Genomic DNA, 71,817 nt, shown 5'->3' with positions numbered 1-71,817 from the left:
TGCGTCTTTCTCAGCTGCAGATTGTCAGTGGGACCTGCTGGTGGATGTAAGACAGTGGCTGTGATGAGTGTCCCATAATATTTTTTTTAACCATCCAGTTGCAACTGACTTATAGTGACTGGGGGGGGGGGGTCGACAAGAGACATTCAAAGGTGGTTTGCCATTGCCTGCCTCTGTGTAGCAACCCTGGTATTTCTTGGTGGTTTCCTATCCAAATACTAACCAGGGCCAACCCTGCTTAACTTCCAAGATCTGATGAGATCAGGCTACCCTGATTTATGTTTAGCTTGGTCCAAATAACAACTAAGGCATTTTCAAAGAACTTTATTGGAACCTGAGTGCTACTTAAATTGTAATGACTCAACAAACTTGTGTGCAACATGTGTTTATGGTTTTTCCGAGCCACATAAGAACATAAGTAAGGGCAAGCTGGATCAGACCAAGGCCCATCAGGTCCAGCAGTCTGTTCACACAGTGGCCAACCAAGTGCCTCTAGGAAGCCCACAAACAGGATGGCTGCAGCAGCATTATCCTGCCTGTGTTCCACAGCACCTAATATATTCGGCATGCTCCTCTGATCCTGGAGAGACTAGGTATGCATCATGACTAATATCCACTTTTACTAGTAGCTATGAACACCCCTCTCCTCAAACTGTGTTCTAAGGAATTTTCTTTGACCCTTAAAAGAAGCATCTCAAATATAAGACTGCAGACAGTCTTGCCCATCACTATGGATGATCTCCTGTGATATAACCAGTGAAGGACCAGGCAAAGAGTTCTGGCCACTTTTTGTGCATTTTAGCACCTGTTAGATCTGGCCAAACCAGCAAAGGAAGCCTTTTTCACAGCAAGGGAATCTGCCTTATGACATTTTCATGCCAGTAGATCAAGGAGCTCTTAAACACACTGGAGCAGTGCCTGAAGAATAAAATTGGCAGTTCTACGTTTTGGTTAGTTGTATCACACTGTGCCAACACGAACAAGATTTTGTATTTAAAATTCTGAGGGAAAGATTTCACATTTATAGTATGAAGATGAATTTTGAAACTTGGGAACCAAATTCATGATGGGGGGAGGACTTAGTTGAGTTGCTGGATTTTGAATAGTTGCGAACATTATTTTCAACTCTGCGCTAGAGCCAGGGTGCAGAGGAGAAGAAGAATTGGTTTTTATATGCTGACTTTCTCTACCACTTAAGGAAGAATCAAACCGGCTTACAATCACCTTCCCTTGCCCCCCCCCCCAAAACAGACACCCTGTGAGGTTGGTGGGGCTGATAGAGCTCTAAGAGAGCTGTGACTATCCCAAGGTCACCCAGCTGGCTTCATGTGTACGAGTGGGAAAACCAACCCATTTCACCAGATTAGCATCCACCTCTCATATGGAGGAGTGGGGAATCAAACCCGGATCTCCAGATTAGTGTCCACCACTCCAAACAACCGCTTTTAACCACTACACCATGCTGGCTCCCAAGAGCTTTCTCAATGCACTGTGCATTGTGCTTCTTGTGGAATGCCCTGAGCTCTGATTGCATAAGTCTCTGCAGGTTGGTCCAAGAAGGTTTCTGTCTGGGCTGCAGCTCCTTGGTGTCCACTCTGGAGATTTGCTCCATCATCATTATCTTTAGCATGGTTCCTGGGTCCAAACAAAAAGACAGGAGAGGCTTGATGAGTCATCAGGATGCAAGAGAATGCCTGAGCTATCCTCCTGAATACTGACTGATTGATGAGATGGGAGCCGATGAGACCATTAATAATCTACTCAGAGTGCAGATTGAATCACCTCAGGGTGAGGCAAATGGAGGTTAGTTCGCCCCATTGTCCAACCAGGCACACCTTAAGCCAGGGGAAATGCACAACTGCCAACCACCTTCCTGCCCAGGCTGGACACACAAGATGGATCCCAAAACCCTCTAAGGGGCATCCCTTTTGTAAGGAGCAGTGTCTTGGTCATATATCAGTCTTTGGCCCCTGTGCCTCCATGCCACCCCTTAGTGGTAGGAGAGGTCTGTCTGCTTACATTCTCCTTCATCATTATCTGTAGGATGTTTACAGCAGAGGACCACAGTCCGGAGCTTGTGGAACATGCCACCCCAACATTCATTAAAGGTATGTCGGATGGCCTTGGAAGAGAAAAAGAAGATGACAGGATCCACAGAGGTATTAAGTGTGCTGAGGAGGAAACCTTCCACTCTCCAAGGTGGACTCTGGTTCTGGATGAAGCCCACCATGTGGGAAATGTTGTATGGGGTGAAACAGATGGTGAAATTGAGCAACGTTGCCACGGCCAGGCCCACCGCCCGTCGCTTCTTACCAGCCTGGACATTGGAAAGGGAGCTCAGGAGGCGAATAATGTTCACATAGCAGAAGAGGGTGATGATGAAAGGGATGCAGAAGAAGATGAGGCTGAGCTCCAGTCGGAGAGGGAAGACGACACGGAGCTGCTCGGATGAGAAATTCTCATAGCAACGGGAGGTATTAGGAGAATACGGAAGGCTCTCATTCCAACCTCCATATCTTGAAGTGTAGATAATGCTGCAGTGGGAGCCAGCCAGCAACCAGAAAAAGATGCAGGCCACCAGAGCATAGACAGGCCTGCGATGCAACTTGTATTTGATGGGAAAGATGACACTCAGGTAGCGATCCACGCTGATTGATGTGAGGAAAAGGATGCTGAGGTACATGCTTCCATAGAAGCAGCAGCTGGTGAGAGGGCAGAGGGAAGGAGGGAGGGCCCAGTTCATGTGGGAAGAGACCTCCACCATCTTGAGGGGCAGGAAAAGCAGAAGGATAATATCAGAAATGGTCAAGTTGAGTAACAGGATGTCTATGGGGGTTGGCTTGTGGCGCAGCTTCACCAGGAATGTGTAGAAGGCCAGGAGGTTGGACGGAACCCCAGTTAGGAAGGTGAAGAGGAAGACGGCAAGGACAGCGGTCTCCGAAGCCATCCTCTCAGCTTCTGCAAGGGAAAGAAGGGATTGTTAGCTGTTGAAACCAGTCAGGTGATTTATTTCCTTCATCTTACAGGAAAATCCAAGGTGAAGAATTCACTTATGCTCTTCTCCTGTATTATTCAGCAAAGGTTGTTCTGTCTCCCTTATGGTTTTGATTCTGCTCCGTAATCATTGCAAAAAATAGTCAACCGATCATTAGACATACCTTGGTGGTATTCACACTTCCTGTCTTTGCCAAGAAGTTTCCACTAGCTTATCTGCCGCAGAACCCACAGGGTTCTTCACAGGATGCTGGTTGATGGTCTAGGGCATCCATTTCATGCAGAATACTGGTGAGGCTTGAAGAACACCCTGTTGTCCCCAAATTATGGGCAACCCAAAACACGCTCCATAGATTCCTGCAGCTCTGCAGCACAAGGGAAACTATGACATATAATCCAGCTGTCCTTCAAGATCTTCTCATTCGAAAAACTGCTGATGAGTGCTCACTCAAACTGAGCCCTCAAAAAAGTGGGCACCCACTGTGATAAACCACAGAGCATCCAATAATAGGGGCACATGCGCTATAGCTGAAACCAAAGTTAGCATTGGTGAATGAGTCACTCCGACCACACCAATCCTCCCCCAGTTTAATACAGACCTTGCTCATGAGGGCAGCTGTGGATTACCTTTTTTGGCTCTGATCTACTTTCAGTTTTAATAATAGGAGCACTTTCACTTGTCACTTTCTGTATTCTAAGTGCAGGCTTTCCACCCCCTGGGCAGAGGAGGAGAAGGAGGAGAAGAAGAAGAAGAAGAGTTGTTTTTTTATATGCTGATTTTCTCTACCTTTTAAGGAGAATCAAACTGGCTTAAAATAGCCTTCCCTTCCTCTCCCAAGAAAAGACACCTTGTGAGGTAGATGGGGCCAAGAGAATTCAGAGAGAACTGTGACTAGCCCAAGGTCAACCAGCTGGCCTCTTGTGGAGGAGCGGGGAATCAAACCCATTTCTCCAGATTAGAGCCCACTGCTCCCAACCACTACACCACACTGGGTCTCCTGCCACACTGCAATGAATTGGGGCAAATGAGAATGGTCCAGCATTTGTCTTCGTGTTCTAATTTGCTTGTGCAGGCGCTGAAGATACAATTTTTGTAGTAACTGCATCAGCCCCAGGCCTCAACAGCAAACTGAAGCTCCCAGTTCTTCATCCAAAGCACAAAACAAAACTGTAAAATATGTTTTCATAAAAACTCTGCATAGGAGTAACTCCAACAACATCACTCCTCCCCCAGTGTGATGCAATAATTCCATTCCAGTTTCCCAGCCATTTTGGCTTTTGTTTGCAATTTGTGTGTGTGTTAAGTGCCGTCCAGTTGCTTTTGACTCATGGTGACCCTATGAATGAAAGTCCTCCAAAATGTCCTATCTTTGACAGCCTTGCTCAGATCTTGCAAATTGAAGGCTGTGGCTTCCTTTATTGAGTCAATCCATCTCTTGTTGGGTCTTCCTCTTTTCCTGCTGCCCTCAACTTTTCCTAGCAACTTTTCCTAGCAATTTCCTGGCAATTTAGCTCTATATTTTTGGGATTACTTCTTTCCGGCTAGCCTCAGGACTCTGATCTTTCAGTTGGGGAGCCCATTCCGAGGCGCCGCCATGGTGCCTCCAAAGCCGTTCGCCAACCGCCGAAAGACTTTAAAAAGCCTTTTACCTGTTTTTAATTTTTTAAATGGGGCATTTTGCCCCATTGAAAACAGTGAGGCTGCTCCAACAAAAAGCTGGCACATCACGCTGTTCTCACCGTTGGCATACCGGGGTGAAAAAGGACAGGAAGCTGGCAGCTCCTCTCCCTGGCATGCCCCAGGAATGACCCCCAGGATGCTGGTGCAGGGTTTTGCACTGGTGGGATGCTGGGAGCAAGGCATCTGGGTCCCCCTGCTGGCATCCGTGCCACCCTGGACAGCGTAAGTGGCATGGGTGCCGGCGGCTGTTACACTTGCACTGGCACAGCCCCTTCCTGGCCTCCTATGGACTTTAATCCTTTCAGGTCAGGAATGGGCTGTTAGTAAGTGTCACGGTACTCTGTTCTAAATGTGGCCTCCCCTCTCCCCCCTGCAATAAAGCTGAAATGAAGTCAAGTGGGTAGAAATTCTTCAGCATTTGTTGTTTCATTCCAATTTGCTGGTGTAAACATCGAAGACTAGATTTTAACCCCCCCCCCCCCCCAGTAACTGCAACAGTCCATGACCTGGACAGCAAGCCGAATTTCCTACTTTTTAACCCAAAGCACAAAATAAAATTGTAACATATATTTAGAAGACAATGCCAATGGGCACAATCCAGAATGCGTAAAGCATGCTGAACCTAAGTGTGGCCTTTCTACCCCTTGCGCAGTAAAGCTGCAATTAATTGGGGCAGATGGGAATTGTCTTCTCATTCTAATTTGCTTGGGCAAGCATTGAAGGCACATTTTAATTTTTTTAAAAAAACGTGAAGGACACAATCCAGAAAATGTAAAGCACTTGGAAGCAGCCTCAGGCAGATTTACTGGAGAGGTGGCATGGATTTTTTTTCTAAATAAAGAAAGACAGGCCTATTTATTTCAATGGGCAGGGTTGCCAGCCTCCAGGTGGTAGCAGGAGATCCCCCAGAATTACAAGTGATCTCCAGGTAAAAGTGATCAGTTCCCCTGGAGGAAATGGCTGGTTTGGAAGGTGGACTTTATGGAATTATACGCTGCTGAGGTCCCACCCCTTCCTAAAACCCGCCCTCCACAGGCTCCACCCCCAAAATCTCCAGGTATTTTCCAACCTAGAGCTGGCAACCCTATCAATGGGAGATGTATGCTATTGATCTCCCAGTGTCACAAAGTGATTTAAACATGCTGATCATTGGCCAAATCCTGCTCCAAACAAGTAATTTAGAGGGGTATACAGATGATGTCCCCATTTTATGTTCATTAAATCTTTTATTTTCTTCCTTCATGCCCTGCCTTTCTCCACAAAGAAGATCCAAAGCAGCTTACATCATTCTTCTCACCTCCATTTTATCCTCACAACAACCCTGTGAGGAAGGTTAGGCTGAGTGTGGGTGTCTGGCCAAAGGTCATCCAGTTAGCTTCCATAGGAGAGTAGGGATTAGTACCTGGTTATCCTGAATTGTAGTCTGGCACTCTAACCACTATACCACACTGTCTCTGTTGTTGTAGATGAGGCTGATAGATAAGTCAGTGTCACACACTGAGCTTCATTTCTGAACAAAGATTCGAACTCAGGATGTTCCAGTGAACTTTGGTCTCAGTGGAAACATTCTGCAGCTCTTCAGAAATTATGGCAACTAACAATAATTTCATTTCAGTTTCCTAGCCATTTTGGCTTTTGTTGGCAATTTAGCTCTATATTTTTTGGGACAGTTTCATACCTTGCTTCAGCAGACACAAAGAAAGTCACTGCCCCAGTTATTAAGGACCAAATTCAGATGTTCATCCTTGCAATTCAATTTCCTCCCATCCAGTCCCCAACATTGCAGGATTATAAGAATTGAATTTGATACAAGATCGCCTTGAAATTCATCAAGAAGAATTAAGACTGAATTTGTTTGAGAAGATCCTCTCATACAGGCAACGTTTCATTTGAACTTAACTTTACATGATACAAAAGTGAAAGAATAAAACTCTTCCCAAGAAGATGTTCAAACGATTTGGAAGCTCTTCACCTTCCCTTTTATTGGAGAATGGTGAACTTGTTGTTGACTCTTTATTTTAATATGTCACCAAACACATTTTGAAATCAATATTTTTAAAGGAATATTCCTTCCAGAAGCAATGTCTAATCTTACCTGTGTTCTAGAAAGTTCAGTCTCCACTTGGTCTCCAAGAAGGGGAAGAACCACCGCCTTCTACAGATGATTCAATTGGTAATCTACACGGGGGAAGATTGAGGAATTCAGCTACATCATGTTTATGTGATCCACAGCATCAACCCCCCACCCCCAAATGGTAATTTAGTATTTTTGGTAATTAAAAAAAAATCCTGATAATCTGAAGCCCTAAACCTTAGTTTACTGAAATCCAGCTTTGGGTCTATGTGGTATCTGCCAAAAGGCTTTAGACACACACATACCACAAAAACCTTGAAAGTTCTGTTCAAGACAGGAAGGGCAGTAGTAGGCTCATCTGATGTTTCAGAGGAAGCAGGCAGCCAATGTCCCACTCAGAACAGAAAAAGGAACAAGTTATTTTTTTAAAAAAACAATGAACTTCTACGTTTCCATTTTCCAGACATTGACAGAGTGACAACAGGCCAGCCAACTGTTACCTTATTGGGGGTAATTGTTCTCCAACATGTCCATAGCAGTACAAAAGAGCAAGAGTTCAGTAGCACCTTAAAGACTAACAAAATTTCTGGCAGACCTTATCTGAATGACGCTTATCTGAATGAGCTTAACCAAATGAATGCCAGGGAAGGAAAGGGTATGAGTATCTGAAGAAGTGAGCTGTGGCTCACAAAAGCTCATACCCTGCCAGAAATTTCGTTAGAGTCAGTTACAGTCAGTCATAGAGGAAGATTAGTCCCACCCAGAAGATAGAGCTCTTGAAGATCCCAACTTTCAAGATGCCCTCCGCCTCAGAGCGAGAACAAACCTTGTTTACTTACTGTGAAGGTTCCTTCTGCTCTGAGGTAAGGAGGGCATCTTGCCCACCCTAGGAGAAGAAAGAAGGATACTAAGAAGTGGAGGGAAGAAACATTGATGGAAGAACATATAACAAACTGATGATATAAGGTCTGATTTAAAAGTCAAAATATGAAGCCATAACAGCACAGAAATGTTCATAGATTTCTATCTTCTCTGTATGTATATATGCATGTTCTTGTTTTTTTCAATTCACATTTACATATGTGTCTCTGTTCTATCTATAGTTGCAGTTTATAGGTTAAGGTTAGTTATTATAAGGTCTTTAGGACTTTGAGTTAAGCTTGGATAGTGATGAAACGGAGGTGATTCCAGCCAAGGCAACAGGAAGAGGAAATCAGATCCTGCTTCCATGGGCAACCAATAGGAATCACCCATTGATAGGATAGGTGCTACTGGATTCTTGCACTTTTCTACTGTTAACAGACTGATATGGCTACCCATCATGAGCATGTCCATAGACAAGCATGGAAGATCTAATAATTTGGAAGGACATGGGTCATGGTTTCATTTACTTAAAGAAGATTTCCCCATGAAATCATTCCTTCTAGCCTCCTAATAAGTTACACATTGCTAGTGTCAGTTTAGGGTCACTGGCAATGTTTCCCTGATTCCTTTTTCAGTTCTAAGTAACAGGCTGGCTTCCTGATTCCCCTGCTTCCTCTAAAATGACACAGAAGTCAGTGGCCTTTCTACACTAGACAGATGCTTCAGGACCTTCTTTCAATGTCTATGAACATGCCCATTCAAGGGCTTTTGGAAGTGACAAAGTACACTGGCCATCCATGGAATCATCTGTATAAGATAGTGATTCTTCCCATCCTTGGAGACCAAGTGGAGACCAGCCAAACTAGGACAAAAGTAAGATTAGAAATTGCTTGAGATTAATTAATACATTATAGATATATACTTTGAAAATGTTATTGCTAAATATTAAAATAAGGACCCTGACCTGGATGGCCCAGGCTAGCCGGATATCATCAGATCTCAGAAGCTAAGCAGGGTCAGCCCTGGTTAGTATTTGGATGGGAGACCACCAAGGAAGACCAGGGTTGCTGTGCAGAGGAAGGCACTGGCAAACCACCTCTGTTAATCTCTTGCCATGAAAACCCAAAAAGGGGGCGCCATAAGTCAGCTGCAACTTGATGGCACTTTACACACACACACACACACACACACACACTAAAATAAAGAGTCACCATTAGGTTCCATAGAGCAGAGCTTCTTAAAGTGTGGGTCATGACTCCAAATGGGGTCGTGCCATTGAATCTTGGGGTCATGAAAAAGTCGCTCCCCTCCCCGCCGCACCCTCCTTGCCGAGCGCTCCCTTTATGGCAGTCTTTCTACCTCCACTGCCCCTCCATTTCCCCTGAACGCAGCTAGGTGCTGCTTGCAGGCTTCCAATCGCACATGTGATTGGGAGCCTGCAAGCAGAGATGAGGCAAAAAGGCAGGCAAAAAGGCAGGCTGTCCCTGTGACAAAGATTGAATGGACGTAAGTCTGACATTAGAAACCACCACATTCAGTCTCTACTGAAGGACAGGCGGACTCACATTCTTGCTGTATCGGAAGAAGTGAGCTGTGGCTCACTGGACTCTTGCTCTTTTCTAATGTTAGGATACATAGTGAGGAAACCAAAATGTAACACATGTTTTTGTAGAAGGGTGGCAGTGTTTCACCAATTGTAGGGAAGTAAACTATAAAGGCAGAGCTGTTTGTTAGAGGGGTGGATTGCAAAAAGTTCTGTTTTAATTTTGGGTTTGGGTTTTCCATGAGGCATGATTTTTGTTATGCTAGAATTTTGCTTTCATTTTTATAATGGCTTTTGGGCACAAATTTCAGGTTCAGGCATTTTGGCAACTGAAAAGCACACCCTGTGCAGAAACCCTAACCTGACATTTAAAAGGTATTCCTCCCATGTCCCTTTAAAGTTTTAAAATTGCAAACTATGCAAAACTGAATTATTCAAGAGGGCTTTTCTAAGGTAAAGGTAAAGGTCCCCTGTGCAAGCACCGGGTCATTCCTGACCCATGGGGAGACGTCACATCCCAACATTTTCTAGGCAGACTTTGTTTGCGGAGTGGTTTGCCACTGCCTTCACCAGTCATCTTCCCTTTACCCCCAGCAAGCTGGCTACTCATTTGACCGACCTTGGAAGGATGGAAGGCTGAGTCGACCTTGAGCCGGCTACCTGAAACAGACTTCCGTCGGGATCGAACTCAGGTCATGAGCAGAGCTTTGACTGCAGTACTGCAGCTTAACACTCTGCGCCACGGGGCTTTTCTACTCAGGTAATAAAGTTACTTTGAAAAATTATTAAGGACTGTGGTCTATATTATTGGGTACAGCTTGCTGAAATGAGGACCCTGATAGTTTTGGGGTTCAGGTTTCCTACAAGGCAAGGGTTTCCTTTACGGGGTGGGCTTTTCAGCTGCCGAAATTCCAGAACTCGAAAATTGTGCCCGAAAGTAATTGTGAAAACTAAAGCAAACTCGCCTTTTATGCAGGGACGTTTCTCCGCAGTCACCCCTGCCAACTGTTTTGGGGCTTCCTTTTGATTATGCATGCCTTTTCCGACCATCAGAGGTCTCCTTGCTCTCCCTGCATGTTTTGCTCGTGTTTTCTGGATGGTGTTTTAGCCAGAATCTGGAAAATGCAGGAGGAACGCGAGGCAAACTCTGACGGTCGGAAAAGGCATGCATAATCAAACAGAAGCCCTCAAGCAGTCGATGGGGGTGACTGTGGAAAACGCCCAGCATAAAAGGCCAAAGCTCCCTTCGTCAGAAACAAGTAGAAATGGAGATCTTTGAGTCCTTTTATCCTAGTCAGAAGGCTGAAAGGGTGCTGCAAAGAATGCTTGTAAAGGATGCAAACGTACCATCCATATTGTATTAAGATTGATTAGAGCAGAGGGGAAATGCTTGGAGAAAGAAAATTGGCATCTGTAGTGAGGATAGAGCCCTGACCTGGATAGCCCAGACTAGTCTGAGCTTGTCAGATCTCAGAAGTTAAGTAGAGTTGAGCCTGGCAAGTATTTGGAAGGGCTACCTCCAAGGAATACCAGGGCTATGATGTGGAAGCAGGCAATCGCAAACCACCTCTGAACGTCTCTTGCCTTGAAACCCCCACCAGGTGCCGCCATGAGTCAGATGTGACTTGATGGCAAAAAAAGTGAGATAAGAATCCTATGTCCCTATTCAGCCCTGTGAGGTAGGTAGAGCTGATAGAGCTCTAACTAGCCCAACGTCACCCAGCTGGCTTTGTGTGTAGGAGTGGGGAAACAAATCCAGTTCACCAGATTAGCGTCCGCCGCTCATGTGGAGGAGTGGGGAATCAAACCTGGTTCTCCAGATCAGAGCTCACTGCTGCAATCACTGCTCTCAACCACTACACCATGCTGGCTTTATCATCCTGTAGGTGCTAGATGAAATCTGTCCCAGTGGTTGAACTCAGGATCTTCTGCATGCAAACCAGATACCCTACCCCTGAGCCATAACCCCTCCCTTAGGGGAGAAATGTAGGCACTGGGGTTTTCCCCTTGGGGTGTGGTGACCACTATAAAACAGCTCACCTCCACTTATTGTTGGAAGCCCTAGCAGAGACACATTGGTGTAGTGGTTAGTGTCGGACTAGGAACTGGGATATCTATGTGCAAATCCCCATTCTTTCCTAAAGCCTGCCTGATGATTTTGGAAGGAGAAGACAAAGGAGAGCCAGCTGCAAGGTTGAGAATTTATTAGGCTCTTCTAGATCCCTATGCGTTTTGCAGTTTGCTTCATCAGGGAATCTAGTACAAAATACAGTAATAAATTCAATTAGATTGCAAAATGGATTAGTAATTGATCTGTTGTATTACATCATATGTCAATAAAAGTAATTGTATTGTTTTGGATTAGTAATTACATTATTCCTTACAAAAAAATTAAAATAATGTTATAAAATACATGAATGGACAATCTGAGCATGTTATAAGGTAACTTCACATAGCCTCTAGTATGATATCCCAGTATGAGCCAAAACATCTTAGATATTGAAAAAGACCTCAAAAAGTTATTATTTTGCATGGTACATAACAGAATGGTAGCAAAAGGGACATTGTGACATACCTTCCATAAACATTTCTCAGCTGAGAAATTGTGGGAGCTGAAGAAAGTTTTATATAAGGTGTGCCACAATGTTGTGTAAGCTTCTTGCCAGGATGAGGGCAATATTTTCTCTTTGCTTCTTTCATTCCTAACTTTCTGCAATGGTGTTAAATTTTCTTCCAAGCACTTCCAATGCATTCCTGTCAGTCCATCTGGACCCGGGGCTTTATCTTTTTTCATTTCCTTTATAGCTTGTGATATTTCTTGAATCGTAATAGTTTGATTAGATATATCCCCGTATTCAGACGTGAACTTCTCTGTATGTATTTCTTTAACATACTCCTCCACTCCTTCTGGTGCTGAATCTTTTTTATACAGTTCTGAAAAAAAGAGAGCAAACTTTTCCTGTATCTCTCTTTCTACATGAATAATCCAGTCTCCTTTTCCCCACTCCTGTTATCGTTCTTCTTTCAGTTTATTTTCTTAAATAATGTGCCAGATATCTTTCAGGTTTGTTTGCATGTTCAAAATGCTTCTGCCTTAAAAAATCTTAGGCCTTTTATGCATTGCTGTTTCCTCGTGGTAAACCCCCTGCTTTGGATCTGCTTCGACACCTTCAGAGGTTGCCTTGCTCTCCGCGTGCATTTTCGTGCATTTTGCCCGCGTTTTCTGGATGCTGGCTAAAACAGAATCCAGAAAACACGGGCAAAATCCACGTTTCCACACAGTGAGAGTGAGGTGGCCTCTGACAATCGGGAAAGGCATGCATAATCGAAGCAAAGCCCCGAAGCAGTCAGGGGGGTGACCGCGAGGGAAACAGCCTCGCATAAAAGGCCTTAATTTCTCCTCAGTTTCAAGCATGTCTAATTGGTTTCTTCGTTGCTTAATCTCAGTTAAAGGTCGACTTCGTATTCACCTTGAAGATATGAAGTAGAGAACCGTCCAGCTCCTTCTCCTTCTCCATTGTCTGTAGGACCTCGGCAGCAGGGCCAGTTGCACCAGGGCAGCAAAGTCTGGATTTGGCGGCACATGCCATTCCAGCAGTCGGTAAAGGCTTGTCGGATTGCCTTGGAGGAGAAGTAGAAGGTGACAGGATCGATGCAGGTGTTGAGGGTGCTGAAGAGGAAACCTTCCCTTCTCCAGGGAGGCCCCTGTTTTTGAACGAAGCCCACAATGTGGGAGATGTTAAAGGGGCCAAAGCAGATGACAAAACTCAGCAAAGTGGCCGCGGCCAAGCCCATGGCCCGTTGCTTCTTGCGGGCTGGGAAGTTGGGCAGGGAGTTCAAGATCTGGATAACTTTCACATAGCAGAAAAGGGTGATGATGAAAGGGAGGCAGAAGAAGACGAGGCAGATTTCCAGGCGGACAGGGAGGATGACATCAGGGGAGAAATTCTCATAGCAATGGGAGGTATTGGAAGAGTATGGAAGGCTCCCATTGGAACCTTGGTATTTGGCGATGTAGATAAATCCGTAGTGGGAGCAGATCAGGAGCCAGATGAAGATGCTGGCCACAAATGCATAGACGGGCCTGCGTTTCAGCTTGTACTTGATAGGGTATGCGACAGCCAGATAGCGATCCATGCTGACTGCCATGAGGAAAAGGATACTGACGTACACGCTGCCGTAGAGGAAGTAGTCAGTGAGCGGGCAGAGGAGAGTAGGAAGAGGCCAAATCATGTTGGAGGCAACCTCCATCATCTTGAAGGGCAGAAAAAGGAGAAGGAGGATGTCGGAAATAGTCAGGTTGAGCAAGAGGATGTCTATGGGGGTCAGCTTCTTGGACACTTTCAGCAGGAATGTATGGAAGGCCAGGAGGTTGGAAGGGAGGCCAGTCAGGAGGATGAAGAGGCAGGCAACAAGGTCCACTGCCTCCAGGACCGCCATCTCAGCTTCTCTAAGGGAAGGAAGGGATAATAAAGTATCATAATATGTCCGGAGAAGAGATGCTTCCTATCTCTGAAAGAAGAACCCAAATGGGCAGAGTAGATTTGTAGTCTTTTCAAGCATCTCTCACATCTCAGCGTGGTGTAGTGGTTAAGAGCAAAGGTTTGGAGCAGTGGACTCTGATCTAGAGAACCGGGTTTGATTCCCTACTCCTCCACATGAGCGGCGGAGGCTAATCTGGTGAACCGGGTTGGTTTCCCCACTCTTGCAGGTGAAGCCAGCTGGGTGACCTTGGGCTAGTCACAGCTCTCTCAGCCCCACCTACCTCACAAAGTGCCTGTGGTGGGCAGGGGAAGGGAAGGTGATTGTAAGCCGGTTTGATTCTTCCTTAAGTGGTAGAGAAAGTCGGCATATAAAAATCAACTCTTCTCCTCCTCCTCCTCCTCCTCCTCCTCAGTGGGAGGTCAACTCAGTCCCACTGTACAAACCTTCAATATGAAGATCAAGGATGTACTCATTATTATTTATATTTCCCTGCATTCCAACCAAAATTGGCTGTCAAACCAGCTCAGAGGAATGTGTGTGTGTAAAGTGCCATCAAGCTGTGTCTGACTTATGGCAACCCAGTAGGGTTCTCAAGGCAAGAGACTTACAGAGGTGTTTGCCACTGCTTTCCTCTGCATAGAGACCTTGGTATTCCTTGGCAGTCTCCTAACCAAGTAATAACCAGGGCCGACCCTGCTTAGCTTCTGAGATCTGATGAGATCAGGCTAGCTTGGGCCATCCAAGATCAGGGAGCTCACAGGAATAAACAACCCCAATAGAGAAATGCAATTTGTATGTGTGTGCAGTGAATGTTAATCTAAACTGGATCTGAATATAACACAGAGGCATCTTGTTTTGCTGCTGCCTGACCTCTCTCCGATGGCCCTAGCAATGGATGCTGAAGGGACAGAATGGTAGCGTACTTGGATGCTCCTTCCCTTCTCTTTCATGGCCTCATTGGTGGCAGATGGAAGCTGGAGGGTGAAGAGGGTAGGTATCATGATATGGACCACCTCCTGCATCAGCCTCTTTGGTCCTTTCTTTTCCTACAATGTCCTATTAGGAGCTCTCCACACGTCTCTATTTTAATTGCTCTCACCTGCCAATAAAGCTGGAACGAATTGGCAACAACACTGGCCAAATGCTTCAGGAGCTAACTGAAGAGCTTCATCCAAAAGTACATTACAGAACTTTAAAGAAAGAGCCACCGCAGCCAAGAAAGGAACCGCAGGTTCAGACCCACGTTGAGCACTTGGAAGGCCCACCTAGTCCAACAGGAATGTTCTGCATGCGACCAGGCTGTAATCATACAAGAACCTAAGAACTGCCCTGATGAATCAGACCAGTGGTCCGTCTTAGGGCTGTGCACCTTCCCCCCCCCCCCCCCGGTATTTTTTGGATTTGGGTTTAATAAACCCGGATATTTTCAAAACATTCAAAAAGCCGAATATAATGGATTAGGATTTTTTTTTTAATTAAAAATTTTTTGGGTTTATTAAACTCGAACTTGAAAAATACACCGCGCAGAGCTGAAGACTGGGCTCTGCAGAACCCAGCATTGAGTTCTGTGTGGCTGGGGCATTCAGATCCATTCTGCTTGCCGGTTCCAAACTTCACCTGGAGGCAGGAATCTTTAAGCAGTGTGCATCTGAACTCTGGGACATTCAGATCCATGTTGCTTGCCAGTTCTGTATGCCACCTGGAGGTCAGAGCCTGCAAGCATCATACATCGGAACGCAGGGGCGTTTTATCCTCACTGTCTTTGAGGATCTTGAGGATTTTGTTACTGAGAAAGCCACCGAAACTCCCTCAGAGTATGCAGAGACTTGGTGGCAGTGGCAAGTGCTTTCAAGGCACAGCTAACTAATGGTGACCCCGTAAGGTTTTCAATGCAAGTGACGTTCAGAGGTGGTTTGCCATTGCCTGTGTCCGCGTGGGCTGAGAGAGTTCTGAGAGAACTGTGGCTGGCCCAAGGTCACCTAGCAAGCTCCACGTGGAGGAGTGGGGAATTGAACCCAACTCTCCAGATTAGAGTCCACCGCTCTTAGCCAATACACCACGTTAGCTGTCTATGCACTGAATGAACCACCTTTTTCTCATTCTGTCCTAATGTTGCCAATTTTCTTGCTCAGAACTGGGATAATGGTTATATGAATAGCAGTGATCTGGGATGCTGAAACAGTCCCAGAGCAAGTTGAGCATAGTGGCCCCTCAAGGTGCCGGAGACACCACGAGGTCCACGTGGCTTGAATATGGGCTGTGGCAACAGTGCTACCCCTACTGCCGTTAGGGTCTCGGCCAAGTGCCCCCTGTGGTGTTCTCAGCATTGTGAGGGCATCTAGGCTCAGCTTCTTCCTGGCCATCAGGGCATTGTCCCACTATGTTAAAGGGCCAGTCCACCCCTGTATATTGGCAGCATGAAGGCTCAAATGTAAGGAACAAAAATAACACTTACAAATTATCAGGCATTAACATCACGTCAAACATACCACAAGCTGTAGTTGATGAATGTAAAACCAACAAAATCACATGTAGAAACTCAGCACAATGATTCAACAGGGGCAACAAGCCCTAAATATTCAGCAACACCCCACCTGCAAGTCCAAATGGATCAGGTAAGTATATCATATACTCCTGTGTGTGTGTGCATAATCCAGAAAGACCCAAAGATCAGGGTCCAACAGTGAAGAGCTGGAGAACGTTTGGCTAGTCTTGCATCCACGTTTCGAAAGGCTTCTTCAGCCTTTCAGCGTTTGGACTTGAGGGTGGGGTGTTGCTGTATATTTAGGGCTTGTTGCCCCTGTTGCATCATTGTGTTGAGTTTCTACGTGTGATTTTTGTTTCATATTGGTGGTTTTACATTTATCAACTACAGCTTGTGGTATGTTTGGCATGATGTTAACGACTAATAAATTGTAAGTGTTATTTTTGTTCCTTACATTTGAGCCTTCGTGCTGCCAATCACTTTAAGTTCTCCTAATTTTGGTACAGGTGTGCTTCATTAATTGTACCCCTGTATATTGACAAATAGAGACCATTCAATCTAGACTTTGGTTAGTTGTTCTCTGAATGCACACCCTTCATAGACATGGAAAGGTTATCTTTAAAGATCTTCTCAATCAGAAACTGTTGAGAGGCCGCCTTCAATTTCCTTTCTGAAAAGCACTGACACATCTGGATCTTCCAACACTGAGCTACCTACAGGGCATACTCTGGCTGTCAGAAATGATGGCATCTGCCGAACCTGTGGTTTCAATTGCTATCCATTTTGGTTCTTTGTTAACAAGTTAGATGAATGTTTACCACAACAAATGTCACACAAATTTCAGGTTTCAAATTCAAACTTACATCCTTCTATTCATTTCCCCCCTCATGGTTTCCCATGACAGGTTTTACAGGGCTTATTTATTTATTTAAAAATTTACATATAGCCTTTCCTCATGGTTCAAGGCAGCTTGAAGGATGAATGTGCAAATCACATTTGGGGAGGGGCCATAGCTCACTGAGGGAGGGGGAGAGCTCAGCTGGAAGGGGTTATAGCTCAGCGGTAGAGCACCGGTTTAGTATGCAGAAGGTCCCAGCTTCAGTTCTCTGTATCTCCAATTTACATGATTGGGCTGTGTGGTGGTGGAAAGTTCTGTCAAGTCACAGGTGATTCATGGCTACCCTGTACGGTTTCCAAGGCAAGAGGCGTTTGGGGGTGGTTTGTCATTGCCTGCTTCCACGTGGGCTGAGAGAGTTCTGAGAGAACTGTGACTTGCCCGAGGTCATCCAGCAGGCTACATGTGGAGGAGTGGGGAATCAAACCCAGTTCTTTAGATTAGAATCCGCTGCTCTTAACCACTACACCATGCTGGCTCTTGATGATGTGAAAGACCTCTGCCTGAGACCCTGGAGAGCTGCTGTCAGCCTGAGTAGACAATACGGACCTTGAAAGACCAAGGGCCTGATTAGGTATAAGGATTAAAGGACTTTACTTATTATTATTTATTTTATTTATAGTCTGTCTTTTTCACTGAGACTCAGAGTGGAGGGGCCATGGCTCAGTGATAGAGCATCTGCTTGGCATGCAGAAGGTCCCATGTTCAATCCCTGGTATCTCCAGTGAAAAGGACTAGGCAAGTAAGTGATGTGAAAGACCTCTGCCTGAGACCCTGGAGAGCTGCTGCCGGTCTGAGTAGACAATACTGACTTTGATGGACCGAGGGGCTGATTCAGTATAAGGCAGCTTCATGTGTTCAAGGTGGATTACACTGTGCAAGTCAATATGATCAACAAAATGGGATATCCAATAACAACAACAACAACAACAACAGTTTTCTCTACTGTAAGGAGTCTCACAGTGGCTTACAATTGCCATCTCTCCCCCCCCCCCGCACAACAGGCACCTTGTGAGGTAGGTGAGGCTGAGGCAGTTCTAAGAGAACTGTGACTAGCCTAAGGTCACCCAACAGGCTGCATGTGGACAAGCAGAGAATCAAACTGGTTCTTCAGATTCGAGTCTGCCACTCTTAACCACTACACCACGCTGGTTCTCTAGTGGAAGGTTGGATGGAAACTGGTCAGAAAGGTGCAGACCCAGAGGTTGAATGGAAAATGGGTCAGAAAGGTGAAGAGGAAGACGGAAAGGTTTAGAGCCGCTATGGCTATCCCTTTCACCTTCTGTAAGGAAATGAGGGATCATTACATATTAAAAATGGAGGAGTGGGGAATCAAACCAGGTTCTCCATATAAGCATCCACCACTCATGTGGAATTGGCGGGAATCAAACCCGGTCCTCCAGATCAGAGTTCTCTGCTCTTAACCGCTACACCACACTAGCTTTCAATAAATGATGCAGTAGGATTTGGATTGCAGAAATCTGAAAAGAAGCAGAATCTGAAACAGCTGAAACAAAGCCATCGACATTTAAATATGACACTTTAAACAGTGCAGAAATTACCTAGTTGGTGTGTACTTACGACAATAGAAAGTAGAGAGTAGTACAGCCCACAGCCAATCCCTTCACCAAAGCATCTTTCTGAACCATCTTTCTGTGACTATATTATACACAAAAAGATTTTGCGAGCAACCTGTCTGCGGCTCCACCTATACATGGTTGGACATTACACTATCATTTCACTACAGCAATTGTTTGCAACTGAATTTTCCTATGTGGACAAGACAACTGAGCTGCTAGTAATGACTATAGTCCACAAATAATGCAATATCTAACCATGGGAGGATGCAGCCCAGCTCTGTCTGTCTAAATATCAATCCCAGAAGACTTTCCCATCTTACTTGTGTTCTTGATTGACAGCCACTTCATTCAGTCTCCCAGGAAAGGAATGATCACAGTCTTCTACTGATGATCCAGCTGAAGGTCTACTTTCTGACTTTTGAAAGCAGCTGTTTGGACCGTTCAAATGCACAGTAAGAATAGTGTGCTGTGCAGAAACACAGCGAGCTCCTTTGTCATAATAGGAGCAAGCAACCTGGGAAACCTTAAATAGAAGCAAAGGAACCAGGGAAGAACTACCAGTGGTCACCACTTTTCCTAGAAATTGCTTGAGCAGTCAAGAGGAACTCACATTGAATGAGGTTTGTCACAAGCATGTTTTTCACCGTGCTTTTTCAGAACTTCAAAAATGTATTTGATCTTTGCCAAGTTCCAGCTGATGTTCGTCAGCATCACCGATGGCCACTTGCTAATTTTGGCAGATTGAGATGCTATTACAGGCTCAGCTAGTGTGGGCTACTGAAACAAAATTGCACCTCGGCCAAAGCCACAATCAGGAAATGATAAGTCCTGCAGATCTTAAAGTGTGCAGAACCTGTTTAGCATCTGCTTCTTTCTGTCTTCTTCTACAACTGCTCTGGAGAGGGATGCCAGCCTGCAGGTGGGACCTGGGGATCCCCAGAATTACAGCTCATCTTCAGACTACAGAGATCGCTTCCCCTCTAGAGAAAACTGATGCTTGGGGGGGGGGGGTTAGATCCAAAGCATGTGCAGTTGTCCTCAACGAGGGCCAGGGCTTTTTTGGCCCCAGCACCGGCCTGGTGGGATAGTCTCCCTAGTGACATCAGGGCCCTGCGGGACTTGAAAGAGTTCTGCAGGACCTGCAAAACGGAGCTATTCCGCCAGGCCTACAAGGGCAGCCTCTGGCTACTCTAAGCTATCTAGGGTTGCTAGGTCGTGGGAGGTTTTTGGAGTGGAACCTGAGGAGGGCGTGGTTTGAGGAGGGAAGGGACTTCAATGCCATAGAGTCCGATTGCCAAAGTGGCCATTTTCTCCAGGTGAACTGATCTCTATCGGCTGGAGATCAGTTATAATAACAGGAGATCTCCAGCTAGTTCCTGGAGGTTGGCAACCCTAAAGCTATCTATTGTACTGGCCTCCCCATCCCTCTTTCCCTCCAACTATCATCTGTGGGGTTGATCCTGCTGTCCGGTCCACAGCAATAACTACTACCTCAATGCCATCTAGTTTTAAATTGTTTGAATAGTTTTGTTTTAATGATTGATGTTTTAATGTTTTATGGTTTTTGTTGATTTTAGAGGTTATAACCCGCCCTGAGCCTGGTCTGACTGGGAAAGAGGAAGGGCTATAAATGTGTATATAAATGAATGAATGAATGAATGAATGAATGAATGAACGAATCAATCAATCAATAGACTCTAGGGCAATGTACCCCACTAAAATCCCCCCCCCCCAGGCTCCACCCTCAAATCTTCAGGAGTTTCCCAACTTGGATCTGGCAACCCTACCTTCTCCTCTATTCCCTGCTGGCCTCTAGGAGAGCTGTCCAAAATCAGAAAGTCACAGTAATCCAGAGACATTACATACACTGTATCCAGGCCACACTTGGCACCTAACAATGAAAGTATAACCATCTATCCTGACGAAGAAGCAATTGTGGGGCTTGTCTCACTGCCAAACAAAACACTGTGCTTATTCTTCCATTCAGATGGATTGCCCTGTCAAAACAGTTATATACTGGTGGCAATCAGGGTCAGTTCTCTGAAATCCATTTACTGCTGCTTGCAAAACTATGACCTGACAAATCGACGGCAGACAGAGATTGCGGCTTGCCAGGTGCTTGGCCACTTCCCTGTTTTTGTAGTTCCAGGAAAGCAAAGCAAACCAGTGGCTTTGAGGAGTCCCTGCTGATCCACCAGCTGTGGCTGGTGGGATGGTTAGCAGGTGAGATGGTTTAGAGGACTGATTTTGCCCATGGTTTCGATCTTACCAGCTTTCCATCTGTGCGGGGTGGGGTGGGGGGAGGCACAGTCATCTTGACCGATTCCCCTCTTCTTGTTCTCCCCATCCCACACGGGTTTTGTTCATATGATCCCCTGATCCTCAAGCATAATCTTTTTGGATGGGAGGGGTGAGAAAGGATTTCTGGGGGAAGGGGAAGACAAGAAGCCAGTTACAAAAAACTAATAGGATCCAACCCCCTGTTTGCAGGCAGAATGCAGGGAGGTGATGTCACCTGCCTGGTTCAATATAGGCTATGCGAACCAGATGTATTCACCAGTCACTTTGAATCTAATAATGAGAATGCCTGGTATTTTGAGAGTCAAACTGCAAATGACAGAAGAGATGTGGTCGCTACTTCTTCAGGCTAGCAATGAACATTTTATTTTATTTTTGTACTTTTGACATACATGCATTTTCTTCGTTTCTCCCAAATGGGGATCCAACGCAGCTTACATCATTCCCCCCATCCTCCATTTCCTTGAAAAAGATACATGAAATGACATCATCAAATCAAATACTTTTATTGCACTGACTCAAAGTCATAGCAAACCACAAACTCAAAATCATAAAATCACAGCACAAACAGAAACAAACATTGCCAGCTATAGTATACAATTTGCAACCATAATAACAGATGAATGTCATATCTTACATAATAATGAACAACACCGTAAAAATTACTTATCATAATCAAATTGTTCATCAGTAGGATTTATATCAAGAGATATAAACCTTATCTTAGTCTTAGCAACCATGGCAATAAACTTTGCCATTTGTGATATTATCCATTTATCTCTATCCAGCAATAGCGCTCCAAGTTATCAGCCAATGAGATGGGGTGGCAGGATAGGGGAAAGTAGAATGTGATGTCACACACTTTTCATTAGCATTGTTGTATGTGTGTGTGTGTGTGTGCCACCAAGTCACTTCATGAATTTATGACTTTCAAAATGTCCCATTATTAACAGCCTTGTTCAGGTCTTGCAAACTGAAGGCTGTGGTGTTACAGACTTTTACATATTAGAGCACATGAACATAATATTAAAGTTGTACATTTGCAGAATCATTCAGACAATAACACTACTACACACACATTGCATACATGAAGAACTTTATATTCTAATAAAGCTTAAGATGTGAAGATCTTTATTTCTCCTACAGCAGAATATATAAGATATCATAATGCTTCATCTTCCCCACCTATCAAGTATGGAAATTTGATTTTTTCCTCAATAGAGAGAAAGTTTACTTGTATTGAGAAACTTATTGAGAAATAAAGCTTTATTACAGGCACTTGACTTATCACAAGGTCAACAGATACGTGTGTATTCACCGCTACGTTCATCACAACGTCTACAAAAAATGCCACAAACAGAAAGAAAAGCACTTTCTGGAAGATGGTTAACTTGGCTGTCATACTTTGAAGATACAAGGTTTGAGTTTCACTATGATGATACCTTACCACAACTAGATGATTTGCCTGAGGTAGAAACAAAAGACTCTACTACATGTTTTCTCCCACAGCTTTATTTACATGAATATATAGCTGTTTTTTACACAGATGGATCTGCCATTTCCAGCCCAATCTTGAAGAAACGACATGCAGCCGGCATGGGAATTGTCCAAGGACATTTCAACAAGGACTCACAATTTGTCATAGACCGCCAATGGAAATTACCACTTGGTGATCATTCTGCACAGTATGCTGCAATTTCCGCTATGGAATATGCCTTCAAGGAGGCTACACAGATTAAAGGTCCAATACTCATTGTCACTGACAGTAATTACCTAGCCAGATGTTTCAATGAGGACCTGAACACATGGATCTCAAATGGATTCATGAACAATAAGAAACATCCACTACTACACACTAGTAAGTGGAAAACAATTGCACACGTTGCAATAAACTGCCCTGATATCCACGTGATACATGAGCCGGGGCACAGACCAATGGGATCTTCCCTACATACACAGGGAAACATGATAGCTGACACGTTAGCTCAACAAGCAAGCCATTCCATACATACTACCATACATACCAAGCCAATAACTGATTTAGATCTAATTCACTGTCTAGATGCATCCAGACCTAATCCACCTGGATACCCAAAAACATACACTTACATCAGGAATGAACAAGGTGATGTAATTTTATGCAAATCTGGTGGTAAATATATCTTACCTCCACTTGTTAAGCGTCCAAAACTTGTTCAAACAGCCCATGCTGGAATGGGGGGACTGCATGGGGGGAGAGATGCCACTTTGACACGATTGAAGAAAAAGTCAATGCATAGCATGTCAAGTAGTAAACAGTACTAACACTGTCGAAGGCTTTCACGGTAAGAGTTCATTGGTTCTCGTAGGTTATCCGGGCTGTGTAACCGTGGTCTTGGTATTTTCTTTCCTGACGTTTCTCCAGCAGCTGTGGCCGGCATCTTCAGAGGAGTAACACTGAAGGACAGTGTTACTCCTCTGAAGATGCCGGCCACAGCTGCTGGAGAAACGTCAGGAAAGAAAATACCAAGACCACGGTTACACAGCCCGGATAACCTACGAGAACCAAAGTACTAACACTGTTCAAGTTCCTTTCATTGAGCAGCAACGTCCGAGCGCACCATTTGAGAAGGTGTTTATGGATTATCTCCTTCAGACGGTATGGCTTTGACATATCATATTGGACCTTATCTCCTTCAGACTGTGTGGCTTTGACATATTAGAGCACATTAACATAATATTAAAGTTGTACATATGCAGAATCATTCAGACAATAACACAACTACACACACATTGCATACATGAAGAACTTTATATTCCCTTTAACAGAGGGGGAAGAATGTTAAAAGCAAAAAGCTTTTGTCTCAAACACTCTAACAGAGGCTGCAGTAACTTTCAAATGACATGTCCTTGCCAAGGACCTTCTCAGAGAGAATGCCCTCTAGACTGCATGACATCTGGAGTGTCCTCTAGACTGAGATACGGTCATTGTCCTTTACCTGATTTCTAAAACAGTGAAGCCTTTCACAGTCCTTCATAGGTCCTTCATAGCTACAGACTTGAATGACAAAGCTTCAAGGGCTACATGCAGATAAGCTGCCTTTCTACTTCTGTGATGCTAATGTTGAAATGTAAACTATAATTGTGTTTTATGATTTAAACATGAATGCTAGGTCCTAGATCTTAATGAATGGTATCAAATGAAAGGTCTTTTTCTGTAGATGAGAATGATACTAATATTGAATATATAGAATAAGGATAAAGCTTAAAACTGATTATGTTTATAATTAGCAGCAGAGGCTCCAGTAAGGAGAAAGCCATACAAGGTTATAGAAAAGGGGACTTGATTGAGGCATAGTCAAATCCTTCACCTACCTTTAGCTTCTTGATACAAGGACAGTGAAACCTACCTTGAGAAAGGGTATCACATGCCTTGACATAACCTAACAGCCACAAGGTGACTGAAATAGTATAAATACAGACGCATAAGGGCTAGTACTTCAGACCTCTTTCAGAGGGTCTCAAGAAGAGGCTGTTAGTATGTATGGCTTTACAAATATATTATTCTAGAATGTGAATTAGATACTTTAAACTAAATCAGAGTTATTTAATTGTTATATTTAAATTGTTGGATTATAATTCTGAATAGTATGTAGATCTTGCTTGCTTTACAGCATACATTGTTACATACATTGTTACATACATTGTTATTGAACATAAAGACTTTGTAACTTGCATTTACACATATTTACTGGAAGTATATCAATAAAAAGACTTGCTTTTTTAAAGTGAGTAAAGTCATTGAGTCCTGCTTAGTAGTTGACTGGCTGAATAAGATAACATATCACTTCTCAGGAAGTGGTCCATTCTAAGAGTCTAGTCATCAGAACAGCACGACCCGCCTCAGTGGCTTCCTTTATGAAGTTAAGCCATCTCATGTTGGGTCTTCCTCTTTTCCGACACCAGTGTGGTGTAGGAGAGCCAGTGTGGTGTAGTGGTTAAAAACGATGGTTTGGAGCGGTGGACTCTGATCTGGAGAACCGGGTTTGATTCCCCACTCCTCCATATGAGCGGCGGAGGTTAATCTGGTCAACTGGATTTGTTTCCCCACTCCCACACATGAAGCCAGCTGGATGACCTTGGGCTAGTCACACTCTCAGCCCCACCTACCTCACAGGGTGTCTGTTGTGGGGAGGGGAAGGGAAGGTGATTTTAAGCGGGTTTGATTCTTCCTGAATTGGTAGAGGAAGTCGGCATATAAAAACCATCTTTTCTTCTTCCTCCTCTTCTACTGCCTTCAACGTTTCCTAGCATTGTTACGAAGAGGGGAACTTCTTTTTGCAAAATTCACTTATTTTAGGTATAGCTATTGATTCCTTTCATCTTGTTTATTCCCTGCAAAAATGTCTCTTTCATTTCTCTTTGATTTCTCTTCATCGTCTTCTGTCACATCCCTATGTGCATTTTTGTAATTTCAGCCCTTGCTGGGTTTTTTGAGTTACAAACCACAGGGTGTGCCAGCAGAAAGACAGGAGGGATTTTTCCAAAATCCCCTTTTTAAAGATATAGCCAATGATCCCTCTTATTCGCCTTTTCCCTTTCAATAGAATTTCTCTTTCAGTTCTCTTTGTAGTTTTCTGTCACATCCCTATGCACACTTTTGTAACTTCAACCCTTGCTGGGGAATTTTGAGCTACACATCCCAGGGCGCGCTAGCAGCAGGACAGGAAGGTTTGGGAAGACATTGCCTGCCTCTGAGCATCTACAGAATGGAATTTGGAAATTTTTGTAGAACCTCCCTTCCTGCCCCTCCTCACTTCAAATGTCTCGTTCTGCCTATTGTCACTCACATCAGTTTCTGGAAAAGAGAAGCATAGGTGGTTTGTAGAACTATATATGTATATATATATGTATATATATGTATATATATATATGTATATAAACATATTCCTTTTTCTGTTCTGAGGGGAACACTGGCTTCCCACTTCCTATGAAATATCACACAAGCCAGTTGTCCTTCCTGTACTGAAGAGACCCTTCAGGGTTTTTGTGGTATATGTGTGAATATGTCTATCCACAGGTATCTGGTAGACTCATAGGTGGATTTATGCACCAGCTAAGTAAGCTACAGTTTAGGGTTCCATATTATGAGCTGGTCTTCAATTTTTTTTAAAAAAACAAACATTATAAAAATACTAAATTAGTATTTTTTTTTGGGGGGGGGTTAATGCTCTGGGTCTCATAAAAATGACATAGCCTAGTTCTTCAGCATGTCTTAATCTGCCCCGGTGTAGATTATCAATTGAATCATCTGTAGAAGCCTGTGGTTCTTCCCCTTGGAGACCAAGTGGAGACTGAACATTCTAGAACACAGGTAAGATTAGACATTGCTTCTGGAAGGAATAGTCCTTTCAAATGTTTATTTCAAAATTGTTTGGTGGCATACCAAAATAGGCAACATCAGGTTCACCATTCTCCAACAAAAGGGAAGGTGAAATACCTCCAACATGTTTGAACCGATGTTCCTGGGAAGTGTTTTATTCTTTTACTTTAAGGTTAAGTTTAAATGAAATTTTGCCCATAAGTGTAATTGGGCAACATTTCATCACTCAAAAGGAGAACTGCAGAACTTTATTTCATTTCTGAAATTTGACTATATGGGGTTATGTGCATACAAGTCAAAGTTGTCATACCGCTAATTATGGATATCCTATAACTGATAGTTTCAGGTGAGTAGCAGTGCTGGTCTGCAGGAGAAGAGTAAGATTCAAATCCAGTAGCACCTTAAAGACAAAAAAGATTTCCAGGGTATAAGCTTCCAAGAGTCAAAGTTCCCTTCATCATGCCCTTTAAAACAACCTCAGACTCAACTCTTCTTGATGAATTTCAAGGCGATCTTGTAGCAAATTCAATCCCTCTGATCCTGTGATGTCGGGAAGTGTTAATGATGGGGGGGGAGGTTGAATTACAATGGTAAACATTTGAATTTGGACCCTAAAATAGCCAGAACAGGGGAAATTTGCATCTACTGTCACAAGGTGTGAAACTGTCACAAAATCCAGAGCTAAACTGTGAACAAAAGCCCAAACTGTCAACAAAAGCCAAAATGCAATTGAAATGGAATCATTGTTAGTTGCCCAAATTTCTGAAGAGCTGCAGAAAGGTTACTGAGGCCATTTATGCAGGGCTGTTTCCCCGCGATTCACCTCCGCCGACTGCTTCGGTGCTTTGTTTTCATTCTGCATGCTTCTCCTGACCATCAGAGGTTGCCTCGCTCTCCCCACACGTCTCCGCATGTTTTGCCTGCGTTTTGTGGATTCTCGCTACAATACGGGCCAAAAATGCGCGCAAATGCACGGGGAGCGCGAGGCGACCTCTGACAGTCGGGGAAGCCATGCCCAATCAAAACGAAGCACCGGGGTGACTGCGAGGCAAACAGCCCTGCATAAAGATCACTGGAACATCCTGAGTTCAAATCTTTGTTCAGACATGAAGCACAGAGGGTGACAACTGGCTTGTCTATCAGCGTCACCTACAATAAGACAGCCAGCATAGTATAGTGTCAGACTGCAATCCAGGAGACCCCGGTTCGAATCCCCACTCTTCCATGGAATCTTGCTGGGTGACCTTGGGCCAGTCAGACTCTCTCAGCCTATCCTACCTCACAGGGTTGTTGTTGTGAGGATAAAATGGAGGTGAGGAGAAAAATGTAAGCCATTTTCCAGTATCTTCTTTAGGGAGAAAGGCAGGGTATAAAGGAAGAAAATACGCAAATAAAGGATTAAAGGTAAAGCTTGCTGGGTGATTTTGGGCTAGTCACAGTTTTCTTAGAGCTCTCTCAGCCCCACCTACCTCACAAGGTGTCTGTTGAGGGGAGAGGAAGGGAAGGCGATTGTAAGCTGGTTTTATTCTCCTTAAAAGATAGAGAAAGTCGGCATATAAAAACCAACTCTTCTTCTTCTTTACTGCCCAGGGGGTGGAAAGGCTGCACTTAGAATAGAGGAAAATGACATCGGTGCTCCTATTATTAAAACTGAAAGTAGATCAGAGCCCAAAAAGGCAACCTACAGTTGTCCTAATGAGCAAGATCGGTATTAAACTGGGGGAGGATTGATGTGGTCGGAGTGACTCATTTGCTGAGGCTCACCTTGGTTTCAGCTATAGCACACATGTCCCTATTATTGGATGCTCTAAGTTTATCAATGTGCATGCCCACCTTTTCAGGGCTCTCTTTGAGTGACTGCTCGTCAGCAGTTTTTGAATGAGAAGATCCTGAAGAGCAGCTAGATTATATGCCATACCTTCCCTTGTGATGCTGAGCTGAATGAATCTATAGAACATGTTGTAGGTTGTCCTTAATTTGGGGACAACGGGGTGTTATTCAAGCTTCACCAGTATTCCTCATGAAATGGGTGCCCTAGACCATCAACCAGCATCCTGTGCAGAACCCTGTGGGTTCTGTGGCAGATAAACTAGCGGAAACTGCTTGGCAAAGACAGGAAGTATGAAAACCACCAAAATATGTCCTTTCTAATGATTGGTTGACTATTTTTTCTGATGATCATGGAGCAGAATCAAAACCGTAAGGGAGACTGAACAACCAGTGATGGCGAACCTTTTAGAGACAGAGTGCCCAAACTGCAACCCCAAACCCAATTATTTATCACAAAGTGCCAACACGGCAATTTAACCTGAATACTGAGGTTCTGGAACAGTTTTCTCCTGGGAAAAACGCACTGTGCTTGTAAGGAGTATGCCCTGGGGATACGGTTGCTAACTCCAGGCCGAGAAATTCCTGGGGGACAGTGGAGTTTGGGGAGGGATTTCAGCGGGGTATAATGCCATAGAGTCCATCCTGCAAAGCTGCCATTTTCTCCAGGGGAACTGATCTGTGTAGAGTGGTGTTTGGTTGTATTTCTGGGAGATTCCCAGGCCCCAACTGGAGGTTGGCGATCGTGTGTGTGTGTGTTGTTAAGTGCCTATAAATCAAAGTCCTCCAAAAAGTCCTATCTTTGGCAATTGTACCAGGGGAGGAATCCCTGCGAAGGCGTGAAAGCAAGGCGACGTCGCCGTGTTCCCTCAGGATCGCCCACTTACTGCAGCCTCGGTGAAGTTGGCCAGGCCGCGCAAGCAGCAGCAGTTCTGGGTGAGAAGCGAGGGCGGAGGTTGCCCCGGCGGGATGACTCCTCCAAGGGCAGGGCCGGCCCAGGCAGCCGGAGCCAGCTCCAGTCTCGCCGCAGCTCACACAGTGCGGGACAGACACTGGCGGCGCAAAGAAGGATGGCGTGGTGGCTCCCTCTCGAGGAGAGCCCAGACATGCCACCAGCCATCCTAGCCGGTCCCAGCGCCTGGGGGGCAGCTGCAGCAAGGTCGCCCTGCACCGCTGAGGGGGAGAGAGAGGGAAGCTTGCAGGCGCGATGGCGAGAGGACCCAGGGAGCTCAACTTTCTCCCCCACCCCTCCCCTCATAGCTGCCAAAAGAAGGAGAGGAGAGAGGCTGCCTGGTGCAAGAGCCGGGGATGCGGGCAGGGGTCGCCACCATGAGGCGGCTCGGGGGATCCCTCCCACCGCCTCTCCTGCTGCTGCTGGGGCTGCTTTTCTGTGTTGGGGCGATGGCGCACGTGCCCACAGAGAGGGCTCTGCGTGCCCTCTCTAGCACGCGTGCCATAGGTTTGCCACCACTGCCCTAGACCATCAACCAGCATCCTGTGGAACTGTCAGGCTTCAGCAAATGCACGGCGTTTCAGGCAATAGAACTCAAATCCAGACAGAGCAGCGATTCAAGGATTTATTCCGAAAGACAGTGATTTCAGTAAAGAGACGAGCAAGGCTGGAATACATGACTGGGGGAGTATGGATACATGTATAGGGCTTATACAATAGGGTTACAAGAACAAAGAGACAATGTAGTCGTTTCCTGCCGGTAACGACTTAAGTAAAACTGAAACAGAAACAATTGTGAGCAATCAGTGGAGGAGATGGCCGGGCTCTCGGCTATGTGCGCGGGACCCGATATCAGATTGGAGATTTACAAGGGCGGGTCCCAACACAATTGTAAATCCCAGGCCGGAGCTCGTGTGCAAAACGGGGGAGGGGAAGGAGTGCACGGAGAACTCCATCTTGTTCGCGGGGAAACCATCTTGTTTGGGGATGGAGCTGTCAGAAGCCCTATCTGACAGGAACACCCTGTGGGTTCTGCGGCAGATAAACCAGTGGAAACTGCTTGGCAAAAACAGGAAGTGTGAAAGCCACCAAAGTATGTCCTTTCTAATTGACTATTTTTTCTGATGACCATGGAGCAGAATCAAAACCGTAAGGGAGACAGCACAACCTTTGCTGAATAATACAGGAGAAAAGCACAAGTTAATTATTCACCTCAGATTTTCCTGTAAAATGAAGGAAAGAAATCTCCTGACTGGTTTCAATAGCTAACAATCCTTTCTTTCTCTTGCAGAAGCTGAGAGGATGGCCTTGGAAACCACTGTCCTTGCCATCTTCCTCTTCACCTTCCTGACAGGTGTTCCATCCAATCTCCTGGCCTTATTCACATTCCTAGTGAAACTGAGCCGCAAGTCAACCCCCATAGACATCCTCTTACTCAACTTGACCATTTCTGATCTATTCCTTCTGCTTTTCCTGCCCCTCAAGATGGTGGAGGTCTCTTCACATATAGCTTGGCGCCTTCCTCCTTCCCTCTGCCCTCTCACCAGCTACTGCTTCTATGGCAGCAAGTACCTCAGCATCCTTTTCCTCATGTCAATCAGCGTGGACCGCTACTTGGGTGTTGCATATCCCATCAAATACAAGTTGCACTGCAGGCCTGTCTATGCTGTGGTGGCCAGCCTCATGCTCTGGTTGTTCAGTGGCTTCCACTGCAGCATTATCTACACGTTCAGATATGGGGTTGCCAATCAGAGTCTTCCATATTCTCCTCCTAACAGCTCCCATTGCTATGAAAATTTATCCCTTGTGCAGCATCGTGTCATCCTCAACGTCCGGCTGGAACTCTTCCTCGTCCTCCTGCCTCCCTTTCATCATCACCCTTTATTGCTATGTGAACATTATTCGCATCCTGAATTCCCTTGCCAATGTCCAGGTGGGCAAGAAGCGGCGGGCCGCGGGCCTGGCTGTGGCTACTTTACTCATTTTTTTTATCTGCTTCGGCCTTTACAACATTTCCAACTTTGTGGGCTTCATTCAAAAAGAGGAACTCCCTTGGAGAGCAGAAGGTTTCCTCCTCAGCACCCTCAATACCACTGTGGATCCTTTCATCTTTTTCTTCTCTTCCAAGGACATCCAACGGACCTTAAATGAGTGTTGGGGTGGCATGTGATCCTCTGCTGTAAACTTCCTACAGATAATGATGAAGGAGCAGATGCCGTCCAATTCCCTAATTTACAACTTCAGAGGGAACAAGAAGGAGCTGAAGCCCAGACAGAAACTTTCTTGGACCAACCTACAAAGAGCTCAGGGCATTCCACAGGAAGCACAATGCACAGCACGTTAAGAAAGCTCTGCAGCATTCACAATGATTCTTTAAAAAAAAATCTTTTTTGCAGATATATAAAAACAGAATATAGAAAAAGCAGAATACAAAAAATAAAAGAAAAAATAAAAGGCCATGTCATGACAGCTATTGCAATTGCATCAATTTTATCCGAAGAAAAAGCAAGAACATTAACAGACATACCTGGAGACTTTGAGGGTGAAGCCTGAGGACAGCAGAGTTGGAGAGGGGAGGGGCTTCAATGCCATAGAGCCAGAAGGCCAAAGCAGCCATTTTCTCCAGGGGAACTGGTCTCTGTCAGCTGGAGACCAGTTGTAATAGTGGGAGATCTCCAGCCACCACCTGGAGGTTATATGAAAGTACAATAAACACGATGTGTACTGATATAAGGTATGCAATCCTAAAGGAAATAATACTCAGTACACAACCACTGATAATTACAAATATATTCACTACTGTAATTACAACATAAACATCAATGTGTATACAAGTTACCAACTTTTCACATTCAATAACCTATCTTTGGTTGTCAATTCAGTTCATGGTGATCCTGGAATCAGAAAATACTGTTGGTAATAAGTGAAGCGTTTCGGAGGGATGCTTAATGTTTGTTCAAGCACAAATTGCCTGTTGCGATGGAAAGATGCACACAGAGTTGCGATCAGCTGGTTGGTGCTAGCCAATCACGTAGCTGAAATCCCGCTTGCTGGATCGGCTAGCTAGCCTGGATCTCTCATCTGCTGTATAAGCTAGCGTTGGATTTATGAGTTGCTGGTGCTGTGCCTCACAGACAATGATATTTGCACGTAGATATTACAAGATTCCGGTATATACTTGTTTCACATTGACTTGCTTCCTCAGACTGTGCAATTAAATCTACAATATCAATAAACATATTAGCATGCTAATCCACCCCCTATTTAGTTTACACCCATTAAATTTAAATGTGAACAAAACTTCTTACCTGACTGCAATATTGCAGTTCATAAGATGACTCCTAGTCCTTATGATTAGTAACTAAGTTTAACATGCTCTTAAACACATTTACAGGTGTGAATGTCTAAGGCTACAATTGCTAGTCTATGAGGTACATATCCTTCAAAAACTTACATACATAATGTTATTTGCATTTCTCCAATTGACTAATGTTGCTACTTTTATTTCTTTTTTTCTTTCCGATGGTGAGAACATGATTCCTAATGGCGGTAAGTTGATTATATGTTATTTGTATTAAGAATAATTATGAGTATAAAAAGCTAGATAGGTCCAATGATGAGTTTAATCCGTAGGGATGAATAGAGTTGAAGAGATGGATGAAACGCGCCTCCTGCTGGCCAAGTATGTGTTCTGCATTTACAAAGGGGCCTCTTTGTATTTGCCAAATGGCAAAAAATTGTAAATCAATATCTCTATGGCCTTTCTCTATGAAATGTGAGACCAATGACGCCTCTAATACACAATTGCGAATTCTGGATCTGTGTTCACCGATCCGATATTTTAATGATCTACAGGTCTTACCCCCTCTTCTGGATGCACACCTTAACGTGGTGAGGGGGTTTGTGAGTGTCAGGGAAGCTGAGAGCAATACCGTAAGGGGTCTAGACTCTATCAAGAGACTAAACTCCTAGCAGAGTCACTCAAGACGGAATGGTCACAGCTGAGACACCAGACGAAGATGCATCCACCCCCTTAAGGGATCAATGGCCACATCCGCAGAAGAGAACAGGCAGTTCCAATGGGGATGGGGGTAGAGGAATCCCTGAAGGTTAGCTACTGGGCAGCAGCAGTAGTGGAAGGTGACACTGGCGGAAGATCTTTCGTAGACAACGGCAGTGCCACTACGGCTAACTCTGGTTAGTACTGCGCAGAAGAAGGCACTGGTAAACCACTTCTGACCAACCTTTACCTTGAAAACCCTATGATGAGACAAACCAAAATGAAAAAAGATATAGTGCTGGAAGATGGGACCCCCAGGTCGGATGGCACTCAATCTGCTACTGGGGTAGAGCAGAGGACAAGTACGAGTAGCGCTGTTCTTAATGATGCGATTGGACTAAAGCCGAAAGGACGTTCAGTGGTTGACATGAATAGATGCAAAAGGAAAGTCCGAAGCTGTTCGACGCATAAAATAGGAACATGGAATGTGAGAAGCATGAATCAGGGTAAGCTTGAAATTGTTAAACAAGAAATGGAACGTATGGACATTTCAGTCCTAGGAATAAGTGAATTAAAGTGGACTGGATTAGGACATTTTCAATCAGAAAATTACAAAGTGTTTTATTCAGGGAATGACAAAAAGAGAAGAAACTGAGTTGCTTTAATAGTGAGGCAAGATGTAGCAAAGGCAGTCAGGAGCTATAATGCAAAGTCTGACCGAATAATATCAATCAGACTTCAGGGAACGCCTATCAACATAAGCATCCTTCAAGTTTATGCCCCAACTACAGATGCTGATGAGGAAGAAATTGAAAGTTTTTATGCCAGTGTTCAGGAAGAAATTGATCACACACCTAAACAAGATATGCTGATAATCATAGGTGATTGGAACGCAAAAGTAGGAAACAAAGCAGAATCAAATGTTGTTGGCAGATTTGGGCTAGGAGCACGGAATGAAGCAGGAGAACGCCTCGTAGAATTCTGTGAAGACAACAATCTGTTCATTGCAAACACATGTTTCAGGCAACCAAATAGACGATTGTATACATGGACATCACCAGACGGCCAGTATAGAAATCAAATAGATTATATAATTGGAAGCAGAAGATGGAGAAGCTCTATTCTCTCGGCCAAAACAAGACCAGGAGCCGACTGCGGTACAGATCATGAATTGCTAATATCGAAAATAAAGTTAAAGCTTAAGAAAAACACCAAAACATTCATAGCACCAAAATACAATCTAAGCAATATTCCGGAAGAGTTTAAAGACCATGTAAGGAACAGATTTGCATTACTAAGTTCAAGTGAATGTAAACCTGAAGAACTATGGGTGGAAACTAGAGATATTATCAAGGAAGAATGTGCAAAGACTATTCCTGTAGCCAAAAGAAAAGAAAAACCTCGATGGATGTCTGAGAAGACTCTTAAAATTGCCAGAGATAGACGAGAAGCAAAAGTAGAAGGTGACAGAAATAGAATCAAAAGTCTAAGTGCAACATTCCAGCGACTAGCACGTAATAACCAGTGTCAAGAAATAGAAGAGAACAACAAAAAAGGAAGAACAAGAGATCTGTTCCACAAGATCCAAGAAATCTAAGGGAAATTTAAAGCACGGTTAGGCATGCTGAAAGATCAGCATGGAAATACATTAACTGAACAGGACAAAATAAAGAAAAGGTGGGAACAATACACTGAAGAACTATACAGAAGAGATGAAAGGATAAAAGATTCTTTCCAAGAAGAATCTTTTGAAGAAGAACCTACAGTTTTAGAAAGTGAAGTGAAAGCTGCATTGAGAGCAATCGGGAGAAACAAATCACCAGGAGCAGATGGGATATCAATAGAGCTATTCCAAGCCACAGAAACGGAGTCCATCAAAATCTTGACAAGAATATGCCAACAGATATGGAAAACAAAACAATGGCCCACAGACTGGAAACAATCCATTTACATTCCAATTCCCAAGAAAGGAGACATCAAAGATTGCAACAACTATCGGACCATTGCATTAATCTCTCATGCAAGTAAAGTGATGCTCAAAATCTTACAGCAAAGGCTGTTACCATATATGGAACGAGAAATGCCTGATGTTCAAGCTGGTTTCAGAAAAGGAAGAGGCACTAGAGATCATATTGCAAATATACGCTGGTTACTGGAGCGTACGAGAGAATTTCAGAAGAAAATCAGCTTGTGTTTCATAGATTACAGCAAAGCTTTTGACTGTGTGGATCATGAAAAGCTATGGCTGGTTTTAAAGGAAATGGGTGTGCCACTACATCTGATCGTTTTGATGCGCAACCTGTACTCTGGACAAGAGGCCTCAGTTAGAACAGAATATGGAGAAACGGAATGGTTTCCAATTGGCAAAGGTGTCAGACAAGGATGTATTTTATCTCCCTATCTCTTCAATCTATATGCAGAACATATAATTAGGAAAGCTGGATTAGATTTAGAAGAAGGTGGAGTGAAAATTGGAGGGAAGAACATTAATAATTTGAGATATGCTGATGACACTACATTATTGGCAGAAAATAGTGAAGATTTGAAACAACTATTGCTGAAAGTTAAAAGAGAAAGTGCCAAAGCAGGACTACAGCTGAACATCAAGAAAACAAAAGTAATGACTACAGGAGAATTACACAACTTTAAGGTTGACAATGAGGAAATTGAAATTGTTCAAGACTTTCTATTCCTTGGCTCCACCATCAACCAAAAGGGAGACTGCAGCCAAGAAATTAGAAGGAGATTGAGACTGGGAAGGGCAGCCATGAAGGAGCTAGAAAAGATTTTGAAGTGTAAGGATGTGACTCTGGCCACCAAGACTAGATTAATTCATGCCATCATATTCCCTATTACTATGTATGGGTGTGAAAGCTGGACAGTGAAGAAAGCTGATAGGAAGAAAATAGATTCCTTTGAAATGTGGTGTTGGAGAAGAGTGTTACGGATTCTGTGGACTGCCAAAAAAACAAATCAGTGGGTTATAGATCAAATCAAGCCTGAACTGACCCTAGAAGCTAAAATGACTAAACTGAAGCTGTCGTATTTTGGTCATGTCATGAGACGACAAGAGTCACTGGAAAAGGCCATCATGATAGGAAAAGTTGAGGGCAGCAGGAAAAGAGGAAGACCCAACAAGAGATGGATTGACTCAATAAAGGAAGCCACAGCCTTCAATTTGCAAGATCTGAGCAAGGCTGTCAAAGATAGGACATTTTGGAGGACTTTCATTCATAGGATCGCCATGAGTCGGAAGCGACTTGACGGCACTTAACACACACACACAGGTCTTACCTATATAAATTAAATTGCAATTACATTTAATAATATAAATAATTCCCTTAGAATCACAGTTAGTAAATGATTTAAGTATGAAACGAAAACCTGTTTGCTGGCATATGAATTCCTTTACTGGTAAGGACAAATGACATTGGACACATCTCCCACAGGCATAGTGTCCTTTGACTATGGGTTGTGGAAATCTCTTTGGAATAATATCTGAGAGATGAGTCTCTGATAGCCATATTCTTTTTTAAGCCTATTTTTGGTAATGAATCACATCCTGGTATGTGGCTTACTAGATGCCAATTATTATATATTATGCCTTTAATATCAGGTGCTAAATGTGTGAATGTTAGGGAAAAGGTTAATGATTTATTGCTGGTGGAATTTTTATTATTTAATATCTGTGCACGTTCTGTATTTTTAGCCCTATTATATGCCCTGTTAATGATGTGTTTGGGATATCCCCAGGCAAGTAAGATGTCACTCAATTCTTCTGCTGCTCTCATGAAATCTATTTCTCTAGTGGAATTCCTTTTTAATCGAATAAACTGGCTATATGGGAGACTGTTCTTTAAATGTGATGGATGAAAGGAGCCATAGTTTAATAAGGCATTTTTATCTGTTGTTTTTTTGTAAAGGCGTACTGCTATTTTAGACTGTTCATTAATATATACTTGTGTGTCTAGAACAGAATGCATACTTGGCCAGCAGGAGGCGCATTTCATCCATCTCTTCAACTCTATTCATCCCTACGGATTAAACTCATCATTGGACCTATCTAGATTATATAATCATAATTATTCTTAATACAAATAACATATAATCAACTTACCGCCATTAGGAATCATGTTCTCACCATCGGAAAGAAAAAAAGAAATAAAAGTAGCAACATTAGTCAATTGGAGAAATGCAAATAACATTATGTATGTAAGTTTTTGAAGGATATGTACCTCATAGACTAGCAATTGTATCCTTAAACATTCACACCTGTAAATGTGTTTAAGAGCATGTTAAACTTAGTTATTAATCATAAGGACTAGGAGTCATCTTATGAACTGCAATATTGCAGTCAGGTAAGAAGTTTTGTTCACATTTAAACTTAATGGGTGTAAACTAAATAGGGGGTGGATTAGCTAGCACCAACCAGCTGATCGCAACTCTGTGTGCATCTTTCCATCGCATCAGGGCAATTTGTGCTTGAACAAACATTAACCATCCCTCCGAAAGGCTTCACTTATTACCAACAGTATATTCTGATTCCAGGATCACCATGAACTGAATTGACAACCAAAGATAGGTTATTGAATGTGAAAAGTTGGTAACTTGTATACACACTGATGTTTATGTTGTAATTACAGTAGTGAATATATTTGCAATTATCAGTGGCTGTGTACTGAGTATTATTTCCTTTAGGATTGCACCACCTGGAGGTTGGCAACCCTAATATAATAGCATACTGATAAGTATTAAACAGTAACCATCCTAATAGCCTTAACAAAAATCATAAGATACTTTGTATAATACTTAATAAGCAAAATATTGTAGTTAAACAATATTATAAAATGAATTTTATAAAGAAGAAATTCTTCTTTATAAATTCTTTTGAAAGAGGAAAAGAGAATAAGAGGAATCATTGGCTATATCTAAAAAAATAATTTTGGAAAAAGCAATGCTAATGCAAAAGGTGTGACACCATGGCCATTTATGAATGGTAATTAGTAGCGCCCGTTTCAGGCTGAATTGCCCCACATATTTTTTTGAATTTTTCATGCTGAACCGTCATTTGGGAAGTGACTGCAAAGCTGGCGCATACCTGCTTCACACTACTTAAGAGCCCCTATAACATGCTCTTTTGTGTTTGCTCCGCCACCACGAAGAATCCCCTGAAGGAACCATGCAAAACAACAGCGGTGCGTTAGCTATGCATATGCTAATGACTATGCAAACAGGAACAAAGGAGCAGGCGAGTGGGGTGGAATTTCTCCTTTTGTGTCAGGACCATGAATAGGCATTTTTATAGTCACATTTTAAAAAAGAGCTGTGAGCGAGCATCAAAACTGACCATGCATAAATGGCCCATCTCATGCAGCTTTTCCGCATCCGGCCACTCCATCTCATTGGCTGATACTTGCTGGGGGGTTACTCTGATGATGATGACATCATTTCACATGCCTTTTACAATGAAAGGGAGGAGAGAAGAATGATGCATGCCATTTTGGGCTCACATCTGGGAGAAATGAAGCAAATAAATGCATGTCAAAGGTACAAAAATAAAATAAATTGTGCATTGCTAGCCTGAAGCAGCAGTGACCACAGCTTTGCGATAATGTGTGGTTTGGCTCTCAAAATACCAAACATTCACATTCTTAGCTGCAAAGAAGTTGCTGAATACATCTGGTTTGCATATAGGGTTGCCAGGTCCCTCTTCACCACTGGCGTGTGGTTTTTGGGGTGGAGCCTGAGGATGGTGGGGTTTGGGGGGCTTTGGGGGAGGGCTTCAATGCCATAGAGTCCCATTGCCGAAGCAGCCATTTTCTCCAGGTGAACTGATCTCTATCGGCTGGAGATCAGTTGTAATAGCAGGAGATCGCCAGCCACCACCTGGAGGTTGGCAACCCTATTTGTATAGCCTGTATTGGACCAGACATGTCACACCACCTTTCTTCATTCTGTCTGCACACAGGGGGTTGGATCCTATTAGTTTTCTGCAACTGGCTCCTTGTCTTCCCCTTTCCTTAGGAGTAGGGTTGCCAACCTCCAGGTACTAGCTGGAGATCTCCTGCTATTACAACTGATCTCCAGCCGATAGAGATCAGTTCCGCGGGAGAAAATGGCCACTTTGGCCATTTGCCTCTATGGCATTGAAGTCCCTCCCCAAACCCTGCCCTCCTCAGGCTCCACCCCAAAAACCTCCTGCCGGTGGCAAAGAGGTACCTGGCAACCCTACTTAGGAGTGCTTTCTGACCCCTCCGCTCCCACAAGGCTATGCTTGAGGTTCAGGAAATCACATATACAAAACCCATGTGAGATGGATGGAGCTACAGGAGGGGATTTGGTCGAGATCACTGTGCCTCCCTCCTGCACCAACAGAAAGCTGGTAAGATCCAAACCATGAGCAAAATCAGTCTCACCCACTAACCACCCCACTAGCCACATCTGGTGCAACAGCAACCACTCCTCGAAGTCACTGGTTTCCTTTGCTTTCCTGGAAGTACATACTGTACACCGTGAAGGGACCCAGCACCCGGCAAGCTGCAATCTTTGGTTGCCATCGACTTGCCATGTCATAATTTTGGAAGCCAGAATAAATGGATTTTGGAGAAATGACCCAGATTACCCCTGGTACATAGCTATTTTTACAGGGCAACCCATTTTAATGGCAGGATAAGGGTAGTGTTTTGTTTGATGGTGGGAGAAGCCCCAATCCCATAATTGCTTCTTTACCAGGATAGAGGACTACTTTCATTAGGGTTGCCAACCTCCAGGTACTAGCTGGAGGTCTCCTGCTATTACAACTGATCTCCCCCAACTGGAGAAAATGGCCGCCTTGGCAATCGGACTCTATGGCATTGAAGTCTTTCCCCTCCCCAAACCTTCCCCTCCTCAAGCTCCACCCCCAAAAACCTCCCACTGGTGGTGAAAAGAGACCTGGCAACCCTAACTTTCATTGTTAGGCACAGAGTGTGGCCTGGATAAAGTGTGTGATATGTCTTTGCAGTGTTGTGACTTTTGTTCAGTACTTTTGAGCAGCTGCAGAGGAGAGTAGGAAGAGGTACAAGCAGGTTCTGCACGCTGTAAGATCTGCTGGACACATCACTTCCTCATTGTGGCTTTGGCCGAGGTGCAGCTTTTGTTCAAGCAGCTCACACTCGCTGAGCCTGTAACAGCATCTCAATCTGCCAAAATGAGCAAGTGGCCATCGGTGAGGCTGACAGATATCAGCTGGGACTTGTAAGTGCAAGGATCAAATACATTTTTGAAGTTCTGAAAAAGCACGGTGAATAACATGCTTGTGACAAACCTCATTCAATGTGAGTTCCTCTTGACTGCTCAAGCAATTTCGAGGAAAAGTGGTGACTACTGGTAGTTCTTCCCTGGTTTCTTTGCTTCCATTTAAGGTTTCCCAGATTGCTTGCTTCCTCCTAGCATGACAAAGGAGCTCACTGTGTTTCTGCACAGCACACTATTCTTACTGTGCATTTGAACGGTCCAAACAGCTGCTTTCAAAAGTCAGAAAGTAAACCTTCAGCTGGATCAAATACATTTTTGAAGTTCTGAACAAAGCATGGTGAAAAACATGCTTGCGACAAATCTCATTAAATGTGAGTTCCTCCTAATCTGTCAAGGACTCAAGAGTGCTGGGTGAGGATCTGGGAGACCCAGGTTTAAATCCCCATGCTGCCACAAAGTTCACTGGGTGGCCTTGGGCCTAGGGTTGCCAGGTCCCTCTTCGCCATGGGCAGGAGGTTTTTTGGGGGGAGCCTGAAGAGGGCGGGGTTTGGAGAGGGGAGGGACTTCTATGCCATAGATTCCAATTGCCAAAGCGGCCATTTTCTCCAGGTGATCTGATCTCTATCAGCTGGAGATCAGTTGTAATAGCATGAGTGTCAGCTCTGGGCTCACCAGACAAATCCCACAAACTGACTTCTAGGCAGGTCTTCCATGGACAGTAGACTTATTAAGAAATATACAGCGAGTTACAGAAATTGACTTGGAAATTGGAAAGGATACTAATGGGGGGAGAACTACGGGTACTGGAGATATAAAGGTGAAAGTGAACTTGCTGGACGACTACTGGTTGCTGCTGCAACCCATTAGATAACACTTGTTCCCAGAGGAATTCAAAGACACAACAGAACTAGAGCTGGACAACAGTGCGACCTTGAAACACCACCTGGCCTGGCCGCTGGCAGCTGGATACCAGGCCTGACAAGGAGATCTCCAGCCACCATCAGGAGGTTGGCAACCTTACTTAGGCCAGTCACACACTTTTGGCCTAACCTACCTCTTAGGTAGGGTTGCCAACCTCCAGGTAGAATTTTGTATATATGTATCATAGTAGGATAGCATTTGTTGTTGTTGTATAACACTTGTTGTAATTTGTCCTAATCGCTAATATTAATTTTGTAATTTTGCACTTTGACTGTGCTGATTTCCAAACCTACCAGGTACAGGCATAGTGATGCTCTTATTTGTTTAATATATTAACCTCCAGGTAGTAGCTGGGGATCTCCTGCTATTACAACTGATCTCCAGCCAATAGAGATCAGTTCCCCTGGAGAAAATGGCCGCTTTGGCAATTGGACTCTATGGCATTGAAGTTCCTCCTTTCCCCAAACCCCGCCCTCTTCAGGCTACGCCCCAAATACTTCCCGCCGGTGGTGAAGAGGGACCTGGCAACCCTACTCATAGGATTATCCTCATGTTTGAGGATAAAATGGGTGATGGGGGGACCTAGGCATGCCGCCCTGAGCTCCCTGAATGAAAGGCGGGATAACAATGTACTAAATAGTTAAATATATGTTTTTAGGGCAACCAATTCTTGAAATGTTTATTTGAACACTGAGGGGTTGTGGACGTGTCAATGTGCCTTCAGTATGGGCAGAATGTGCCCATGCATGGCATTTCTGAGAATCAATGCGACTCTCTAGTTTTGTTTGGCTCTGCCTGTACCAGGGCAGAGGAGGAGATGAAGATAAGATAGGTGACCTAAATGCAGTGTTCTGTAGTCGGGAAATCCCACTTCCTGAACTGTGAGTTGGCGGTGGTAGACAGGTGCCAGCTTTCCCATTAGATAGTGCAGCAATCAGCAGGTAATCTTAGATCTCTGTGTGGTCTGAAAGGTTCCATTTTTCTATTTCTGCAGACCGAACCTCTGACGAAGCAGAAATCAGCCTCAGCCCCCTCCCCCATCAGCTGCCAATCCTGTCTGCACATGGCATCGTATGTTGCGTTACGCTTCACCATTTATTTAATTTATGTAGTGATGCCCTGATTTTCTTCCCAACAGAGACCCATAATGGCTTACAACGTTGTCCTCCCCTTCTTCATTGCATTCTCACAACAACCCTGTGAGGTAGGTTCGGCTGCAAGCGGGTGACGGTCCCGCAATCACCCGTTGAACTTCCATGGCAGAGTGGGTATTTGAATCTGGGTCTTGCAGGTCCCAGTCTAACCACTGCACCACACAGCACTGCTTACATGTGTGCATAGTTCTCCATAAACAAGAGGTGGGGGCTGAAGCGGGGGGGGGGGCTTGGGACAAGGAATCCCTCGCACAGATCATATACTCTGCACCATTTCACAGGTGAAGAAAAGGACATCGTTTTAAAACACCTATTTTCATACCCAGGACCACTGTTGGTGTGCATTGTCACGTGCCATTTTCATGTCATTTTCATTTATTTACAGTAATCCTTTCTTCATTGATCAAACAGCCATGTTTGCTTTTTAGTGTGGAAACACTGGTCCCTAAAGGTTATTTAAAAACACTTAGGATAGCACTACTAGATGCTAAAATAAAAAGGGAGAAAGACTTGAGCTTGGTAAGAAGTTTAGAGAAGTTATTGTGTGTTATGAGATAATCACAGATTTTCCATTCATTCCTTGGATGCCCACCGGGGAACGCAGGGATTCTGGCCCTGCAGTCCAGTACGCATGTCCCTTTTGCAGGACAAAGCCACCAGATCTCCCATGATTATAACTGATCACCAGGTGACAGAGATCAGTTCACCTGGAGAAAATGGCCACTTTGGAAGCTGGACTCTATGGCATTATATCCCATTATATCCCCAAACCTCGCCCTCCTCAGGCTCCACCACCAAAATCTCCAAGTACTTTCCAATCTACCCTAGTGAGACACATCAGGTGGGCTATGGCTCAGTGGTAGAGCATCTGCTTGGCATGCAGAAGGTCCCAGGTTCGATCCCTGGCATTTCCAATTAAAGGGGCTAGGCCAAGGGTCAGCAAACTGCGGCTCGAGAGCCACAAGCGGCTCTTTGGCCCCCTGAGTGCAGCTCTCCGAACTTGGTTCGGAGCCCCTTCTCTCTCGCCTGCTCGCGCCGGCAGCCGGGCTGCAGAGCTGGCGCGCCTGAGAGGGAGAGAGCGAGCGAGCGCGAGAGAGCAGGCGAGCCGGCCTGCTGTCTCCCCCCCCCCCGCCGTGGAGAATGGCCGGGTCCCCCTTTCCCTTGCCCTCAATGGTTGGGAGGCTAAAGCCCTCCCCTCTAGCCGCGTGATTGCTGGGCGGGCAGCTGGGCGGTTCCTGGCTCGGGCCTGCCTGCCTATCAGTAGTTGGGCAGGGCGGGCTTCCTTTGGCGGTGCGTCCCCGGCAGTGGCGCTGGGCCGGCGCACCCCGTCTTTTGCGGCGCCGACTCAGTTCCCCCATTGTCTTCTGGGCCTGCGGGTCCCTGTAAGCCGGGAAGAGGCACACTTTGGAGCCAGAGCAGGGGCTTGTTTGGTAAGTGGAGGGTGGCGGGAAAGCTTGCCCTACCACTAAGTGTGCTCCCCTGATCACACAAGCCCGCCCATCTGGTAGCTGTCGACAGCATCCCAGGCCAAGTGCATTACGCGCCAGGATGTTCCTTGTCCCGACAGATGTTCATGAAAGGAGAGGGTCCCCCACTACTGGCTAGGGCTGAGGGGGCTAGGTCAGCATTCTCCGACTCCCTATTGGCCAGCTGCTTGGTCAGCTTTTAGAGCTGACTGTGGCCATGTGGGTGGGGCTGTGCTGAGGGGGGGCTGTTTCCAGGACCTTCAGTGCAGCTCTATGGGTTTTTGCTGGTGTAACTTTGTACTGGCAACAGGGAGCGTTCCCGGACCTAAAGGGCTCAGGGAGCTGACTAGCGTTGGCCCCATCCCCCAGAGTGCCCCCTTTTGCACCGCACGGGAGGTGTGCCAGCATGCCCAGATGGTGCCACTGCACTGGTGCCCATACACGGCACTGCCACATTGCACCTGGTGCTTATGTAAGTGGTTTGGTACTGGCAATAAGTTCTCCTTACACTAATGTAAGTGGCAGTTGCGCCAATGCTGAGGCCACATCGCCTACAGGGAACTCCCCCCTCCCCCGTGGATTGCGCTCTTAATGTGCCATGCTTAAATGCTTATGCCTATTCTAGGTTTGTTTCAGTTCTGTTTTAGATTTCTGCTTGTTTTCAGGTTTCTGTAGTCCAAACCCTATTACACTGTTCATTGGATGTCCCATCCTGTTGGTTCTATTTGACTTGCATTGTGTAATCCACCTCGCGTCTCAGTGAAAAAGGTAGACTATATATAATGTAAATAAATAAAAAGGTTGGTAATTCAAAAGACCTGATAGACAAAAGCAATAGATCACTATTACATTACCGCACCCTTTTGAAATAACAATTACCTATGCAAAAATAAATCTTCCCATTGGCACTGCAGAGGAACAAAGCAGGGAAATAGTGGCTAATGGAGGAAATTATATACACACAACTCCCATGTGTGTCTTGATCATAAATAAGCTCTGTGTTTCAAAACAACCCTACCCTTCTATGTTTGCCTAAGTGGTTCTTACAATGCCATCTTTAAAAGAGTTATTCCACTCTAAGCCCATTCATTTCAGTGGGCTTAGAATGGAGTAACTCTGCATAGGATTGCACTGCTAGTGACATTAATCATCACTGCTTAAACTGGGGGTGTCTTCACCCATTCATGGGCTTGCAAAAACCCAACGCAAACCTGTTTGGTAAGCGTTTTCAGTTGTTCATCACAATACTAACAAACGGAGTGATCGGCTCATATCCAGGAAGAAGAAGAAGAAGCAGCAGCAGCAGCAGCTGTCCCAAGTCCCATTCACACCAGGAAAAGGAAAAATCAAAATGGGGTGTGTCATGATGAACCAGCAGAGATCAGAAAGGTGATGAGATCCATATTTTTTATATAAAGAACTCTCATTCTCCCATTTGTAAATTTCCACTGCATGAACTGGATTCCAGAAATAAGGTTTCCATCTTGAATCCATGTTTCACAGCCTAAACAGTCATATTAGAAGATGAAGAGTTGGTTTTTAAACCCCGATTTTCACCAACTTTCAGGAGTCTCAAACCAGCTTACAATTGGCTTCCCTTCTTCTCCCCACTGCAGACACCTTGTGAGGTAGGTGGGGCTGAGAGAGTTCAGAGAGAACTGCGACTAGCCCAAGGTCACCCAACTAGCTTCACATGGAGGAATGGGGAAACCAACCTGGTTCATCAGATTAGAGTCCGCCACTCATGAGGAGCAGGGAAACAAATTCTGTTCTCCAGATTAGAGTCTGGTGCTCTTAACCTCTAAACCACGCTGTCTGTTTGCTTGTCAAACATGTTCATGGTGAAATTTGTGACATCCTGACCTGGAACTTCGGGTGCTGAATCAAAATCTTGATTCTAATATACCTGGTTATGATTGTAAAATCAGCTGTTCATTGAAAACTATGTTCACCTTTCACTGAACTCAGACCTTTTAGAAAGGGTGAGTATGCAGCTGGGTGGGGCATTGCTCCACAGGCCTTACTCACCTCCTGCCAGTCCAAAGAAAAGGTAGTCTAGTAGCATCTTAAGGACAACCAAGATTTCGATCCTGCATCTACCAGGGCTTGTGCGTCTGGTCTCACCCAAGTTTGATAGAATACTAGAGAGTTCTCTTAACTGTTGAGAGCCAAATATGGAATTGGATTTATATGCATGGTCATGTGTATGGATCTCCCAAGCTAGGCAAGAGCTCTTACATCCATAATTTTAAGCAATAACTTTCAAATTTGTTTTTGTGCCTGTTCCAGTCCCGTTTGTGCTTGTCTGACAGTCCTGCTCTTGAAAACCTTACCCAGTGCTCCTCCGATTTCCTTCTTCCCTGTGATGCCATGCCTTCCTCCATTAAAGTGCTCTAAGCTCACATTGAGGTTTTTTGTTGCCATCTTCTGGGCATGGAGTAGGGGTCACTGGGAGTGTTGTGGGGGAGGTAGTTGTGAATTCCCTGTGTTGTGCAGGGGGTTGGAGTTAAGGTTGCTAGCTCCAGGTTGGGAAATACCTGGAGATTTTGGGGGTTGAGCTTGAAGAGGGCGGGGTTTGGAGAGGGGAGGGACTTCAAAGCCATAGAGTCTAATTGGCAAAGTGGCCATTTTCTCCAGGGGAACTGATCTCTATCACCTGGAGATCAGTTGTAATAGTGAGAGATCTCCAGCCACCACCTGGAGGTTGGCACCCCTAGTTGGACTAGATGATCCTGGTGGTCCCTTCCAATTCTATGATTCTGTGATTCTATGAAGAATAGATGCGTAGTAAATCTTACTTGCTTGCATTCTGGCCCTGCTCCTACAGAGGGCACCTTCCTTCTGAGAAGAGAAGGTTGTGAACATTGGAGAGCAGCCAGCAAGCCAACACCTCTCCAAAGCTGTGGTTTTAACAAGGGCTGTTTCTCTGTTCTTTCAACACAGGAAGCCTCAGTGCCCAATACCACATTGCCTGGTTTGCAAAGTGCAAACGGGAAGGAGGCTACTTCTCAGCTCCATCTGCCATTAAGACTCCGAGTATCAACCGCCAATGGCCGCTAAGTGCTAGCCCTACAAGGGCCAGTGGATCCCCACCTAGCCATTTCCTTGCAAAGTGCTCATACCAGGCCAGCGCCCTTCGGAAACACCATCCTGTCCTTTGCCTAATTGAAGTGGGTTTTAAAAAGTACAGCTATTCCCAGGGCAACCTGACAAGGGGTGAGAAGAGATGCGGATGGTGATTTGGAGAATACAGAGGGAATGGAAGACAACAAGGGGCAAGGACAGTGGGTCACAAAGGTCCTGCGGCATCAGATATCATAAAGCTCAGACCTAGGAAGGGCCGGATTTAGGTTTGATGAGGGCCCTAAGCTATTGAAGGTAATGGGGCTCTTTATATGTCCAGCTGTCCTTTGTCAACAACAAATTGTCGCTGTTTTTTGTGTTGAATATATGCTATATGGTAATTTATGGACCTAATAGGTATCTAAAGCCATTTGCACATAACAAAATATGTATTTTATCAAAATAATTGTTGAACTGAAATACAATTAAGAAGTATATTAATAGTGAAATAATTATTAAGCTCTAACTTAAAATGATTTTTTATTCATAACAAACTTAATAATGCAAACACATTGATTGGCATTTGTCAAAAACAAAAGTTCCTTTAGAAACACAATTTACAAAGACTCATAATCTAGTCTCTAGAAACTTGCTATAACATGAAATAATAATAGGTGTAAATATGTAGGTTTTATTTTATTTGTTTTTTTATATTTTGGAAATGTACATCCAGCTTTTTTTCCTTTAAATTTTTGGGGCCCCCAAGAGAGTGGGGCCCTAAGCTATAGCTTGTTTAGCTTATACGTAAATCTGGCACTGGACCTAGGCCAGTGCAGAATATTTATTCACGATTAGCATCCAAATTAGCCATTCTGCCTTGGAGGCAGGGCACATTTTCTCCACTGCTGCAAGCACATAGCCTCAGACCATGGCGAAGAAAGATCACAGGATCCAAGAACATAAGAAGAGCCCTGCTGGATCAGACTAGTGGTCTCTCTAGTCTGCCATCATGTTCAGTGACCAACCGGTTACTCTGGAAGTCCAACACAGGGCACTGGGGAAGGTCTCAGCCTCTCTGAAACATCAGAGATCAGAAAGTTGATAAGATCCATATTTGTGATGTGAAGGACTCTCATTCTCCCATTTGTAAAATTTGCAGTGCCGGGATGAGATTTCAGAAACAAGGTTTCCATCTTGAATCCATGTTTCACAGCCTAGACAGCTATATCAGTGTTCAAGTTTGGGCTATTATGGGGAAAGACTCACCACGAATTCCTGACTTCCAAGGATGAAAGTCCTCAGGAAGCCAGGAAGGGGCTGCACCAGCATAAGTGGCCACCGGCGGGGAGGCCCGGATGCCAGTCTCCCGGTGCTACTGTGGCAGTGCCACCCAGGGATGCCAGCTGGGCCTTCCATTGGCATCCCACCAGTGTAAAGGCCCGCACCAGCATTCCGGGGAGGAGGGTGTACCAGCGCCCCGGGGGGCAGCTTCCTGTCCCCTTTCACCCTGGTTATGCCACCGGGATGAACAGTGTTGCTGCATCTTCTTTTCAGCAGGTACAGCCTCGCTGTTTTCAATGGCGAGAAAAGCCCCATTTAAAAAATAAAAAGCATCCAAAAGGCTTTTTTTCAACCTTTGGGGGCCAGGAAATGGCTTTGAAGATGCCACTGTGGAGCCTTGTCCACGCTGCCCCTGGCTGCTGAAAGCTCAGGAATGGGCTGTCAGTGGTAGAACATCTGCTTTGCATTGAAAAAGTCCCAGGTTCAGTCTAGGACTAGAGGTTGTGCATATCAATAAGCCCGAACCAAAAATAAACTTGAAATTAGCCATTTCAACAATATTTGAGTTTTGCTTTTACCGAATACCAAAACCTGGGAATCTGCCCAAAGCTGAATTGGCAATTCCTGAAAAAGCCAAAAACATATTTTCAGCTCCGGCTTTCCCCAGGCTTTTCCCTATGAGAATTTTAAAAATGAGCTCTGGGAGAGGCATTTTGGGAGGTAGAGGTCCCACATTTTCAGGGTACCTTCAAGGAATCTTGAACTTTATCATACTTCTCTATGGAGGAGGGGGTGACCCCTTCTAAAAAGGTAAAGGTCCCCTGTGCAAGCACCAGGTCATTCCTGACCCATGGGGTGAAGTCACATCCCGACTTTTACTAGGCAGACTTTGTTTGCGGGTGCGGGGTGGTTTGCCAGTGCCTTCCCCAGTCATCTTCTCTTTACCCCCAGCAAGCTGGGTACTCATTTTACCAACCTCGGAAGGATGGAAGGCTGAGTCCACCTTGAGCCGGCTACCTGAAACCAACTTCTGTTGACCCTTTCTGGACCCCATAAAATTGGGGTCCAAAAATTCTGGACCCCATCACAACCTTTACCAAACTTTTAGGTTCTTGCAACGAGAATCTTTTGAAGCTACCCTGCTAATTTGGTGACTCTACCTCAAAAAATACCACCCTGGGAGAATTTTTTAAAAAGACTTACTTTTCACAGTCTGTAACAGCCGCTTCCTGTCCAAAGAGTCGTGGGGAAACCATTGCAAGCATTCATGGGAAACTGAGACCCATTGCAAGCATTCATGAGTTTTCCCACGCCTCTTTGGAGAGGAAGCACCATCTATCCAACCTCAGAGCAATGGAAAATGTTATCTGCAATCAGATTAACTTTTCTTCACAGTTTCACATGTGTTTAAAAATTCTGCCTTATTTTGAAGAAATTAGGGCAATGTAATCGACAGAAGGGGGGATCTGAACGATGGCTTTCCAGAAACTAGGCCAACACACGAACCGCTACACTATACAACTTCAGTAAAGGCCATTTGAAATGAAGTCAGGTCCAGCCTGTACAACCTTCATTGTATGATGGGTCAGCTGGAAGCAGGACAAAAACCACACATTTAAGCAATCTCATATTTCATGTCTGCAAAAGTATATATCAAATTCCCAAGCAAGATATGCACACAAGATTCGAATGTTAACAACGACAACAACAACAACAACACACAACACACATATTCAACATGCAGTTTTGAATTCACAACTCCAAATCCAGAACTGGGGCAAATAAATTTCGATGTTGGCATCTATACACAAAATCTGTTCTGGGTTTAGTTTGCCACGTCTCCTTGGAACTTTGTGCAGTATGCGTCTTGCTCAGGGTTCAGTGTGCTGACCTCCCAGATCTTTGCAGCATGTCCACTGGAGGAGGATTCAGCTGCTGCACCAGTCCCTCCCAGTCCGCTTGAAGTAGATAATCCGACAGCTCCTCCTCCTTCATCGTTGTCTCTGGGATCCTTGCAGCAGGGCAAAGAGCAGTGTGGTATAATGGGCCGGAACCTACGGCAGATGCCAGCCCAACAGACACCAAAGTTTTTTCGGATGGCGTTGGATGAGAAGAAGAAGATGAAAGGATCCAAACAGGTGTTGAAGGAGCTGAGGGCAAAGCTATATTCTCTCCATTCCGGGTCTTCATAATGTATCACTCCAAAAATGTGGGAGATGTTAAAGGGACCAAAGAACAGAGCATAATTGAGCAAAGTAACCACAGCCAGGCCTACGGCCCGTTGCTTCTTGCGGGCCTTGACTTTGGGCAGGGAGGCCAGGATGCGGATCACATTGATGTAGCAGAAACAGGTGATAATGAAAGGGATGCAGAAGAGGACGATGCAGATTTCCAGCCGGAAGGGGTAGATGATCTTCTTCTGCTGCTCGTTGAACTCTTTGAAGCAGACCACGTGATTGGAAGGGTGCTGCGAAGACTGCACCGAATCGTTACGCAGGGCCCTCACGACAAAGACGGTGCCACAGTGGGAGCCGACAAACAACCAGATGAAGACGCTGGCCGCCACGGCATAGGCCGACCTGCGGTTCAACCTGTACTTGATGGGAAACGCAACCCCCAGGTAGCGGTCCACGCTGATTGCCGTGAGGAAAACGGTGCTGATGGAGAGGCTGCTGTGGAAGGTGCAGCTGGTGACAGTGCAGAGGGCCCTGTGGAAAGGCCACTTGTTGTTTTGGGCAGCCTCCGTCATTTTGAGGGGCAGAAAGATCAGAAGCATGATGTCCGACAAAGTCAGGTTGAGCAAGAGGATGTCTATGGGGGCCGGCTTCTTGCGGACTTTCACTAAGAACGTGTAGAGGGACAGGAGGTTGGACGGGAAGCCAATCAGGAAGGTGACGATATAGATAGCAAGAATAACCCCAAGATTGGTCATCCTCTCCACTTCTGTAAGGGAAGGAAATGATCATTAGATATGAAACTAGGACAGGAGACGTGTTCCTTAATTCTCAAGGGAAAACTACAGTTGCATTCTTTCCCCACCAATGATGGCTGTTCTGACAAATGAAGAGTTTTCACTCAGTTCCATAGGGGAAAAAACAAGAAAGGAGAGTGATAAGACCCCATATACAGTGGCATATATAGTTCTTTTACTTTCAGGGAACACTTTCAACATCAGCTCCTCTGTTATGAAACCCCAGCACGTTGCACAAGATTCTGGGTGTTTTAAGTCACCTTCTCCGTGGATGACTGGTCTAGCTGGCTGATTCCTTATCATTAACGCAGCTGCATATGAACAGAGAACGCAATCTAGAAATCATTTGAAGCAGGAAACCAGTTAGGGAAGCAGTTGGACCATTGGATGACTGACCTGGATGGCCCAGGCTAGTCTGATCTTGTCAGATCTCAGAAGCTAAGCAGGGTCAGCCCTAGTTAGTATTTGGATGGGAGACCACCAAGGAAGACCAAGGTTGCTGTGCAGAGGAAGGCACTGGCAAACCACCTCTGTTAGTCTCTTGCCTTGAAAACCCCAAGTCGGCTGTGACTTGACGGCACTTTACACACACACACAAGAGAGGATAAAGTTATTGCTGAGAAACTAAATGAATTCTTCTCGTCTGTGTTCACTGTTGAAAATACAGGGCAGATTCCTGAACAGATGTTTTGGGGAGAGGAGAATGAGGAGCTGTGGCAAATAGTGGTAACAAGGCAGGGAATTCTAGAATATATAGACAAGTTGCAAACCAACAGGTCACCGGGACCAGACGGCATCCATCCTAGAGTTCTTCAAGAACTCCAATGGGAAATTGCTGAACTTCTAACAATGATATGTAACATGTCCCTAAGACAAGCTGGTGTTCCAGAGGACTGGAGAATGGCCAATGTAACACCTATTTATATAAAAAAGATAGGTTAAAATGCTTAGGGCTATTTAGCATAGAAGAAAAGTGAGTAAGGGGAGACATGGTAAAGGTCTTTTAAAATTATATATGGTGAGGAGAGAGTGGACAGGGAGAAGTTTTTCTCCCTCTCTCACAATACTAGAACACAGGGTCATCTGCTGAAGCTGAAGGGTGAGAGATTTAAAACAGAAAAAAGGAAGCATCTCTTTACACAGCACGTAGCTAAATTATGGAATGCTCTGCCCCAGGATGTGTAATGGCTATCAATTTGGAAGATTTTAAGAGGGGAGTGGACATGTTCATGAAGAACAGGGCTATCCATGGCTACTAGTCAAAATGGACACTAGTCATCATGCATACCTATTCTCTCCAGTATCAGATGAGCATGCCTATTGTATTAGGAGCAGTGGAACACAGGCAGGATAATACTGCTGCAGCCGTCTTGCTTGTGAGTTTCCAAGAAGCACCTGGTTGACGACTGTGTGAGTAAGACTGCTGGACTTGATGGGCCTTAGTCTGATCCAGCATGGCTTTTCTTATGTTCTTATGTTCTAATTCTACCAAGGGATCTACCAACATCAGCTGTACCATGTTGGTCTCATTGACTTGTGTATCCTCCAATACAATGTATGCCATCATATGTTAACATTGACCTTCTATATCATTCCATGGGAAAACAGGTTACTCCCTACACTTGGGTGTTGTGTATAATACTGTGATTGACATTCAATAAGGAACAGGAACTCATTTCCCAGTGTTTCCAATGAAATGATCTTGGTTGAGACCAAAATTACAATTATCCTCCAGAACACAAGATATTTAGGACCCTGAACAAAAGTTTTAACAAACAAAGTGAACCGAACCCAGTCCTGAATACAATTCCTGTACACATTTCTAAAGTTCAGGTTCTCAATTTTCAACTCAAGACTGTTGCCTTGAAATTGTCCAACAACTGGATAATTTCAATGTGTCCCTCACAGTCAAATGTTAAGAATGAAACCTGAAATACTGTGTGAAATTTGAAATGCATGAATCTGAATTGGGAATTTCAGTGTGCAAAATTTCATTCTACTTAGCTTGCTACAGAGGAAAAGGATTAATTATAGGCCACTAGTAGGGTTGTGCAAAAAAAATGGGGGGGGGGGGTAAATTTCAAGTTTGGGTTTATTGGGCCTGAATTTTTTGGTACACCTGGAATAAGCCGAATACCTACACTGATAAATTTTGGTATTTGGCTTATTACCATGTTTGCTGAAAAATTTGGGCTCGTTATAGTCTATCAGGATTTTTTCGAAGCTCCTGTGGGGGCACTCTTTGAGGTAGAGTTCCCAAATTTGAAAGGGACTCTGATTAGACAGTCAGCGAACTTTGGGACATGGGTGCAATTTTATGGCCCCACAAGGGGGTCGCCCCCATCCTCCAGGCATTTGCAAGCCTAGCTGTACATAGATTTTCAGGTTCAGAAGTTCACTGTTGCCAAGGACTGGTGGAAAAAGCCAACTGACAGGGTGGTGCCTCAATGTCTGGGGGCTCCATTCCTATCCGGAGTGCATAGCATGATGTCCATGCAAATTAGCTTCCAAACTGAGGAAAACAGCTTAAATGCAAGAAAAATATGGCATGGAAAACCTTTCTTTTGGTGGCAAATGACATCCTGTGAACAGTCCTTTATTGTTGTCAGTGGCGGACCTACATTTTTGAAGCCCTGAAGCTTGAACTGTTATGGGGCCCCCCTCGCAACCAGCAACAGTAGGGCAACATCCAACAAGGTCCAAAGGGCCTTGCTGCCCTTGCAAGGACCTTGATAGGGCTGTCGATTCGGTTCGGCCCAAACTGAAAAACAGCCAAATTTCCCCTGATTCGATGGTTTTTAGTTTGGGACGAACCGAACTCAAAAATGGCGGGAAACCGGGGAGCCGAATTCAGCGAGTTCGGGAGTTCACAAATAAATCCGGCAAATTCGGGGCTGTCATTAAGCAGCATTCTCCTCCCCTGGCCAATCGGTGGCCAAGCTGGGTTTTCTTCTGGCCAATCAGTCAGGATTGGGTACTGGAGGAATCAGCTGCTGCGGCGCCAGGCCGGGGAGCGAGAGAGAGAGTGAGAGAAATCCTTGCGTGTGTGTGTGTGTGGGGGGGTGCTTGTGCACATTTGCTCCTTTCCGTGGCTGCAGGGGGCGCATTTTTGGGGGTAAAGACCCCAAACTTCAGTGGAGCTTCAGACAAGCCTTCTTAAGAGACCCCCCCAAGTTTTGTAAACATTGGGTCAGGGGTCCCGAGATATGGGCTCCCCCCTTTTCTATTTCCGCAGCTGCAGGGGGAGCATTTTTAGGGGTACAGACCCCAAACTTTCAGCTGAGCTTTGGACGAGCCTTCTTAAGAGACCCCCCAAGTTTTGTAGACTTTGGGTCAGGGGGTCCTGAGATATGGGCTCCACCCCTTTTTCCTCCCCCCTTTTCCATTTCCATGGCTGCAGGGGGCGCTTTTTTGGGGGTGCAGCCCCCAAACCTTTAGGATATCTTCAGACGAGCCTTCTTAAGAGACCCCCCAAGTTTTGTAAACATTGGGTCAGGGCCCCCCGAGATATGGGCTTTCCCCTTTTCCCTATTGGGATGAATGGGATCCTGTATGCATCTCCAGAGCAAAACGTCCCGTGCTTAAATGGAATCGTCTTGGATTGCCCAGTCCTCCTCCCAGCCCCTCCTGATGGAACAGAAGACAGCCACAGTAAGACCCCTTTGGGGGCTTTAATCTATTCTTTTTCTCCTGTGTGTGTGTGTGTGGGGGGGGGGAAAGCAGAGTCTGTGTGTGTGTGGGGAGGGAGCAGTTTCTGTGAGTGGGGGGAAGCCAAAGGGGGCTTTTGCCCGTTTTGCCTGGGGGGGGTGTGCCTCCTCGAGTCTCTCTCTCCCTGGTTTGAGGGGGGGCTTCAGTGTGTTCTTAGGTTTTCCCTCATTCATAAGATCGGTTAGGTTTATTGTGATACTTGCTCAAAATTGGTTTTCAAATGGTGACTTAAAGAATGCATTTGCCTGGTCCCAGTCCGATACAAAAGGGGAAATTCCACACCTCCTGCTCCTTATGCATAGCTAGCTGCCTCTGTCCCTTTCCATGCTTTGCACGGTTGCAAAGGTGTTGCTTTGCAGGGTTGTGTTGCTTTGCAGTTGTGTTGCTTTGCAGTTGTGTTGCTTTGCACACTTCTTAGCACCTTCCCCGCCCTTTGCATGTTTGCAAAGGTGTTGCTTTGCAGTTGTGTTGCTTTGCAGTGTTGCTTTGCAGTTGTGTTGTTTTGCAAACTTCTTAGCACCTGCCCCGCCCTTGCTCTCATCAGCTGTTTGTCAGGACTGGGAGCTTTGTGTGTGGGTGGCAAGCTCTGCTGAGAGATGCACATTAAGGGTGGGGGGACCCCTTTCGGGGCCCATATCTCAGCCCCCCCTGACCAAATCTTTACAGAACTTGGGAGGTCTGGCAAGAAGGGTCCTTTGAAGCTCCGCTGAAAGTTTGGGACCTCTATCCCCAAAAATGCCCCCCCAGAGCCGCGGAAAGGCGCGGTTGTGTTTTTAATGGCTTTATTCGGCCGAATTTTTTCCCCAAACTTTGAATTCCCACCGAATTGCATGGACCCGAAGTGGGGGAGTTCGGACTTCGGCATATCCCGAATCTAAACGGGCTGAATTCAGCCGAATCCGAACTATACCAAAAAAATTTTTAATTCAACAGCCCTAGACCTTGAGACTGAAATGGTGGAGAACAGAGTGGTGGGTGGAGTCCTTGAAAATGGGCCATACAGTGATGAAATAAAACCACAGAACTATTAAACCTTTTTCCTTTTCCTTTTATCCCTTAGAAGCTCCTTGATCAATGATCTTGAGCAGCATATATCTAGTGTTGGAGGGATATAAGGACTGAAACAAATCTTGCCACTGACAATGTAGCCTTGGGGTCCCTATCACTTAGTAAAAAAGGCATTATGTCAGTCACAGAGGCATTTGATTTGTATATTAAAAGGGGGGAAATATAGTGTGATCGAAGTTCCTCGTAAAAGCGGCATTCCAAAAGGGCATGGGCTAATGAGTCAATAGAGCCAGAAGAGCAAGGGCAGATCCTGTCTGAGTATGGTATATTCAGAATTCTGCCCTGCATTACCATAGAAGGGTTAGCATTCAATCTAGCCAAGCAAAAAGCTCTACAGAGACGAGGAGTTGTTAGATAATATGTATAGGCAGGCAGACCACGTGGAGGGGGTATTCCGAAGAACTGGGATGAACAGACACGACGAGCACGAAAAGTAGTGCTGTTATAATCGAGCTCTTTAATGCGCTTTTTAATTTTGGCAAAAGCTTCAGTTTTCCCAAGATCTGATAACATATCCTGCGAGAAGCCCAACAATGCCAGTTTCTCATCTAAGATTTTTTGCCATGAGGATTTAAAAGGGTCATGCTTCAGAGAAGCGAACTATTAAACCATGCACCAACGAAGAATTTGAGGATGCAGCTGACTGAATGTAGCCTGTGAATAGATTCTGGCAAGCTCAGTGATCCCTTACAGCTGGGGGTTCGAACGCTGTAAGCCCCCAAGAAAATTTTGAAATTTGACCAGTTACAGGGACATTTTCAGGCCACAGGAAATGGGTATTAGAGCATATTATAAAGTCAATATTAAGTACTTCAACCCATTGGCTTATGATTCTGTCACTAAAAAACTTCATTGATTTTGTTGAGAAATTCACTCATTAAAAAAAGTTGCTTCAGGGGGCCCCTCCGGGATTAGGGGCCCTGAAGCTTAAGCTTCACTAGTTTCACAGTAGATTTGCCTCTGATTGTTGTCATGAAAAATCTGATTTCAAGGGACGGTCACGGTGTGGAGAAACGAAGCCTCTACTTGGGGTGACCCTCAGTTTCAGAGCAAGTTTTCAGGGGGAGGGGGTGTGATATCGGAACCAGCCGAAGTCTCAACCATGGGGGCTGTCTGAAGGAGATTGCTCATCCGCTCAGATGAGGGAGTCTCCTTTGGAAGCCTGGTGATCAGCAGCTGTTGAAGCTGGTTCTTTTCGGTTGGAGGGTATATTCCTCTGGACAGGACTTGGTGAGCCCCGTCTTTTAAAAAACCCTTATGCTTGATCCATATCAACTCACTGAAAGGTTGGTCAAACCAAATTGGCTCCGATTACTTGACCCTGACCCATAGTTGGGGCCCTAACAAAACCAGTCAAAAAAAGAAAGAAAAATGGGTGAAGGCAAATAGCTGAAGCCCAAAAAGCCAAATAATTATTCAAATTTTTCAGGAATAGCCTGTTTGGCTTCAGGCTGACCCCAGGTTTTGGTGTTTGGTAAAGTTAAACCCAAAGCCCCAAAATTATGGAAACAGCTAATTTCGGGTTTATTTTCTGTTCGGGTTTATCGATAACCCCAGCCACTAGGAATGTGCACCTTGAAAAAAAACAATGTTTTTCAATCCACATATCAGAGAGACAAAAATATCATTTATCCAGATTAGAAATACTGGTTGAGTATTAAAACCCAGTTTTTTGTTTTTTTCAGGATTCTGATATTATTCTGCTCCATTATTCCTTACAGGAAATCTTTCTGGAGGGCTGGAGGGCTGCAAAATTTCTCTGCTACATCAAAATTGTAGCAGAGCTGCTGATGCCTGTCCTTCAAACAACCCCCAAGTTTCAAGTCAATTGGACCAAGATAGTCATCCATGCCAAACCAAACAGGAATGCTGTTGCAAGCCCAACAAATGTAAAACAAGAGAATCTGAGCTAGTGTACAACCTTAGAATCCACAGCAAACCTCTAACCCGATGCAAAATAACTTACCAAAGAACACAATGTTCCAAGACCAACAAAACCACTTTCAAAGGACAGATTCCAAGCCAATTCAACCTGGCAAACTGATACCAAGACCCAGGAAGACACAGAAAAAATAAAGTTAAAAATCCAGTCCTGAGAGCCTTAAAACTCTGATTTACAATATTCCTGCCAAATATTTCCAGGATTTTTCAGAACCCATTTCCTCATATCCCAAAAAATCCTGGATACCATCTGGAGCCACAAATATATCTGGAAATTACCAATAAAGTGTTTTTCTTATATTAGTACTGGATATATTCAAATGCACATCCATATAACCTGCTTTTCAATCTAGCATGTTCAAGCCAGCGTGGTGTAGTGGTTAAGAGTGGTGGTTTGGAGTGGTGGACTCTGATCTGGAGACACAGGTTGGATTCTCCACTCCTCCTCATGAGCGGTGGACGCTAATCTGGTGAACCGGGTTGGTTTCCCCACTCCTCCACATAAAGCCAGATGGGTGACCCTGAGCTGTCACAGTTGTCTCTGAACTCTCTCAGCCCCACCTACTTCACAAGGTGTCTGTTGGGGGGAGAGGAAGGGAAGGCGATTGTAAACTGATTCTTCCTTAAGTGGTAAAGAAAGTCAGCATATAAAACCAACTCTTCTTCTTCTAATGGAAAGGGAATATGACCCAGGGGTAGAGCACATTCCTTGTGTACAAAGATTCCCAGACTAAATCAAAAGTATCTCCAGGTGAAGGTCCTCAGCATGCATTAAGAAAGACCGTTTTGCGCCAATGGTGAGTCACTGCTCACCAGAGAAGACAATACTGAACTAGGTGGACCGGAAGTTCTGACATGGTAGAAGGCCACTTCATATGGTCTGGGGTGGGAATGTAACTCCATGGTAAAACATCTGCTTTACATGCCAAAGATCACAGCCTTAATCACTGCCATCTCCAGGTAAAGGTTCTCTAGGAACAGGTGCTGGGAAAGACCTTTCTATGTCTGACCACAAAGAGAAGTGCTACCAATCAGAACAGGCAACAGAGATAAGTGATAAGCGTTGATCTATCTGATAAAAGATCAAAAAACTTCACCTGCTCATGTATTTTTGGGGCCCTTACCTGTCATGAATAAGTCTTGCTATCTCGTCAGATCTTGGAAGATAAGCAGGGTCGGCCCAAGTTAGTACTCAGATGGGAAACCACCAGGGTTGCTACACAGAGGCAGGCAATGGCAAGACACCTCTGTTTGTCTCTTGTCTTGAAAACCCTCGGGGTGGGGGTGGGGCTTTCCAGAGGTTGGCTGCAATCCAACGGCAGTTCCCACCACCAATAGACCTAATAGAAAGACTTTATTTGACTGTATCGCTAAATGCATTTTAAAATAGAAAAGGCATGTTCATTCCAGCAGCAGTTTCAAAGCTTACTTGACAGTTGCTCCACTCGTTCTGAGAGGGGTGGAAGAATCACAGCCTTCTGCGGATGATGCTGCCAACCTGCCTTCTCTCGTCCAAAAGCAATTGTTAAAGCAAGTTTCCATGTGCTGTTTTTTTTTTTTTTAATAAAACGTGATGTATTTATGTGGTGCAATAAAAGCAGCCGCCTTTGTGAGGAAGCAGAGACGTTAGGCAACCAACCACCTATTAGAAAAGCGAACAAGGAAGGCATTACCGACAGTTTACCTCCCAGACTGGGAGGAGAGCTGTTTTGATTGCACCGTAAAAACCCAGTGTTTTGCAAGTGTCTAATTCTATCATGTCCCAAACATATTAGATTTCCAACCCCCTTAGTACAGTCATTGGTAAACTTATGCTGGGGGAGGGGGGGGCTTTACAAACAGGAGATTAACAACAGGTACAAGGGGGTGTCTCCCCAGCTATCAATCAATCCTTAATTATCCCCCCAAAACTGTTTATTGGAGTTTGAGGTAAGCCCTTCGGAAAGGAAAAATGACTTAAGGGGGCAGGGTGTGCGGGAGAGCTGCAGAGAAGAATCTATAGGTATGCTAAGAAAACATCTAGCCACACCCTAAGACTGAATAATTTAAAGGATTTCCCCAGAATCCATCACTGAACCTTAGCTACAATTTATTTTGAGCCTGTGTTACTGGGGTTAGGGTGTTGGCTCTTGAAGATCCAGGTTGAGATTTTAATTCAGCCACTTGCCTCGCCAGCAGTTACATCCTAAGCTGAGCGACTCCTTTCTTAGCCCTTTGAATTCCTCGTGAGCGACCCTGGGTCAGTCATGCTCTTGAAACCAATTCTGTTTCCCAGAGTTAGTCAGTTTTTATTTTACAGTCATTTGACCAAAAAATAGAATACATCTAAACAGAAGTAACATAAATGTGTAATAAAAACAGTATCAGTCAGTCAAAGAGACCACAAAATAAAATATATCAATAAAATCCCATATCTAAAGAAACAAGTAAGCTAACTTCTAAAATGTTTATAAAATTTTATCTATTTGTGAATTACATCATTTCGGGCCTTACATATAGCAACACAATATTTGGCCACACATCTCTAAGTTTGTGGGTTACTATATTCCAGTAGTCATTGGATACAAATTTTTGTCAGATAGCCCTATATTATTTCTTAAAATTTCTTGAATAGTCTTAGATCTTAACTCAAAATGGAGAGGGCAGTATAAGACGTGTTCGCGGGTCTCAGTTTCTTCACCATTGCACGGGCAGACTCTCTCAGAAAGAGGAATTTTTTAATATTTGCCTTCTAGGATTGCCTGTATTGGAAACATGAGGAAGATAATTGTATTACGAGGAGTTCAGGTTGACATGTCTCATTTCCCCATATTCCCTCTGTAAAGAATGCTGATCTATTAAGCATAGTTTGTTTTCTTTCCTCCTTATGAGACAGGAGCACTGTGTACCAGGTGTAATCTTAGGTTGGTTAGGCTTCTAAGTTGTTTACCATTACATTAGCTCAAGATTTAGGTGATCAGGAATGAAGGGTTGTGAGCCAGGTGCACTGAATCAACCTAGTAAGGTATCTGGCCTGAGTGATAAAAACCCAAGGTTGAAAACCTGAAAGTGAGAGCTTCAACACAGATCAGGATCCAGATGCTGTGTAAACTGACTGACGACCCGGGGTCTCTCTCACTGCTGTACTCGAAGCTCCTAGCAGCTGAAGTGGAGAAAAGCTCTTGTAAGGTATAAATATTATTTTGTGTGCCTGCTGAATGCTTTGTTTTGTGAATAAAGGATTGCTTTTCCTTCACCTACCGGTGTATTTATTGCCCCCAAATTCAAAAGAACCCCTGCCTTGGCAGAACACTGCCGATGGCAAAGCTCCACATCGGGTTAACATGAAAGCCCTTCTAAATTTGTTCACCTCCAGTGTCATCAGATATGGGGCTGCCGTCCCAGAGTTATTATGAGGACAAAGCAGATGAAACGAGAACCAAGCACACAGCCCTGGGACAAATTATTTCTTCCCTTGTGTTCGCTTTGCTGGATGGTGTTAAATTTGGACCAGGAAGCTGTAAAAGTACCGAATGTGGCAAGAAGGGGATGTGGTTTTGCTTTTATTTTGGAGGGGATTTTAGTAGCGGTTACTGTGCTTACACTTCTTTCCCATGAAAGGTAAAAATTTAAAAGTGGGACGCAAAAAATGAAATAGAGTTGCTACCTGGGTAAGGAAAAAAAATATTGATGCCAGTACTGATTTCCATGGAAATGGATTTAAATATTCATTATTAGGGTGGGAATACCAGCAATCCTGTCTCTTTACCAGAAATTTGATCTGCAAAAAAATCAGCACGTGAAGCATTCCGTGGCTTAGATGTCAATACAAATAGTTGCACATTGCTTCACATCACTCTGCTCTAAGGGGGACAGGTACTGACCAGGGCCAGTGTGGAAGATGGCAACTCTAGATGGGGCTTATTCAAGTGGGTCACACCCTCTTTGTTAAAGTCATGTGTCTGATTTTTTTTTAATTAGCCCAAGTTGTACTTTAGTGCAGACATTCATGATGTGTAGATTCACAATGTGATCCTTGGTTCTGGAACCCACTCCTAGCAACACAAAATTTACCAGAGTTGGGAGAATCAGAGGCCTACCTCTCTCAGATAGGAATGCTATCAAATGTTGATCCCCGTTGGTTCATCTTGAAACTCTCCTTTTTACTTTTGCCTCTTCTTTGTGTAAATTGAACCTATGGTTTTTTTTTAAATTATTCATTCAATTTCATGTTTTGTGCCGAATTTCGGCTTCACAAAAGGAATGTATTTTTCAGTGTTTGTTGCAGGTTGATGGTGTGGAAACGGCCTCAAGAAAATCAATGAAGCAAAAAATACCAGCAAGGTAAAGGGTGGAGTGGAAAGGCCCACACCAACATACAAAAAAAGGAGGGAAAGGAGGCATCTTCATATTCCCCTATTTGCAAAGCTTGGATGCCAGAAAAACCTGTATGTGTTGGATGGCTTAACCCAACTGCTTTCAATTCAAAACTTTGTTTTTCTTTTAGCTTGTTGGTTCCAAACATGGAACAGGAGTTAGATGCATGGATATGCACATGGCTCTCTCAAGATAGGCAAGTCAAACATGGAACATGGAACATAGAAGGAGGAGGAGGAGTAGGAGTTGGTTTTTATATGCCAACTTTCTCTACTACTTAAGAAAGACTCAAACTGGCTTACAACCACCTTCCCTTCCCCCCACACAACAGACACCCTGTAAGGTAGAGGGGCTCTAAGAGAGCTGTGACTAGCCCAAAGTCACCCAGCTGGCTTCATGTGTAGGAGTGGGGAAAGCAACCCGGTTCACCAGATTAGCTGCTCACATGGAGGAGTGGGAAATCAAAACCAGTTATCCAGATTAGAGTCCACTGCTCCAAACTATCACTCTTAACCACTATACCATGCTGGTTATATGCACAGACATGCACATGGCTCTCAAGATAGGCAAGCTCTCTTCTGCTAATAATTTTGAGTGACCACTTTCTGGTTTCCTTTTGTGCCTGTTCCAGCTGTCTGTTTTTTCTTTTCTGATTGGCCTACTCATGAGACTCTTATCCAGTGTTCCCCCAATTTGATGCGGTACTTTCACAAGGCCATGTAGTTCATCTCTGTGTGCTTGTGATGCCATACTCTTCCCCATTAATATGCTCTAACCTCTCACTGACGTACTGACTCACTGAAAATGTTGCTTGCATGCTGTCTCTGCTCCAGAAGAGGGCTCCTTCCTCCTACTAAGAAGAGAAGCTTCCAATAGCTATCATTGCTTCAACTGAGAAAAGTTAGGTGGCAAACACCTCTCCAAAAGCTTTGATTTTATCTACTGTTCCTCTGTTCTTTCACCACAGCAAGCCTCAGTTCCCAATAGAGCAGTACATCGGCCAATCTGCCTGGTTTGGAAAATGTGGATAGGAAGGAGGCTATTTGTCACCTCGATCTGCCATTAAGACTCCAGCTAGCAACCACCAAAGGTCACTAAGTGCTAGCCCTACAAGGACTAATGGACCTCAGATACAACAGGCTCTTTTAATGCATCAGTCTTTGGCTTCTTCGAGATCTTCCCAGTTGCTTGAACTTCTGCAGACACCGCAGTCAGCTTTCAGCTGTCCTGCTCCTGAGCCAGAGACAGGCCCAGGAGAGGTTCATCTGCTTTAGAAGTTGCAAGTCCCAGAAGCCAATCTTGGGTGTGAATGAGGAACATCTGGGCATCAGGAAATGAATGGAGGGAACTTGGCCCACTCCCACTACTAGGCCATGCATTGCCTTGCAGTTAAATTAGCTATTTTTTTTGCCGTCAAGTCACAGCTGACTTATGGCGAACCCATAGGGACTTCAAGGCAAGAGACATTCGGAGGTGGTTTGCCATTGTCTGCCTCACAACTCTGGTATTCCTTGGAGATCTCCCATCCAAATACTTGCCAGGGTCGAGGCTGAGAGTGTGTGACTGGCCCAAGGTTACCCAGCAAGTTTCCATGGCAGAGTGGGGATTTGAACCTGGGTTTCCCAGATCCTAGGCTGGCACCTTAACCACTACACCACACTCAATGGGCTTAAGATGGGTATAACTCTGTTTAGATTGTACTGTGAGAGTCAAAAGTCACTGCAATTCCAGCTCTACCACTTATCTTCAAAACGGAACACCTAGATATGGGCCCTCTGATCAGGAATTTTTTTTTTAAAAAAATTCACAAACCATTTCTTCCTACTTAACTTGGCTTTGGAAAGAACAAAACAAAACAAGCAAACATATAACAGAAGCCCCAAATCCAGGGGAAACTAATGACAGTCTTCACATTTCTAGGTCTCTAATAAACCATCCCCTGCACCTGAACAACACTAGCTTCATCAGGACAAGGTGGTTTTCTAGAGAAGAATGATGAGTTCTGTGGTTGCTCATTGATCCAGAATTGTTTGATAGGTAGAGGTGTTGTGGCCCTGACCTGGATGGCCCAGGCTAGCCTGATCCCGCAGATCTCAGAAGCTAAGCAGGGTAAGCCCTGGTTAGTATTTGGATGGGAGACCACCAAGGAATACTAGGGTTGCTGTGCAGAGGAAGGCACTGGCAAACCACTTCTGTTAGTCTCTTGCCATGAAAACCCCAAAAGGGGTCGCCATAAGTTGGCTGCAACTTGACTGAACTTAACACACAGAGAGAGGTGTTGTGAGCCTTTTCATTGCATGTAACTGTTGCTTCATGCTTTCATTTATTCCATTTATACACCATTGACCCACAAGGTTGAAAAATACATATGTTCTATGGAACTGAAATTTGGCTTAGAATATAAGACAGCACAAAAAGGATATGTCCCAAGTGCCATTCACACCAGGAAAAGGAAAAAAAATCAAAATGGGCATGTCATGATGAACCAGCAGAGATCGGAAAGATGATGAGATACATATTTGTTATACTCTCATTCTCCCATTTGTAACATTTGCACTGCTAAGACTGGATTCCGGAAACAAGGTTTCCATCTTGAATACCCAATATTGTGAGTCCAATCCTCTGCTGCCAACAGGAACAGCTCCCTGCCCTCCTCTAAGTAATGGCCTTTCAAATGCTTAAAGATAATGTGTTATCTGCTATCAAGTAGATCTGTGAATTACGTAAGAGACTTGGCAACTTTTCTCTTTATAGTGTCAAGAAGAAATTAATTTTATCCTCCCCCCTTTTAAAGTGTGAAATGGCAGATGAATAGCTAATGACTGTTAAATCTAGGGAAAGGAAATGTTTGAGGAGAGCAGTCATGTCCCCTCTTAACCTACTTTTTTCCAGAGTAAACATTTCCAAGTCCCTCAGTCTTTCCTCATAAGCTTGGTCTCCGGGCCCCAGATCATCCTCATCACTCTTTTCTGCACCCACATCATTCTGTCCTCATCCTTTTTGAAGTGAGGCCTCCAGAACTCCACACAATACTCCAGCTGTGGCCTGACCACTGTGGTGTACAGCGGGACAATGACATCTTATTTTTTTTTTTATGTATTTATTTATTTATTCGGACTTCTAATCCGCACTCAATCCCCGGCCAAGGCCAGGTTAAGGGTGGGTAACAACAATAAATCACAATGAAGTAATAAAAACCACAGCATTTAACCATTAAAACTCTTAAAACATACAATAATTTAACCATTAAACTCTTAAATGTACAGTAATATTACATTACAATAGATCAGCGGTTCTCAACCTGTGGGTCGCGACCCCTTTGGGGGTCGAAAAACCCTTTCACAGGGGTCGCCTAAGACCATCGGAAAACTCCCTCAGACCCCGTGCAGGGCTCTTCCCCCTCCCACCCCCCCTTCTCAGGCTCCCCAGATGAGGAAAGGGAGGAAGCCGCCTCAGTCAGCAACTCGCTCTCTGACGCTTTCCCCCTCCCGCCCCACCAGGCCCGAAACTCACCTCGCCATTGGCCACGCCGTGTCACGTGAGGCCAACGTTCCTCCCCCCCTTCCCTCCCTTGTCCCCTTTCGTTGGCGGGAGCCGCGGTGGCTTCTTCCTCACGCAGCGTGGGGGAAGGAAGGCTGCTCTGTACTGGGGACGCCGGGGATGAGTTTCGCCCCCTGAGGCGGCTCAGATGGGCAAATTGGAGCCCTCCAGCATTTCCTCCCCCTCCCCAGGGTCTCTTGTCTGAGGGGGAGCCGTTGCGGGCTCCATGAGAGAGGCTTAGGTCGGGCTCAGCTTTTGTGCTTGGTTTCTGCCTTCTCTTCCCTGCCGCGGTTTCTGCATTGAAAACTGCCTTTGGGGGTGGGGGGCGATGGCAGCATTCACAAAAGGGGACATTGCAACCTCTCAGGACATTCTGTTCAAAGTCTCGGTACTTCAGGAAGGAAGAGCAAAACGTGGCTCAGTGGTAGAGCATCTGCTTGGCATGCAGAAGGTCCCAGGTTCAATCCCCGGCATCTTCAGTTAAAGCAGTGGTTCCCAAACCTTTTGCATCATGGAGCACTTTTCAGGAGATAAATTAGTCATTAATTTTCACCTAGCAATGACAGTAGCATTTTTCTTTCCGGTCTCTTCCCGGAGCACTAGGAGATGTTTCGCGGAGCACCAAGTGCTCCATGGAGCACAGTTAGGAAACAGCTGAGTTAAAGGATCAGAATTTCGGTGATGTGAAAGGCCTTGACCTAAGACCCTGGAGAGCCGCTTCCAGTCTGAGTGGACAATACTGAGGATCTGATTCAGTAGAATCTGAAGAAGTGAGCTGTGGCTCACAAAAGCTCATACCCTGCCAGAAAATATTTTTATTAGTTTTTAAGGTGCTACTGGACTCTTGCTCTTTTCTACTGATTCAGTAGAAGGCAGCTTTGTGCGTTTGCAAAACTTCCAAGGAGATAGATCGGGATGGGTCTTAGTCTGTCTGTAGCAGTAGAAAAGAGCAAGAATCTAACACCTTAAAGACTAACAACATTTCTGGCAGGGTATATGGGCTTTCGTGAGTCACAGCTCACCTTCTTCACGGCTCACTCCTTCCAAGGGCAGGGAGATTTTGATTGTGAACGAATTGGGGTTGGGTGTTTCTTTCCTACTGGTGTATTTTGTTTTTATTTACTGTATTGGCTTCTCCAATGTTCCCAGGCGGAGCATATGGTTCCCCTGAATTGCTGAATGTTCATGAGCACAATTATCTGCCTTACGCAAACCTAACGTAACATCTAAAATGTCTGCCTATGTGATGAAAATACATCCTGCATATCAGATATTTACATTACGATTCATAACAGTAGCAAAATTACAGGTATGAAGTAGCAACGAAAATAATTTTATGGTTGGGGGTCACCACAACATGAGGAACTGTACTAAAGGGTCGCAGCATTAGGAAGGTTGAGAACCACTGCAATAGATGGTGCACAATCAACTCATAGTAGCCTCTGAAAGCAATTTGTATGTTATACCTTTGTTGATATACCCCAAAACTTCATTAGCCTTTTTTTTGCTGCTGCATCACACTGACTGCTCATATTCAGCTTACAGTCCACCCATACCCCTAGATCTTGTTCACACACAGTGTTACCCAGAAGTGTATCCCCCATTGTAAGCCCTTGGCCCAATCTGAACCAAAAACCACATCAGAGACAGTCAGGTCCAAAGAAGTTGGTTTTTACTGGTCAAATAGGTTAACAGAGCATAAAGAAAAGGTGACAGCAATGGAGCTTGCTGGCTTGCACTTGGTAATATAAAAGCATGAAAAAACGCAAGAGATTACAAAACACAAACAGCGCTGTGGTTCTCACAGCTTCAAAAGAGTTTAGGTATGCATAACAGTCCTTGAGAGCTGGTCGGTGGAAAACCGAAACCAACTGAGACACAGGCCTGACACCCATCTAGTATTAACTAGATTTTTACATATCTAGTTAAAGGTTTGTGAAAGGCAACGGGAAAGACATCTGCTTGAGATGGTGGAGACCCACTGCCGGTCAGAACAGACAATATTGACCTTCATAGTCCAGCAACCTCAATCAGTCTAAGGTGGCTTCATGTGCCCAAATCAAGAAAGAATACATACATAGCTGTAATCATTGGGGTTGATCTTCAAGTACAAGCCATACCTACAGTTACTAACTTAAAATAAATAAATAAAACAAATCAAATAAAAACAAGGGTCTAGAGGATCCCGGATCCATGCCTATTATATTACAGGCAGGATAATGCTGCTGCAGTCTTGTTTATGGGCTTCCTAGGGGCACCTGATAGGCCGCTGTGCAAACAGACTGCTGGACTTGATGGGCTGATCCAGCATGGCCTTTCTCATGATCTAGCACAAATTACTAAATACATAGACATCAAAATATCCAAGCCCAACTAACTGCTCGTTCTGGACAGAAAAACATTCAGTTTTTCAAACTCTTCAGACTTTTGGCCATGTAACAGAAAGGTTAGCTTACACAGTCGAATACACTCCGTCAGCTTCTCTGACCACTCCTCCTTTCAGATTATAGTTTTCTTCCAATTTTGGGCAAGCTATAACCTTGCTGATGTCACAAAATGAATCACAAATCATGGACTTCTTTCAGAAGGAAATCTTCACAATTCAACAAGAAAACCTTAGGGAATAATGGTAAGTCTTTCCTTGTACCTTGAGAGATTACTGTAGCAATCGTATTCCAGTATTCTACCACAATGCTGCATTCCCACCATAAGTGTATAAAATTTGCATTAGCTGCTCCACATATCCCTTTAGCCCTTTGATACATTTTTGCCAATTTAGAGGGTGACAGGAGCCACTGGTATTGCAGTTTTATTTTTATTAAATTTTATTTGACAGAGAGGATTACAAAAAAACCCATATTAAAACCATTTCTTAACACGAATGTCCCAACCTCTGGATTTACTGGGGTGTTTAAATCTTTTGTCCAGAGCTTTGCCATTTCCCATCCCCCTGCCATTTACAATCAATCTCCAACAGGTACTTATAGATCTTAGAGAGTATATTCCTTTAACCAGCTAATGCTGATTTTCAAAACCTGTCAGTTGGGTTTTTATTTCCTCTTTACTTAGGGTAAAAGTAGTCTCCTGTGCAAGCACCTGGTCATTCCTGGCCCCTGGAGTGATGTCAGATCCTGACATTTATTAGGCAGACTATGTTTACTGGATGGTTGGCATTGCTTTCTGTAAGTCATCTACACTTTACCCTCAGCAAGCTGGGACCTCATTTAACCGACCTCGGGAGGATAGAAGGCTGAGTCAACCTTGAGTTGGCTACCTGAACCCGACTTCCGTTGGGATTGAACTCAGGTTGTGAGCAGAGCTTTTGACTGCAGTACTGCAGCTTACCACTCTGCGCCATGGGGCTCTTCTCCTCTTTACTCAGCAGCGTTTATAAAAAAGTTTAATCTGCAAATACTGGAACCAAAGAATCTTAAGATTGATATGTCTGCAAAGGTGATAATTGTTTGCCCATTAGGGACTAAAGATTTATAATCAGACACCCCAGATGTCTTCCCAAACTTTAACATTCCTTCCTTTAAAGCCTGACTAAAGTCTTTGGGTCTTATAACAGAAGCCAACAGTGATAGTCCAGGAGTAAATTTAGCTCCAATGTTTGTCCAGGCATGATCTAGGGCATTAATTACAGAATTGTATTTGGCGTAAAAGTGATTTCCCTTCTTCATTCAGCCAAATCCAGACTCTCAGTGGTATTGACACAAAGGATTGCTCAATTAGAGTTAGTGTTGTGTCTTTATACTCCTTTATCCATTTAGTTATCCAACCTACTCTGGCTGAATAGTAATACTTTTGTATATTGGGGATTCACCAGGCCTCCTCTTATCATCTTATCCTGAGCATCCTGACAATACAGTTGCTGACTTTTAGACCAGCAATTTTGAATTCACAACTCCAAATCCAAAACTGGTGTGAAGAAAATTAGACATTGGCATCTATTCACAAAAGTGTGTTCTAGTTCTAGTGTTCCTGCTGTACTTGGAACTTGGTGCAGTATGCTTCCTGCTCAGTGTCCAGTGGGCTGACCTCCAACATCTTTGCAGCATGGCCACAGGAGGAGGAATCGGTGTATGCGCCAGTCCCTCCCAGTCCGCTTGAAGTAGATAATCCGACAGCTCCACCTCCTTCATCGTTGTCTCTGGGATCCTTGCAACAGGGCAAAGAGCAGCGTGGTATAATGGGCTGGAATCTACGGCAGATGCTAGTCCAGCAAATACCAACGTTTCGTCGGATGGCATTGGATGAAAAGAAGAAGATGAAAGGATCCAAGCAGGTGTTGAAAGAGCTGAGGGCAAAGCTATATTCTCTCCAATTCGGGTCTTCATAATTCATCATTCCAAAAATGTGGGAGATGTTAAAGGGGCCAAAGAACAGAGCATAATTGAGCAAAGTGACCATAGCCAGGCCCACGGCTCGTTGCTTCTTGTGGTCCTGGACATTGGGCAGGGAGGCCAGGATGCGGATCACATTGATGTAGCAGAAACAGGTGATGAAGAAAGGGATGAAGAAGAGGATGAGGCAGAGTTCTAGCCGGAAGGGGTAGATGATTTTCTTCTGCTGCTCGTTGAACTCTTTGAAGCAGACCACGTGATTGGAAGGGTGCTGTGAAGACTGCACCGAATCGTTATGCAGGGTCCTCAAGACAAAGACGGTGCTGCAGTGGGAGCCGACAAACAACCAGATGAAGACGCTGGCCACCACTGCGTAGGCCAACCTGCGGTTCAACCTGTACTTGATGGGAAACGCAACCCCCAGGTAGCGGTCTACACTGATTGCTGTGAGGAAAAGGGTGCTGATGTAGATGCTGCTGTGGAAGGTGCAACTGGTGACGGTGCAGAGAGCCCTGTGAAAAGGCCACTCGTTGTTTTTGGCAGCCTCCGTCATTTTGAGGGGCAGAAAGATCAGAAGCATGATGTCCGACACAGTCAAGTTGAGCAAGAGGATGTCTATGGGGGCTGGCTTCTGGCAGACTTTCCTTAAGAACGTGTAGAGAGACAGGAGGTTGGACGGGAAGCCAATCAGGAAGGTGACAATGTAGATAGCAAGAATAACCCCAAAATTGGTCATCCTCTCAGCTTCTGTAAGGGAAAGAAATGATCATTAGATATGAAACTGGGACTGGAGACATGTCCCTTACTTCTCAAGGAAAATCTCAAGAGAAGAATACAGTTGCAGGCTTTTCCCACCAATGATGGCTGTCCTGACACCTGAAGACCATTGATTCAGTTCCACAAGGAAAAACAAAACAAAAGAAGCCAAGTTGAGTGGCATAAACAGTTATTTTACTTTCTGGGAACTCTTTCAACATCAGTTCATCTGTCATGAAACCACAGTGTGCTGCAAAGGATTCTGGGTGATATTTTAAGTCACCCTCTCTGTGGGTCGTCGGTATAGTTGGCTGATTTCTTATCATTAATGCATGTGAACAGAGAATGCACCCCACACTGATCCATGGCTGGTCATGGTAAGGGAAGTTTGGTTATTCCAGTTCCAGTGCAGAATGAACGCCTGAATGCAAATGAATATTTAGGCATCACTGGATTATAACATTCGACGTATTTTCATAGTGGCTATTAAATAATAAACTACAGATAGAGTGACAGCCTTACCTTTATCAAACAGCAAACCGATTAAATGATAGTCATGGGAACATACAGGGAAGTGTGAAATCAATGGAGTAATAAAAGAAGATCTTATAAAAGAATATAAATCACATCTGAATTTAAAAAATGGGTGTTTCTATCTTTGCCTTTCCACATGGGCGGACTCTCTGTTTGATTGGACTATCTAAGAATCTGCCATATAATTCATTGAGGGGTAAAAAATTATGTTTGGCCAAGAAGAAAAGTTTTTGAATGGTTGGAATGGTTGAGAATTCTAGATAATCTGGAAGCACTGGTAAAGATGGGTTGCTCTGTCCCCAGAAAGGAGGTGTGCATCACCACATCATTCAAAATGGTCCCTTCATTCTAATTTTGTGATTATATTATTCATTACTAAAGGGAGGTTTGAGGGAAAACTTGGACAGGAAATCTGTCAACACAAAGGTCTTTTATC

General features: G+C 44.5%; 4 protein-coding genes and 1 pseudogene across 4 annotated transcripts; 1 reads left to right on the top strand and 4 right to left on the bottom strand.

Annotated features, from left to right (window-relative positions):
* Positions 1 to 1,990: 1,990 nt before the first annotated feature.
* Positions 1,991 to 2,947, bottom strand: LOC130474682 (free fatty acid receptor 2-like). Its single transcript, XM_056846380.1, has one exon. It carries the CDS (start codon positions 2,945 to 2,947, stop codon positions 1,991 to 1,993), a length of 957 nt encoding a protein of 318 aa, XP_056702358.1.
* A 9,656-nt stretch (positions 2,948 to 12,603) lies between these two features.
* On the bottom strand, positions 12,604 to 22,542 carry LOC130474681 (free fatty acid receptor 2-like). The gene is made up of 2 exons (XM_056846379.1): positions 22,533 to 22,542; positions 12,604 to 13,577 (listed from the first exon to the last, which is right to left on the bottom strand). Exons 1-2 carry the CDS (start codon positions 22,540 to 22,542, stop codon positions 12,604 to 12,606), a joined length of 984 nt encoding a protein of 327 aa, XP_056702357.1.
* A 7,800-nt stretch (positions 22,543 to 30,342) lies between these two features.
* On the top strand, positions 30,343 to 31,210 carry LOC130474680 (free fatty acid receptor 2-like; annotated as a pseudogene).
* An 18,776-nt stretch (positions 31,211 to 49,986) lies between these two features.
* On the bottom strand, positions 49,987 to 51,096 carry LOC130475006 (free fatty acid receptor 2-like). The gene has a single exon (XM_056846700.1). The coding sequence runs from the start codon at positions 51,091 to 51,093 to the stop codon at positions 49,987 to 49,989; it is 1,107 nt and encodes a 368-aa protein (XP_056702678.1). The 5' UTR covers positions 51,094 to 51,096.
* An 18,624-nt stretch (positions 51,097 to 69,720) lies between these two features.
* LOC130475004 (free fatty acid receptor 2-like) lies at positions 69,721 to 70,827 on the bottom strand. Its single transcript, XM_056846698.1, has one exon. The coding sequence runs from the start codon at positions 70,825 to 70,827 to the stop codon at positions 69,721 to 69,723; it is 1,107 nt and encodes a 368-aa protein (XP_056702676.1).
* Between the last annotated feature and the right edge of the window lie 990 nt (positions 70,828 to 71,817).

The sequence above is a fragment of the Euleptes europaea genome, chromosome 3 (assembly GCF_029931775.1).
Source record: "Euleptes europaea isolate rEulEur1 chromosome 3, rEulEur1.hap1, whole genome shotgun sequence".
Classification (NCBI taxonomy): Eukaryota; Metazoa; Chordata; class Lepidosauria; order Squamata; family Sphaerodactylidae; genus Euleptes; species Euleptes europaea.
Note: the sequence above shows the minus strand (reverse complement) of the source record. Positions and strands in the feature narration are given on the sequence as shown.

Excerpts from the sequence above, each read along its gene's own strand:
- LOC130474682 (XM_056846380.1), bottom strand. The coding sequence starts at position 2,947 with ATGGCTTCGGAGACCGCTGTCCTTGCCGTCTTCCTCTTCACCTTCCTA.
- LOC130475006 (XM_056846700.1), bottom strand. The coding sequence starts at position 51,093 with ATGACCAATCTTGGGGTTATTCTTGCTATCTATATCGTCACCTTCCTG.
- LOC130475004 (XM_056846698.1), bottom strand. The coding sequence starts at position 70,827 with ATGACCAATTTTGGGGTTATTCTTGCTATCTACATTGTCACCTTCCTG.